Source organism: Dromaius novaehollandiae, chromosome 1 (genome assembly GCF_036370855.1).
Source record: "Dromaius novaehollandiae isolate bDroNov1 chromosome 1, bDroNov1.hap1, whole genome shotgun sequence".
NCBI lineage: Eukaryota > Metazoa > Chordata > Aves > Casuariiformes > Dromaiidae > Dromaius > Dromaius novaehollandiae.
Genome location: NC_088098.1, coordinates 102,905,848 through 102,977,936, shown reverse-complemented (window position 1 = coordinate 102,977,936; position 72,089 = coordinate 102,905,848). Strand labels below are relative to the sequence as shown.

Sequence of the window (72,089 nt, the reverse complement as noted above, 5' to 3'; positions counted from 1 at the left end):
AAGTCTATGGACTTCAATGCTTGCCTCCAGGTTCCAGTTTAAAAATAATCAAAACATCACTGAATAAGATAATCATATTTTGCATGTATTGCCACAGTCTCTGAATACTTCTCTTTGCAAGGTTTCCTCTCTATTTACATACTTGAGAGGGTTTGATGGTTATGGTTTTACTTCCTCTTGCACAAGGAATGATAAACAGTGTTTGAGAGATGCAGTGGTGCACTTGAGACAGACTGATCATGTTCATCTCTAATAGGATGCAAAGAGCATAAAGCTTGCAGCTCTGTTAATTTTAGCCATATGGTATAAAGATTAGAGCGAGTGCTGTCCAAATAAGGTCACACGAAGCAGGGGCCGCATGCTAACCCCAGCAGAACTGCACTGACCATAGCATCTTTCCTCCAAAAATAACGTTAATAAAATTATGTCCAGGTTTATTATGTGACTGCTTTTGCATCAAAAACTTCCTCTAACTTGACCATCATCAGAACTGTCTGATGGTAGTATATAAGCACTTTCCCCAACACCCTCCTATTGGAAAAAACAAATTGGTCTTTGTTCTGTTTATCTGCTGCTGCTCCCATTTCTAAGGAGGGTGACATGACATGAAGAGGTAGAACAGGCCTGAAATACAAACATTACACCTGGGATTACAGAAGAGGCTTTCACGTGCAAAACAACAGATGCGGTCTTAGCCAAGACTACATCTGTAGTAGTGAAGTTCTGGATTTGTGTCACAGTTAAGTATGCGTGCAATCACCACAATAACATCACTGGTCTCTTGTGCCATGTAATCACCACTGTACCAAATGCTTTAAGGTTTGAACATTCCTTTCTCTTCTTGGTTCTGCCGCAAATATTTTTTTCAAGTCCAGCACTATGTTTTTCAACATCAAATCTGACCAAAAGACATCATTTGGTAGATATGTACATAAAGATATGGACTTGATATCTGGTTGCAGCTCACCTGCATCATATACTACATCTTCTTTTTCCTTCTCCAGACAACCTAATCATTATCACCTTTTGGATCTACAATGCCTGTCTCTGGGTCGTGCTCTTCCTCTGACCTGTCTTAGACACATATACAAAACAAACAAACAAACACACTAAAGCTTGGTTTACCAAATCAAACTATAACTAAAAACTGTTATTTATCTCCCTGCCTGGAACGTTCTCTGGCGATGACAGTGTCACGTATGTTAATCCAATGCTTAGAATTTCATTCTGTTAATCCTGCATGAAACCTGCTATCTCTGTTCAGCTAAAGCACACCAACCAGAAAAACTGTTTCAAGACTAAAGTTGGATACAAGTGCTACTCTATCCACCACTCTCTCCACTTAACACTTCCATCCATTCCCAAGTGCTCCACTTAAAATTTATATATGTATAAAAACATATAAAATATAACATTTTTGAACTCGGTAGGCCTCCTCTACCTTCTAGCAGATCATCTTCTGCTTATGTCTATTCAGCATGTGTCACATGGACCCAGAAATGAGCAGATTGTCTTAGGAAACAAGGAAGAAGCTGTAAACAACTCCATTTCAGAAGTCTGCCTCACATCTAATTACTCCTAACCTGAGATTTGTTGTCGGTTTCTCTCTTGCCTTATTCCAGAGGTGATGTTTGGAGGCAGTAACAAGCATCATAGTAAGCCAGAACTGCAGAGTTTTCAAAACAGAGCAACCAGGGACTCGGGCTAGCCTGACACACTGACATGTACAGATCTTAAGTCAGCTCTGGGATGACGAGTAGAACTGATCCCCCGAATGATGGCAAGTTCCAAGCAAATAGCCAGACCTGCCTCACAAGGCTATGCTGTGAAGTCCTAGAGCTGTATCTGCTGACCAAGATACATCAGGGTCTGAAGCACACACAAGATCACAGAGCATCAGAGAGCTGCATAGCACAGTCCTAGAAATGAACATATCAGACAGAAGTAAAATCCGCTTTAGCATACTCTTCCCAAAACCTCTTTTTCATTATAACCTCTCTTACTTACATCCTTCACCCTCCAACAGAATCACATGGAATCACAGAATGGTTGAGGTTGGAAGGTACCTCTGGAGATCATCTAGTCCAACTCCCTGCTCAAGCAGGGTTAGCTAGAGCAGGCTGCCCAGGAACATGTCCAGACAGCTTTTGAATATCTCCAAAGATGGAAACTCCACCACCTCTCCGGGCAACCTGTTCCAGTGCTCAGCCTTCTCTTTTCTAGGGTAAACGATCCCAGCTCTCTCAGGCTTCTCTCATATGAGAGATGCTCCAGTCCCTTCATCATCTTAGTAGCCCTTTGCTGGACTCACTCCAGTAGCTCCGTATCTCTCTCCTACTGTTGAGCCCAACACTCAGGGTGTGGCCTCATGAGGGCTGCGTAGAGGGGAAGGATCACATCCCTAGACCTGCTGGCAACACTCCTCCTAATGCACCCCAGGATACCATTGGCCTTCTTGGCCACAAGGGCACATTGCTGGCTCATTGTCAACTCGCTGTCCACCAGGACTCCCAGGTCCCTCTCCACAGGGCTATTTTCCAGCAGGTCAGTGCCCAGCCTCTACTGGTGCATGCACCAGTTATTCCTCCCAGGTGCAGGACCCTGCACGTGCCTTTGTTGAACTTCATGAGGTTCCTCTCTGCCCATTTCTCCAGCCTGTTGGGGTCCCTCTGAATGGCGGCACAGTCCTCTGATGTATCAGCCACTCCTCCTGGTTTTGTATCATCAATAAACTCACTGAGGGTGCACTCTGTCCCTTCATCCAGGTCAGCGATGAATAAGTTGAACAGTGCCGAACCCAGTATTGACCCCTGGGGGACACTGCTAGCTACAGGCCTACAGCTAGACTTTGCGCCACTGGTCACAACCCTCTGAGCTCTGCCATTCAGCCAGTTCTCAGTCCACCTCACTGTCTGCTCATCTAGCCCATACTTCATCAGTTTGTATATGAAGATGTTATGGGAGACAGTATCAAAAGCCTTACTGAAATCAAGATAGACAACATCCACTGCTCTCCCCTCATCTGCCCAGCCAATCATTTCATCATAGGTGGCCATCAGGTTGGTTAAATGATTTCCCCTTGGTGAATTCATGCTGACTACTCCCAGTCACCTTATCTTTCATATGCTTGGAGATGGCACCCAGGGTGAACTGCTCCATCACCTTTCCAAGGATCAAGGTAAGGCCGACTGGCCTGTAATTCGCTCCTTCTTGCCCTTTCTGAAGACTGGAGTGATATTGGCTTTCTTTCAGTCCTCAGGCACCTCTCCTGATCTCCATGACCTTTCAAAGATGATTGAAAATAGCCTAACAATGACATCCACCAGCTCCCTCAGCACTCCTAGGTGTATCCCCTCAGATGCATGGATTTGTAGACATTCAGTTTGCTTAAATGATTTCTAACCTGATCCTCTTCCATCAAAGGAAAGTCTCCCTTTCTCCAGACTCCACTGCTCTCCAAGGTCTGGGATTCCTGAGGGCTGGTCTCAGCAATAAAGACTGAAGCAAAAAAGGCATTCAGTATCTCTGCCTTCTCTATATCCTCCCTCGTCACAACCTCTGTCCCATTCAGCAGCAGACCCACATTTTCCTTAGACTTCCTTTTGTTGCTAATGTATTTAAAAAAAAAAAAAAGCCTTTCTTGCTGTCTTTGACACCCCTTGCCAGACTGAACTCCAAATAGGCCTCAGCCTTTCTAGTCCCATCTCTGCATACACGGATGACATCCCTATATTCCTCCCAAGTGGCCTGTCTCCACTTTCAGCTTCTGTACACTTCCTGCTTATGTTTGAGTTTTGCAAGACCTCCTTGTTCATCCATGCAGGTCTCTTGCTCCCTTTGCTTAACTTCTTGCTCACTGGGATGCACGGTTCTTGACACTGGAAAAGGGAGCCTTGAGCATCAACCAGCTCTCTGAGACCCCCCTGCCCTCTAGGGCCCTGTCCCATGGAATTCTTCCAAGATGATCCCTGAAGAGGCCAAAGTTTGCTGTCCTGAAGTCCAAGGTTGTGACCCTACCTTTTGCCCTGCTTCCTCCTCACAGGATCCTGAACTAAATCTCATGGTCACTGCAGCCAAGGCTGCCCCCAACCTTCCTGTCTCCAACAAGCCCTTCCTTATTTGTTAGCACAAGGTCCAGCAGCGCACCTCTCCTCATTGGCTCCTCTATCACCCAAGTCAAAAAGTTATCATCAATACTCTCCACAAACTTCCTGGACTGCTTGTGCCTTGCTGCATTGTTCCTCCAGCAGGCATCAGGGTGGTTAAAGCCCCCCATGACAACCAAGGCTTGTGATCTGGCTGCTTCCAGCTGTCTGTGAAACACCTCATCTACTACTACTTCCTGATCAGGTGGCCTGTAGCAAACACCCACAGCAGTATCAACTATGTTAATCTGCCCCTTAATCCTTACCCATAAGCTCTTGGCCAGCTCATCATCCACCTCTAGGCAGTGCTTATTACATTCCAGTTGCTCTCACGTAAAGGGTGACTCCCCCACTCACCTTCCAGGCCTGTCCTTCCTAAAGAGCCTGTAGCCATCCATTGCAGCATTCCAGTCACGTGCACTATCCCACCATGTCTCCATAATCACAATGAGATCATAGGCCTGTGACTGCACACAGATCCCTAATTCGTCCTGTTTATACCCTATGCTGTGGGTGGTTGTGTACAGGCACTTCAGAGAGGTATCTGAGCATGCCCATTTCCCAGAACGGGGTGCAAGAGGTACCCCCATAGTCTCATCTGGTAGATGCTTCCTTGTCTGCAGGCAATTGCTTGAGGTATCCCCACTTGAGCCCTGTTTTGCTGACTGCATGGTCTCTGTAACTCTCCCCTTCCCTCATCTTTCCTAGTTTAAAGCCCTCCATACCAGCTTGGCCAGCCTGCTGGCAAACACCTGTTCCCTCATTTAGTGAGATGGATCCCATCTCTCCCAAGCAGTTAACCATCTTCAAACAGGATCCCATGGTCATAGAAACCAAAACCCCAGCTGTGCAGCCAGTTGTTAACTTCAAGCATCTGTCTACTCCTCCTCCAATCCTTCTCCCCCACTACCAGGATCAAGGAAAAAACAACCTGGGCCCCCAGACCCCTGACCACCATCCACAGAGCTCTGTAATCTCATTTGATACTTTCCAAGTTGCCCTTGGCAGTATCACTGATGCCCACATGGATGAGCAGCAGGGGGTAATAGTCAGAAAGGTGGACAAGCTTCAGCAGTCTTTCCATGACATCTTGGATCTAAGTCCTCAGCAGGCAGCAAACCTCTCTAGACAAGAGGTCACATCAGCAGATGGGTGCCTCTGTCCCCTGCAGCAGGGGCACTACAATCACTCACCACTTCTACTGGGGGTTCTTGTGTGGCACAGGGTCCGTCGGCCCAGTTGCTTCACTTGAGCTGTGCCCAGGCTCCTCCTCAGCTTGGAGGGCAGTCAACCTGTTCATCAGCTGCAAGTCTTCAGGAGGAACAAGAGCCTTACTCCCCTCATATGAGAAGTGACCAGTTTCCAGCCTTCATCTTCTATGGAGCTACAACTTACTGTTTCACATGGCACAGAGCCCGCCTGCATCTCCACTGCTGTTGGGGGTTGAGACTCTTGAAGCTGTAGGGTCTCCGAGAATATCCTATCTCTCGCTCATCATCTTGGATGCTACACAGCCTTACTTCCTCCCATAACTCCTTTACCTGGTGACACAACTCATCAACAGCAGCACACCTTCTGTAGAAAAGCTGACTGTCAGCCTCAGCCTCATGGAGAGGCCCTAGACACTCCCGGCAGCCCGAGACCTGCAGAGCTGCATCTGACACCAGAAGGTCTGTCTGGGTGGAAGCCTGCAACATGGCAGATGCAGCGACTCCAATGGCTACTAGGGACTGTGCTGTGCAGTGTGTCATAACCAAATCTGAGGAAGCGTATGCTACTATGACTGGAGACAAGGAACCCCTCTTCTCGCTCTGCTGTGCAAACTGCTGCATCTGTTGGCTGCCTGTTAGCTGCACTGTAATAAAGACAGTTACTAAAGACCTCCTGTTTGCTGTTCTTGCAACCACAGAAAAATAAACACAACATAGGAAGAAATAGTGCAATGTGATTTGCTTTGAAGAGGAGTAATAGTATCAGAAAGACATCCACTGGCAGCTCTTCACGTAACATAAAATGGAAAAATTAAACTTTAAATTCATATGGCATTATTTATTATTTTTTCATGGCACATACTACCCACTGCACCAAGATAAAACACTGAAACTTTCAAACGCAAGGAAGCACATGAGTTTGGAACAGAAAGAGTATCTTATTCAGTTAAAAGTGCTAGGGGAATTTAATAAAATAAAACTATGTAGCTTGGCCCCAAAAATTTAGTAGTCAACTTTTTCAACAGTGGGGCACTTCACTGCCCTTTATTGCTCCTAATCAGGATAGAGAAATTTGCAAAAGGATGATATCCAAACTCCATTGCATAGGCACACAGCTACAAATTCTTCACAGAGCAATTAACATCAGACTGCACTTAGAGTATATGCATGCTGGTCTCGGCTGAAGTAAGGCTCCTTTCATCACAAAATGCTAGGTGGCATCTTTGGTACTGCTGAGTAACATAGAATTCAATTCCACATCTCTTCCAAAAGCCTGCAACACCCTGGTACCAGCTAAGGCCCAGATTCAGTCCTGATGTATAGGAAACATCACATGCATTTTATTAAAGTTTTCCTGATACAAAGACAATGGTTAAAGTATGAAGAGAATTAATGCTCATCTGGCTTTATTTAAAGTACGTGTGGAATAGATAGAACATCAGCGTGCACATGACTGTGTGTGTTATCCTCAGCCCGATTCCAACCACAACCCTAAGCTCTAGCCTTACATAAGGGCAGTCATTGTGACACCTTCTCTCCAATTTATGCTTCAAACAGACTGTTTTAAAAGCATCAGGATGAGCATACCAGACCTGACCAAAACAGATCACAATGCATGCACCCACGTGCCCTTAGAAGCATCTTCAGAAAAAGACCATCTCTCCAGTAGCACTTGTACATCTCTCAGGAGTTCCAGCATGGATGTTGGAGTCCAATCTCCTAAACCGGACACCTGCTGAATGCAGCAACCAAGTTACTTGACCTTACCACAGGCCAGACAGCTTCCTGAATAAGCCAGGAATATTCTCTGACAGAGAAACCTCCTCATACCCCAGAGTTCCCACTGCTGCTCACAGTCAACCATCTATTTGCAGGTCCTCCTGGTTCCCTGCCATCCTGGCCATACAGCAGCTGGGGTCTGCTACATCCCCTGGTCCTACTGGGCCTCTCTGGCTGTAACCTACCACTCTAGCTTCTCCTTTTTGAGAATTCCTTGTTCCTACCACAACTTCCCTTCCTCCTCATCCCTCTTACTTACCACTGAGCCCTACCTCTTAGAAAGCATTTATGACACAATTTTTTTCACAATCCCATAATGCTGGAGGACTTCTTACCTGTTTGGAGTCTGTTCTTTTTATATTGCCAGAGAAGCAGATCCAGGACAACAATAAACACAACAATGTGATTTCTCACTGAAGAGGCACAGAAGTAACAGCAGTTTTTTGTGGCACCTCCTCATCTAAAACAAAAACACCTAAGCAAAGGAAAAATAGTTGAAGTACTTCTGGTCCTGATATGCAAATTTTATGCCTCAACATCCTGGTAATCTTCGCCATCACATGGGGCATAAGGAAATTATCCATTTATACAGAAGATTTTCAAAGAAAGCAGTGGAGTTTATGAATGACTTCCCCAGCCTATGTGAACTTAAAGGGAAATTATGAGATATTTTAGTACTTGTCAACACTCAGTGTTTCAAGAAAGCCTTTAAGAGAAAATGATCTTCAAAGAATAAGAAACTGCCTCACTAGTAATTAACTTCATTTATAGTAAATATCAACATCATTAATATTTCAGTCATTAATTTCAGGATGTTGTATTGTACGGAAAATAAATTAATTGTTTGTAGTGTGCCGTGTTTGCTGTTGAGTGATGTTATCACCTCAAACACACAGCTGACTTTCCTCACTGGCAAGGATCATACTGAACGGGTAGTCTTAGGGAACACTGGAGGTACAGTGACATATGTAAAGGAACAAAGCTACAATTCCAGTAACATCTTGAACAGAAATACCTAGTTTTCTTAAGAGGGGGAAAATAGTAATAAAAATACACACCAGTGTCTTGTCAAACAGATGTAGGTTAGAGCACTTCCCTATGAGCATGGTTGCTATTAGTAAACATTTTTCAGAATAGTACAGATGAGGTTATGTGCATATAAAACACAAGCCTATGTAGTTTTCAATTCAGTAACCATATTAGTATTTTCCTGTACATGTCTGTGTAAGAGTGTGTACATATTCACATACTCTTCCATCAAGGCAGACTGAAAGAATCATTTTTTTCCTCCTGTAGCACACTAAGAAGTAACTACCTCCAGCAAGTCACCATCATCTTTGTCCTCAAGAGCTGAGTTCGCACAGCAGGACACTGAAGAAAATTCAGATTATCAAACCTCTACAGCGTGTAGTCATCGCCATCCAGAACATACCAAAGGTCTAAAGGACTGCTGAAAAAACGGGAATGGGCCACTTTCTGCTGGGTTACCTGAATCAGCTCCTTTAAACTGCTTCCTGCCAGGAAAATAAACCATGACCAACAAATCTAGGCCCTGCTACAATACTTTGTAGCATGGTTCATTTCCTGAGGAGAAAAGATACACTTGTGCTGATTTTGGCTGCTTTTACAAGTCCATTTCAGGTCAACTGTAGAAACCAGTTTCTTTTTACTCCCACTTTCAGCTGACGAGCATTCGTGATCCTGTAGTACTTCTGGGATCAGTGAAGCTTAGTTCCATTTTCCAAAGTGGTCACTTCTTGTGATCCCACACCAGGGAAGTGAAGCTGGATGATGAGGGAATATTAGCTTACAATATTGGACAGATAAAGAGCATGAAGTTAGAGCCAGAGATGTTTGAAAGGATGATTAAAGAGAAAACCCTAAGATTAAGACAGCACTAACCTAATTAACACACTGGCTCCCATATTTAACATCATTTAGCTTATCATGTGGACTTCACTTGCACACTTCATGTACAAAAGCTTTCCGAGGGCCCTCATGCAGACATATCCTTACATAGCTAAGGAGGGAGCTAAGCCATAGCACAAGGATATATCCCCCTTTGTCTCCTGTTAAAACACGGTTGTACTGTCATCATCATCAACTCCAAAGTGAGATGAAGAGGTATCTATCTTTATGTGTCATGACAACACAACCTCACTTGAGTAGACACAAACACAGGTAACAGTTATGTCTTTCCTTTCAAAGGCCTTTACAGTTTGTAAATTACACCTACTATAATACAGACAAATACACTTGTAAATCCAGGCAGTAGTGAACATTTAATACGAGATGTGTGATGTGCAGGAAAACATGTATTTTAAAGAAAGATATGGCACATGTGGAAAGTTGGAAAATTTCCACCAATAAAACTAGTGTCTATTCCTTCATTCCTAGGTGCTGTAACTGTTTTTGTACTTACAAAACTCTTAACTGAATGCTAGTGAGGCCTGACTTTTCCCTTCTAATTAAGAGTGGCCACATTAGTAGCAAAACCCTGCAGTCTACATCCAGGAACTACAGTCCTAAATTCCCTTTTCATAATTCAGTAGATGTCAGGCTCTTTCATCTCTTGAAGTCCTCTAAAATCCATGAACTGGGATCTTCTGATTCCCAGCACACAGCTGAGAAGTGACTACTATCATCTGAAGGCAGGAAGTAACTACACAGTATATACTGAAAAGCAGAAGAAAGAAAAGGACATTTGCAGAGGGCCACTTCCACTGCAGCTGCTCTATTTACCATTACAGCAGCCTTGACTATCCCTACACAAGGCGAGGTTATTTTAATCTGGCAAGGAGTTTATTCTGCAAAATCAACCCACCACCAAGACAACTCATCAAACCAGAAAACAAATAGGCTGTCTCCTTCCTCTATGTAGCTAACACATCATCAACACCTAGACAGTATAACTGTCACAGGCATATGTCATATTGCTTTTCAAATAAGGAATCCAAAGCTCTACTATCTAAAAGGGGCCTTAAATACAAGTACTCATCAAGATGGTGGCACATCTTGGCTTACTTAAAAATCTTTAAAGCAGAGCCTAGACACAGAAGAGGTGATGATAGAGCAGCAATACAGCTTTGTGTCCAATACTCGTATGTCTTATTTATAGACTGTATTTCTGTCAGTATGTCAGCAGATGTGCTGCACCTGAAAACTGGTCGTGTCCTGACATGGAGTGGCTTTATCAAATAAGAAAATATCACAGAAAATTTTTTCCTCATTCACCTGCAGATGTCTATTTTGTCTTTTCATACTCACAGGAATAGGGTTTTTTCCATTCTTAGATAGCATGCTAGAACTGACATTTTTAGAGATTTAAGGAACTTAAATACTGTATAAATAAAATACAGCCAATAGCCATACAAATTTTCTCTGCACATTTTAAGATTACTTAGGTGTGTGCTGAACTGCTCATGGTCTCTAAAGTAGAGAAATCTGTGACTAGTGTGCCAATTGCCTGATTTTCTCAATCAAGTGTTTTGCACTGGGCCAAGCTTTCTCTCAACAGAAGAGTGACTGAATTGTTAGAAGTGATTGAGGCCACCTGCTGCTCTCGAGATTGTGACCATGCTTCCCTCAATCTGTTTGAGATGTCCAGTACATACAGGCATACAGTCTCAGTGTGGGTCAGATTTTCCCATTGCAGGTAGACATGAAAGGCAAATTTAAGGTTGAATAAGGGGACAAAATTGTTACATAATCCAGAATATGACAGAATCTTACATTTCTGCTCTCTTAGTTTTAATTAAAAGGCAACAAGCAAACTACAAAGCCCAATATAACTTCTCATATGCTAATGTAGCCATTCTGTCAGGTCAAAATTGATGTAAAACACCAGCAGCCACCAATACTGGGTTTATTAAACATCACCTATTAGCTTTTCGGAGGGGGGGGGTGGGCAGCACAGCAGGGCATAAGGCTCAGCATACTCACAATGCTCATCTTTTTGCTTAACAATAATAAGGTAGAAATTTCAACCTTAACTGCAATCTCTATCCACTTTTCACTGAAAAGTTACCATACTCTCTTCCACATGTTCTGTCTACATTGCTTGTGACCCAGAGCTTCAGATCTAGGTCTTGAAAAGCCAAGAAAAGGAGTGAAGGACACACCAGCTCTCACATCTGCAAGCATTTTCTCCTCAGCACAGCCCAGCTCTCTGCTTTATGGCCACAACAGCCCTGGGGTCTAAATGGGAAGAGTAGCTTGTACGCAGAGACAGGCATCTGATCATGCACAGCATACAAATATTATGAAAGATTTCCAGAAAAAAAATTTTTTGAAAAACAAGGACAGAAAGTCACTTTTGCATCATGGAATATCCAACATTTCACATGTAGTAACTCCCACAAACTTTACATTATCTAAAATATTTAAGTATGTCAGCTGGGACTCACGGAAAGTCTAAGTGGACCACTTCTATTGAAATTTGGCTTAATTAGCAGCTAAATTTAACATTAGCTGAACAACAAATCTACTTACAGATCCACCAGCCCTTCTCCTCACTTTTGTATTGTGTAGGTAAGAATCACTGTATTGCTTTGACTCTCCATTTTTCCAAAGAAAGGTCAAATATTTTTATATTACCTGCCAGGTAAAGCCACTGTTATTATCTCTAAACTCCCAATTTTATTTTGTAGAAAAATTTGTTGAACTTGTCTAAACATACATTAAGTTCAGATTTTTACATATTAAGATTTTAAAACAAACAATTAAGAAAAAACACATTACCATGATTTTCATGGAATCAGTTGGTACTTTAAGATATATAACAAGCACAATGCACACGCTCTTATTAAGAACAGAAAAAATGCAACAGCAATAAAGTAACAATGGTGATATTATGAATTACAATACAGATACTAAACATCCCAATACTAGATCACCCTTAAAGAAAACAAGCAATGTTAAAACTACTCCAGAAGCCCTGCTGTGATCAGTCTTATAAAGCAAGAAACTTAAATACCACTTTAACACCTATCTGGCTTATAAAATTGAAAATTACACCTTAGTAGAAGTAACTTCCGGAACTGTTGCATGCATTTACTGTTCCTCCTCTTTTTTCCATGGCATAAGACAAACTTGATGTTCCATTAGAAGAGGTTTAGATTTTCCCATACACTCATAGCTGCAGTGTTCAGAAAGTTGTTTCACCTTCTTGCTAACACAGTATCTTCCTTTTGATTGACATTAGCAAGGTTTGGATCCTCCAGGTGAAAAGAGAAAAGATCTACTGGACATTTCATTTTTAAGTGTCATGTCACTCCATGCTGAAAATAACACATACAGCATAGCCTCAGCAGTATGACCAGACAGTATGATTATAGCCGTCAGAAAGAACCAGATAATACATAGCACAAATCCTTATATGACAAGATTCTTCCGTGGCAAGAGACCAGAGTTAGGAATCAAGACTCCTGCTTTGTGCAAACACAGGCACAGGTGCACCCACTCCAATTTATTTTCTTTGGTAAAACAGCTTGGAAAATATATCTTTCTCCTCACTGTTCTGAAGCTCCCCCTATTTAAAAAAAAAAAAATAGGTTCTTCAATGAAAGGAATACAATGCAACTGTTCTGAAGAACTCATAGGAGAATTCTGTATTTGCTTTTCCTTTAAAGAACAGTAGGAAAAAAATCTAAAGTCACCACTAATTCTGCAAGCAGCTCAGTTTATCACCTCAAACACTTTATTTAGCCTTTTAGATGGAAAAGGATATATTTTTCCCCCAATTCTTTTCACTTTCATCAAATTCTACATATGTCATTCACAACTGTCAAGCACAGGACACCTTGTTCATGTGAGACCTTATTTTCCTATTCATCACCTTCACTAGAAGAAGCTGAGTACCTCCAGAAGTGTGATCCATTATAATCATAATACAATGCATCTCAGTGGATCAAATTCCACACCAACTAAAATATGCCATTTTCTTTCAGCAGGAGGAGGATTGGATGTTTAATTTGAGTTACCAAGCATATATATGTAAAATGTAAACAACCAGAAATTCCACATTTTACCATGAAGGATAGTAAGTTTGTACAACACAGACTGGAAGGTAAATGCAGATGGCATTTTTGGAAATAAAGCATTCCGATAGTAACTGGAAGCTGATACCTGGACTTCAAGTGTCTATAAATCACTCAAAACACAACTGACTTGTACGCCTTGAACATTGAAGGTGCAGATATGGTTAGAGACTTTTTCAATGATTTCTCCATAGCATCTGAGCCATTAAACCCTAAGTGCCACTGGATATCCTGAGACAGGTATCTTGCACCTTTGACCACTGTGCTATACAGCAGCCAAATCCATCAGAAGCAGTATTAAATACACCTATTTGCCACATCACTGCCATTGGCACAGGAAGTTGCAAGTCTTTACACAGCAAGAATAAATCCAAGGAAATGAAGTCTGTCATATCCCTAAAGTATCGGCCCACTCCACAGCAGTGTTAGCATCAACATTTAGAGCTGATGAAGGGCTGGTTCTACAGCAAAGCATCTTTGGCTTCCAACTATCTCACCTCCCTAAAACAGCTTATTGCAATTTTCTGCTATGATAAAGAACAGTAATAACATTCACAGTGTACATCCTCCACATGCTAAAGCATCAAGGCACCCTCTCAGACCTCACACTTTTCTGGTTACTATAAAGGAGACTAAGAAATGCAAGCAAAGAATGGTAACATTCAGAAATGTTATAATTTAGTTATGTAAAGCAGTGAGAAATATGAGGGGGAGGGAATAAGAAGAGGTTCTGTGACTCACTGGCAATACGGAAAAACAAAAGAAAGGGAACAAGCAACACAGAAGGCTGAGGTATAACAAGAGGGGGTTTTCTGACTTCACTCTTCCCGTTTTCAGATACTTACCAGGATTTATTTCAGGTTAGTTAACAACCAGGGGCAGGGGATGGAAATCACAAGAAAAAAATGGGGGGAAAAATAAGGAAAGAGCAGGTTAAAGAAGTTAAGTTTTGATGAATTAAACATTCAAGTTTGCAGAACCTGATAAAAATTGATTACTTTGGAAGCTAGCCAAAGCAATCTCTAAATCACTTCAGAACTCAGGTGGGAGAAGAGATTTTGTAGAGGACTGAAGAAAGGCAACCATGGCACGTATGGGAAACAGCAGAACACAGGGACTTACTTGGCATCCATTCCCACCTGGATATTTGGAAAAATACTTCTGCAAATTGGTATAAAATCAAATTATAGACACTTCTTGGATAATAGTGTCATAAGAAGCATGGAACAGAACTGATTAAATCATGTTCCCCCCCCCCCCCCCCAGAGTAACTGGCTTAAGGAAAAAGAGATAATAGTATCTGTGATACATCCTGACTATTAATGCTGGTAAATATGACATTGAGGGGCAAACTGTGAAAGTTTTATCTAATTGAAAAAAGTGCAAGCTGTATCAATTTAAAGCTGCCCTTTTAGAATAATTATCAATTGTTAGCTCTCAAATCAGGGAGGTATTTCAAACTCCATTCTCAAAGAACCTGAGAATGGTCGTTATTCAAGACCTTACATTAAAATTTTGGATTAAAGGGGTGTAAAATCAGGGGAAGAACTGTAATTTTAAGAGAATGCAGTGAGGATTCAAGAATTACCTAAAAATCAAAGTGAAATTCACTCCAGAGAAGCGGCAAGGAGACACCAAAAACACACATACAAATAGAAAATAGGCATCTAGTAGAACAGCATAAAGATCTGGAGACCAGTGCTTGTATGAGCTAGCCAGCTGATTCATTCCCAAAATACTTCCTAGGATCTACTGATAGCAATATCTTATGTCATATAAGAAGGTGATGATCAGCATCTGTTTGGTGCTCTTAAAATGGAGTACTGCATTGAGTTTTCAGTACCACACTTCAGATACAACGTGGACAAACTGGAGACTATACCACAGCACAGCTAAAATGATGAACTATTTCATCTTCATGATCAGTGAGTAAAGGTTAGAAAATTGTGTTATTTTTTCCTAGAAAAAGAACAGGGGCAGAGGCTGTGCGTCTAACAGCAGAGGATGGTGTAGTCTTAATTTTCCCTTGCATGTAATTTTGCTAGGAAGAAACAGTGATAGTTTTCTCCATTTTTCCACTGGGAAAGAAATAATGAGCTTACCTCCAATCAACAAAACTGTTTAAACAGAATGAAAAAAAAGTTATCAAAACAGTTAAGGAGAGTAAAGCCCTAGAGATTTCATTATTAAATGTTTTTAAAACCCAAACTGTTTATAAGAGACACACTGAGGCACAGTAGTGATACCTCAAGGGAAGAGGATGACTCAGTTGGCTGCGCTACAGGAAATCCTGGTAAACTGTATGCCATTACAAGAGACAAGAAGCCAGACACAAGAGATTCAATCCAGCCAATGAAGCAAGTCTGGAGTAGCTGCCTGTGCATCACATAAGATGCAGGACTCCTGCCAGCCCTGCTTGCAATTACTGTGCCCAGGGGCTTGTGTCTTTTAGCTTCCAGAATTACATGACCTGGAATTAAGAGCAGTGCTCCAGAAATAATTGCCAACAGTTTCTCCTTCAGTTTGTTTATTAAACTGCATACATTAAAAAGGCTGCTGATTAGACTGCCCAACAGCATGGGAGAGTGATTCCAGAGAGCAAAAATATTGCTGCTGTCTTCCTGGACATATTTCTCCCACAGGAAGGAAATGCTGTGCCAACTTGTAAACAAATTAGCATTTTAATAACTGGCAGTGTATCACTATACATAATGACAGTGACAAGTTTTATAGAAGTTATTATACATCACCAAATAACATGGTGATTTTTACATAAAAATACGGGAAAGATGTCTACTTATCAGGGCTATTAATTTAATGCAAATTAATACATATTTAAACTGCAGCTCATTAACTACAACCCTGAAGCTGCTTGCCAGAACGGTCCTGAGCAAAACTGCCAATGAGTCTTTAGTGATGCTTCCTTCTTCTAATATGTTTTACTTGAATAAACTATCAAATTGATCATGCTTAAATAAACACATGCACTGAACTTGTGTCACGCTTCAAGTTCAATTACAGCTTTCTTGATACAAGTCCCAGAGGAAAGGCCAAACCACCCAAAGCCACAGAGATGTTGCTTGAATTAATCACATATTCAAAGGCACAGTCAAAAGACAGCACTGGACTGAGGGCAGGGCTGGCCTCACTCATTCAAGACTGCATGAGGTAAGAGACATTAAGAAAAAGAAGTTTTAAAAACTTTGCAAGACATGGAAGTGACACTGGTGGTTTCAGCACTTCCAATGATTAGTTTTCCATACCTAGTTTGCAAAGGGACCCAAAACCAGGTGTGCCAAAATATGCTAAGCAAGTCGCACAAATTAGTGATGATTAATGTAATTACAAAGCAATACAATTCCTGAAGTGTGAGGGGGTTGGGTTTTTTTAATTCATCAACCAGTTTAAACATTGAAATACTCTGCATTTCTAATGCTGATCAGTATTAGAAAAATAATTTAAAACATGAGCCACTGCCAAGTAAGAAATATCAACTACTGATAATGTGAATCCTGCAAAATCTAAAATAAAGTGGAGAACTGCATGTCCACTCTTGAGGTTTATTCTCTGGCAATTACAAGGCAGATCCTACTGACAGTAGAGCCCTGACTGTTGCTCTCCCTCTGTCTTTGGCTACTGCAAAGAAATCCTGACAGCTCTTATGAGGGACTGTTACACCCAACTTGCAGGGGAGCACAGCATTCGTCACTTGGAGCTGCAGTGTCTCCCACCTCCACACCTAAGTGCTGGGACTCATGACTTCCCTATAAAAGAAAATGATTAGTTGTTGGGCTAGAGAGCAGGACAGAAAGGTCAAAATTCAGCATCACTGCTGGAGTGGGTGGTCAAACGCCCCTGCAGAACGACTGCACTCTCCTGTGCAAACCGATAACTAGACAGGGTAAAACATCAAGACAAATGTGAGGACGGCTCCCCTCTATCATTGTTTGACTGCTTTTCCTATTTTGTGGGATCAGACAACTGCATACCAAGACTTCAACAGCCATCTTGTACACTGGTAACATACTGGCCAACTCAACAGGCAAATCTGTCAAATCTTGTGGGCCCCACATCAAAAGAAAAGGCAAGGCCCTCACTATCTGCCATGCAAAAAACAGAGCTCAGGTGTTGAGAACAGGCCTCAAACTCAGACAAGGGGGTCTGAGGCAATAGCACTGCTGATCCCACAGTCCCCTCTTGACAAAGGTAAAAGCAGGGCAACAGCCAGTTGGGCAAGCACAGCCCTACAGAACAGTACTGGTGGGAGCAAGCACTCACAGCACCACCTCTATTTATATCGGCCGCCCCTTCTTGCCTCTCACTCACGCAAAGCAGGAGCGGGTGCCTGCAGTTACAGCAAGGCCAAGTGCAGCACGTAGCCTCTTGGGCTTGGCTTGCTCACAGACTCTGCAGCCACAGGATGTCCCTCAGTTCCCACCACTGACCTGGGCTGATGGGAACAGCCCCTGCACACAGTTGGCTCTGCTCACAGCACCCTAGTTCAGGCCTCTCCATGGCCCCCAGGGAATGACATGGGTGGAACTGCAAGGGACATGGGAGGATACCTGCAGACAGACCAACCAGCTCCTTGCAGAAAGGGGCACTACAGAGAGCCAAGTGCCTTGGGGCACCAGGGCCTCACTGCCTTCCTAGGGCATCTTCTCTCCAGCCCTGCATGGCCTCAGCTGCAGTTTGAGTGTCTTCTGCAATGTCACAGATGCTGTCTCAGGAGCTTCATCCATATCCCACTGATGTCACTGCTCAGCTCTGACCTGCTGAAATTATTTCTGCCCGCAGCAGGAGCCATTCAGCTCCTCACATACCCACATTAAATATGTCAGCAATTTGACTCTCAAGCCTGCAATACGTATCATAGCATCGAGAGAACAGGCTCTCTTGTGGCTGGAACACAACTGCAGCAACCGCTATACATTCACTCAAGTCCCCAGGTCCATGGCTGGCTCTGAGCAAAGGCAGAAACTTCAGAAGACATACAAGAAGGATCTGAGCTTCACAAAACTTCTGATGTGGTTGAAGATGAGCACTGTAGAAGGAATAAGGGAGGTGAGCATGTGATGAAAAAGGAAAAGTTACTGCAATAAATACAGCACTGGCACTAAGTGTCTGCCCTGTGCAATGCAGGCAGTCCGAGAGTAACCTCTGAGCTCAGATTTTGTGCAGCCTAACCTTTGCAATCAGCATCTGGTATCATGTCTTGAATTTACCTACTACCTCTGCTTGAGTACTCCAAACACCCTGTGCTTCTCTGCTTTTATTAGGAAAGCCACCCAAACGGCATGTCTGACAGAAAGAAGAATGAAAGACCAGGCACATTTGCACTGTCACCCCTGAGGTACTATCAGCCCCTACAACTCTAATCCACCTAATGTAATTTTCCTGGGAACCTCCCTGAACATTGATCTAATAAGCATGTTTTCAGAAACTCCCTTATAGAAAAAGGGGTAGATGAAGCACACTTTCAGAAATGTATCCAGCTTCAGTAACAAAACCACACCAGCTACATCAAAAGCAGGCAAAACCTACTCATTCAACCAGCCTCAAGGACTTCTCATACCTTGTCCCAAATTCTCAATGAGATGGTCATCTGACTCAGAGTTTCTCATCTCCTTCCCTCCAAATTCTTTCTTTCTTGTTCTCTATAGAGCCTGACAGGTCTGAACTCATTTCCCACAAGACTTTTTTTTTTTTAATGAAACCTTAATGGGAAAGGAAAGAAACAATTAGACTAAATTCACTTCTCAAGCCATCTCAGAGGTGCTCCTCCCTCAGCTTCCCTGCCCCATCACACCCTTCCCTGCTACAGGCCTCACTCTGCCAAACCACTCCCACACCTTTCAGGCAGCCCCTCCTGCCTTCCTTTCCCAGCTCCCATTGCCTCTCTAGAGCAACACCCTTTCACAAACCTCTCAGCACCAAGGACCTACACAAAATAACATTCCTCTCCCCTCCTGCCATCCATAGTGATGCCCCTTTCTCTGCCTCACTTTCATTCACAGGGCAGGCACCCTTTGCCTGGCTGATAGGAGAGCAAAGGGCCAACCTACCACCACCAGTGAGCCACAGAGATCAACACTGTCATGGCTAAGACCAGTTCACAGATGCATGCCCATGCAGCTCCAACAGTGACTTGGAGCCTGGGTTTGAGGACACCACATCATGTTTGGCCCAGGGTTACCAGCTCATGAATGAGTACAGGTCCCTCCCCACCTCTTGCACCCACCCATCTGCACTCCCATCCCAGCATCTGCTCACAAATTCTTCCTCCCCCCCACTCCAGCTCCATCCAAATCCAGATGAGTTCAGTAAGGCACAAGGCGCACCAGGCAGACATGAGCCACAGCAAGAGCATCCCTTTCTACTAGCCTAGATCCCACCTCCAAACTACAAAGCCATCTCTTAGCAGACAATGGGAACATGGCAGCCACTAGGACCTCCCAAGGCCTTGCCACAAGTCTACCCTGCAGATACACAGGAGCCAGCTCAGACACTACCTGCACAGGACCTCAGCAGCAGGCACCTTCAGCAGGGCTGAAAATCCTCTCAGTAGTGTGAGGCTACTCAAACTGCTGCTACTCGGCAGGACCGCTAGCAGTCCTGCAGAGCCATGTGCTGTCACTAAGTGCAGCAGAAAGCTACAGCTTTATATGCAGTACCATGTAGACATACCTATGTCTACACAACCTGCTGCCACAGCAGCCAATGCACCCCAGGATCCCCAGAAAAAAAAGGAAACTACCTTGATTACAGCCTCATCCTTACTTTTACATGGTGGCTGCCTTCCCACAACCTGCTACACATTAGACTCCTTACCCATGTCAAGTCTGCACTTCCCACAATGACTGATCAGGGAACACAAATCAATAGCAAATATAGCCATGAAGATAACATCCACAGGAGGGAAGAAAAAAAAAAAAAAAAAAAAAAAAAAAAAAGCACTTCTCTGAATGTCCCTTGCTCTAAAATGAGAACATAATGTAAAGCCAACATTCCTGTCCATTCCACCCGTTCTGTGATGCTACACACAGCTCAGCTGATATACATGAATGCTACAAGAAATGGTAATAATTACTGTCTGCTGAGCAAAGCTTTTCTGATCTTTCCTGCTTTTTAAAGTACAGTCTGTCTAAAAACTACTGCTAAATTAGAAGGCTAATTTATTTCCTCTGAAAGGGCTTGCCCACATACAAATGTTTTTTATGCTTTTACAACATTCATATCCCCTCCCCAAACCTTCACAGGTCACTACTGTACTACTCTATCGATGTCACCAAATTATTCTGCACAAGCTCTGCCACACACAACATACCAGGGCTGTCAGTAGTGTTTTCTTTGAAAATAGCAATCAACAGCAATCCCGGTCAATTTTTGCTCCATTCTTACCTTCACTAGTTAATTTTCATCTGTTTCAGCAGGTATATGATAATCTCTCTGGGCTCAGTGTGCTGCTTGACTGAGGCTTTGTACTCTGCTTAACTGATCACACAGGTTAACATATAAAGGAAGTAAAGAGCTTTGTAAACTAGGTACAATAAATAACTGGTTCTGCTAACACTTTAGGTTGAATGACAACCCTGCATGGCAGCAATATTCTTCAGTAAGGTCTTCCCTCCCACATTGTGCATTTCCAGAGCACCAGCAATGATCACAGTCCTGAATTCTCTCCAGCCTCAGGGTGTCACTGAACTTAATCTCAGTCCCTGTGGTTTGTCCCTTACAGTTCTCTGAACAGGAAACATAACTCCAAACAAGCAAGACTCTAAACAACCCCTTCTATGTTACTTGAGAGAAGTCTTCCCATTTCTTTTCTGCTAGCTCAAAATACATATACCTATTAATGAATTCTGTGATTTCCTGAACATTTATATTTCCAAAAGGGAGAAAACATCTTGGTGTAACATAGGGAATATTTTAGTTTCCATGAAAAATGATAACAGGAGGAAATTTAATGTTCCTTTTCCAGATGGATCATCTTTCCCATTCTAGACACAGAAATTCTATGTCAAACCCTTGGGAATGAGGGTTTTTTTTAAGCTGCTTTTATCAAGAGACCTCTACTGTAATAAAGATAAATATTTTTTCCTTTCCAGTGATACTGCATTTCATTCTGCATCAGCAAGCATTTAGGACTGACCTTACAAGAGAACACCACAGCTATACATTGTCACTATTTACAGTCCAAGAAATCCATGGGTCAGGTCCCCTACAGAAGAACAGCCCTCCTTTTCCCTCCATCCACATCATGACTACAGCCTGAGATGCAGCTGCAATGCAGTCATTACCATGACTGCTGCTTACTCAAACTTACCAGAACAGTGTTAAAACATCCATCTCCAGGATGCTCTTACAGTGGCACAAAGCTTAGTGTGAGCTGTAAAACCCATGAGCAGAGTGGGCACCGCTTAGCTCACACTGAGCTCTGTGTGATGATACCACAGGAGCTAACACTATTCCTGAGCATAAATTGCAAAATGCCAACCTGAAACCATACCCCTCACACCACCACCCTCTCCCCCCACAAAAGACAAGAACAGAAAATGAAGAGCCTTGTGTGTTGATAATAATGTGAACTTGGGGACAGTGGAGAGCAGATTTTTTAGTCAGGGCCATCAGAGAACTACTCTGGACTTAAGTTTTACATGGGAGCCAGCTCTCATTGGGACCCCTACTACAGGTTGGGGCACAGGTGCTGTTCCAGTATAGCTCTGCAGCACCCTTAATGAAGCCTGAGCACAATGCCATCCTAGGCTCACATTTCCCCTGGAGAGCTACACTGCAGAGGACAAGAGACCTTGTAAATATACAGGTGGAAAACGGAACTGACCCAGTATCACAAGACCTCTGCATTTTGAAGTCTGGCTATGCAGGCAGATGCTTCTCTTCATACCTTTAGAGATCTCACATCCCTGGCCAGGACAGCTTTCTGTTTATCTTGAGAGAGAGTTCATGTTAGAGTTAAAATAGAATGAAGCCTGGGAAAAACACTTCAGAAAAGCCTCAGATCATTTTTCCTTGTACTTCAACCCTCTACAAAACAATTCTGAAAGTCCCATCTAATCCATTTTTTCAACCAAAGGCATGATCAAGTGAACACACAGGCTTCTACTGAAACTGTATTGTCATGATCGTATTTAGTGCACTTAAATTTACCCCTAGGCTCCAGATGAACCCGTTGCCTGAAAAACCGCACTACATCCAGCAAGAACACATCTGTCATGTACTTTGTGTCATTCCCCCACTGTGTGGGCCACAGGCTGAGGCTGCCACTGAGGAAGGCAGAAGCTCTGCTACTGTAGGGGCCAGTGCCAGCTACCACCCACCCTCTTGTCTGGACCACTTGTCTGTCAGATTTCTTCCAGGTGACATAAAAAGGGACACTGGGATACGAGCTGACCAGGTGGAAAGTTAGTCATCAACAACGCTAAGAATGTACACTGTTGAACAAAAATATGTACAGGTGAGTATCTGCTTAGAGAACATATGCAAGATCATGTACACTCACTTGCCATCTTTTTAAAAAACTTCTTTAGCAGGAGAGCTTAGCTCACCTACCAGCTGTGCTTGTTTGTAGGAGAAAGCAATGAATTACATATGGAAAGAACTTTCTTTTCAGCACAGGAAATACTATTTCCCTTGGCAAATACCCACTGAGAGAATGGGGTTTACAGTTGAAATTAGTTTGTAAGTAGGGGCTCTGACAGCTGATTTACAGAAAAGCCCTATTGGGACTACTTATTCTAAGTGGTTATTTAACTTGCCTATTGTGTTATTGTGAAAATGGAGCCAACTGTGTTTGGTATTGTTCAGAAAAGGGCGGACAGGAAAGACCACAATTTAACAGCAGATGACCTGAGGTAGTACCATGTGTTTCTGGATCCAGGCACAGCAATGCATGCTTCTCTAGACAAGTATCTTCTTTATTTGTAGTTACCATCTCCCTGCACAGACACATCCCTCCCCAACTGCTCTCAAACAAGTCCCGACATTATAACGTATTTTGTTCACTTCGGTAATGTCCAAGTCATTTCTCAAACAGTGAACACTAAAATACATTAAATAACTTTTCAAAGTGCATGACTTCAACTGCTCCAGCTACTATCAAATTCTACATGCTCTAAGTCATCCAGATGTGATTCCTAGTCAATTGCTTAACTACATGAAATGGAAAATATTAGTGAAGTCTTCACACAGCCCAGCACCTCCTCCTATTGTTTCCTGCAGCTTTTCCCCTATGAACACCTCTTCCAGCGCTGCCACCCCATCTTCTACTCAGCCTTGCACTGATCCAGCTTCCTGCTGCATCTTAATTGTGCTCTTGACTGCACCTCCAACTCTAGCTGTTCTCATTACTGAAACCAAACTCATCATTCCTAGAAAAAATTGGACCGGAGGAGACCTCAATGATATTATCAAACTCAGCATTCTGCTCAAAGCAGGGTCATCACTCAGATCAGACCAGACTGCTCAATGCTTTGTCCAGCCATGACCTGAAAAGGCTCCAAGGACAGATTCCACATGACTGTCCTGATGGAGAGAGTTTTTCTCCTCATGTCACTCTCATTTTAGTTTATAGCCATATCTCACCTATCAATCATATACCTTAATAAAGGCCCTGCTTCCATCTTCTCAGAAACCTCCTCAAAGGTGTTGGAAGGCTGTTTGTTATTAGGTCCTTAAGGTACCAAAGCCTCTTCTCAAGGCCAAACAAGCCTAGTTCCCTCAGCTTCTCCTCACAGGAAGCTTCTTCTCCAGCTCCTAAGCATGCCAGCAGCTCCCCACTAGACTTCCCAGTTTATCAATGTGCTTCTTGCATTGAGCAACCCAAGACTGGATGCAGTATTACAAAGGTGGTTTAACAAGTCCTGAAAGAAAAGGGGAACAACCACCTCCCTTGGTCTGATTACGTTTCTGTTAACACAGCCCAGGATGCTTCATCACTGCCATAGTATGCTACTGGCATGATTAGCCTACTGTCCACCACAACACCAGGACCTTTTCAAAAGAGCTGCTCCCCAGTCAGTCACTAGCCTGTATTATTTTAAGGGGTCAGTCCTTCCCAGCAGCAAGTTTTGCATTAATCTCTGAAATTCATGATTTTCCTGTGAGCACTGCCCTCTGGCATACTGACTGTATCTACCAACTCAGTATCATACACAAACTTCACAAGGGTACATTCCACCTCTTCTGCCATGTCCTTGATTAAAAACAAGATAATATTAAAAACAAGAGATCCCAGGATAGATGCCTGAGAAAATCCACTTGTAACCAGCTTCTAGGTAAACTATCAACTACTAACTTATACTGAGCCCAACAATAAAGACAGGGTTTTTTTTTACCCATCTAGTGGTTAGGTCACCTGTCTGGACCATAGTGTCCCAACTTGGACACAACGATGCTACTGGAAAAGCTGTGCTGACATTCAAGCAGAGAACATCCACTGTTCCTCCCTCCTCCACAAATCTATTTATCTTAGAAAACAATCAGGTTGGTCAAGCATGGTTTAACCTTAGCAAACTCATTCGACTATTCCCAATCACCTTGTTTTTCAATTATGTGCCCAGAAATGGTTCCAAAACTATGTGCTCTATGATTTTCCCAGCAAGTGAAATGAGGCTGATATGGCAGGACAATCAGAGGACCTACAGACCTAACACTACTATTGGGGTATGCAGACACAAGGTCATGAGAACGATATAAAAATAACAGCATAAGAAAAAACAAAGAAGGTGTAACATGTACCTTTCTTCAGAAAACAGGGACTTCCCCCACCTCTGATCCAAGGAGAAAGTCTGCTCTACCAAAGTAAACAGAGGTTGAACAGATAAATAAGCCCCATCAATTACAGCCAAAAAAAGACTGATGGAGAAGAGGAAAAAAACAAGAAACCCTCCCCCCACACACACAATGAAGCTTCCGGAAAAAAAAAAAAAAAAAAAAAAAAAAAATGAGACCCAGTAAGTGGCTAGCTGCCTACACCTGTGTTCACCTTAGCTGCACCTGGGTCCGTGGCAGCCACAGCACCCGCGCAGGCAGCCCCACCGCCACTTCGCCCTTTGTCTTCCCTCTGTGCTTGTGCTGGAGCCCTGCCTATTGGAAGGAGCTTGGCAGCAGGATTTTTCCCATTCCCATGAAGCCGAGGAAGAGATTCTTAATTTGCTAGTGTCTCGCATTTTCCTATTGCAGAAGAGTGGAGCCTCGATAGCAGTAAGCACGGCAACATGCTTTCCTGTATTGCAGTGAACACGGTACTTCCAGGCCTCTCTTAGCCTAAACTGGGAAAAGGAAAAGCAAAGTTACAGACTTGAAATACTCCAGTCTCACTGTGCAGATACCTTGCAGTAATTTCTTTGTAACCTTCATTATTACATGATACAAAAAGAAAACAACCATGCACGGATGGAACACGAAGAGGAAGGAGAACTGCCTTTAACAACAGTCCCACCACTTACAAACATGGCAGCAGGTGGAGAAGTATCTCTGTATTCCTCCATACCCACACAGAGCATTTGTGCTGCCAGCAGCAGGCAAGGTGAGGCTACACCAGGAGGCATTTGCAGCATTCAAGAGTAAATTAATACAATACCCAAAACCACACTGCTGTCCCTCATTGTATAACCTCAAATGCAACTTCAGCCAAGTTTTAGGACTGATATTTGTGTGTGAGATGAAGAAGGGCAGGAATACTTTGGGGAGAAGAAGGAACCCGAGACCTTTAGAAAGGTTTTACTTTTTTTGCTGAATTGTTTCTAGTACATTTTCTTTGCTACGGAATGTATTACCCCACAGAACACAACACTTATCTTTACATGTGTCCCTAAAATACTAAAAAGTAGGAACTGGGAGCACACAGACAGTCAATTTTAGCTTTATAAATAAAAAATGTCAACTTCTCTGACTGATTCAATTGACTGTATCCGACCTAGTCCCCTGGGCTCCTTCTGTAATTGAGAGAAACAGATCTCATTAACTGCACCTTCAGAATGTCCATTTCCACATTAACATAAGGTAAATTACACTTAAACATGCTCCTCTCTCTCCTGTGACAAGAAATCTTTGGGTGATTTGCCAAGTTGCAGGCATATGCATTTTGTCAGATGACTCCCACAACCTGTCCCCAAAATGGGTCCCTTAACTCCACATTCCAGGAGACCACTAGCATGCTCCAGGCAGCAGGGACCCCCAGCCCTGTGCGAAAACAGATGCCGGTGAGCAGAGGTTGCGTTGGATGAATGTGCTCAGGGAGCCCTTAAGTGTCAGTGATTGCCAGGCAGGTTGATATCAAGGTTTTGGGGGGAGGGAGTACTGCCTCTTTCGCAGAGATCAAGCGGACTGCACACAGGTAACACTGATAGTGCTCAAATGCCTAGTCAAATATCCACAGAGAGATTGTCTTCTGCAACACAGCAAGCACACCAAAAATAACCAAAACTAGGACACAGCCTATGCATTTATAGTTTTGCTGTCCTGATGACACTTTTGCTCAGATTCAGTCTCCCACCAAAGAGCTGCATGGAGCTGGAGAATGACAACGTAGCTCAGAAACAGAATAAATACAGTTTTTCTGCTTTAGCTCTCCACAAGCTCATGTTCCTAAGAAGACTTCTATTATCCCAGTTTTAGCTACCAACCACGATCACTGAGCCAAACAACATTTGCATAAATGCCACTTTCATTATTCTACTGAAACACTTCTCCAATCAGTCCCTCATCCCTCAACAGCAAGAGGCACACATTAGTTTTCACAATGTTGCCCACTTTCCCACCGGGCTGCTCCTGGCCCAAAACTCACCATCCTTTCCTCATACTCCTTCTGAATCACTTTTACTTTCCTGAAGCCAGGCTGGTCTGAGGATGCCATTAAGTGGGACTTGGCATCTGCTGTTGTTGTTCCCAGAAGGGCATGACTGAGACTAATTCCTCCTGGCTACCCAGGTGCTGCCTGTCCTCCACACCACCCCAGCCAGACCCTTCCTCCCTTTTGCCAGGGCCAAAACCCACCAACAAATTCATTCACTTCTCCAGGAGATACTGCTTAGGTTCCCAAGGAGAAAAATGCATTTCTGCTGATCTTTGGCTGCTGCTACAAGTTCATCGCAGGGCAATTGTAGAAACAAGTTTCTTCATGTTTCTGCTTTCAGCTGAGGGCCATTCCTGATCCTATGGCATCTTTGGGAACTGCAAAGCTTAGTTCCATTTTTGGAAGCAGTCATTTCTTGGGATCCCACTGCAGGAAAATGAGGCTGGCACATACAATTCATTGATAGTTACGACTCAGCACAACATGAAATCTTAGCCAGTGGCTTTCTGGGATTCTGCAGGCTACTACAATGAAGAAAGGAGGAGGATTAAGATGGTGCAACTTAATGAAAGCCCTAGCTTAATTGTTTAACATGATATAACTTATGTATATGGATTTCCCAGTTAACCTCAGCCACATATGCTTTTTAAGGGTTCTCACACAGCAAGTCCTTGTATAGCTTGTATTGATCGTATCTGTCAGGGGGCAGTTGGGGCCATAGCACAATCACATCTATTTTGTCTCCTGTCCCAATTGAAGCTCTACTAACTCATCCTGATCTACTCAAAAGTGATGTGAAGAGGTCTTTACATTAGCAGGAAATGTCACTGTTAGTTATGTGATAAAAAGCCCATCTCCACACACACCAAGGAGCACAGAGGACCAATAGCAGGTGGAGGAACTCAATTAGTACCTGTCCTGGCTCCTCCCAGGGCTATCATCAGCCCTTTGCCCACATGTGAAACCCACCACGATGAGTCTGAGGGTGGTTACTGCTTACAGGGATATGAAACTTTTCAGGGTATGCAGAGAAGAGCATTTTGCAATTGTAGAAGACTTATTTTGGGATGTTATGGGGAGGAACCAATAATGGAGAAAAGAAAGAATCGAGGTGGTTTGGTGTCCAGTATTCTCTGACCAGATTCTTGTGGATATTCCACACGTGGAGAGTGTAATGTTTAGTATAAAAGTTTACTTTGAAGGTATGTGATGTTACACAGGGTTTTTGATTTAGCAGAGTGATACAGCAATATACTGAAATCACGATACAAATGTATATGCACTTAGCGAAATACAGCAATTGCAATATACAGCTCAATTACAATACCAATGTGATCCCCATTACCAATCTCTGTAATATGCTCACTGTCACGACGCTGGGTGTCCCCAATCACTGGGAAGGAATATGTGTGTTGAAGCCAGCCCAAGAGAGCCTGTTCCTCTCTTTGAAATTATTTTGTTAGTTGTTCAGGTTTTATACTCTATGTTAGGCTGAGCCACATATACACTTCTCCATGTTGGTCTGGCTATCTCAGGGAGAAACATTTACACCAGTTGATCCACTCGACAGATACAGCTGCTTATCTAAAACAAAGGTGACCCTCTGGTCCCCTTTGTGTTGAGATAAAGTCAGCTCTCTGTGCAACAGCTCTGATTAACGAGCCACATCCTACATTATTTCTGAGCTTCATGGGCACCTCACCCTTGCCTATCTCCTCTGAGCCTTATTCCATTGCAGGGGTTTATTGGTTGGTCACATTTGGGGAGGAAGAAACATGGGAAAAGATAGGGATAAAGGGAATAAACAGGCCAGTCATGTGTAAGCAGGTGGCTGCTCAGTACACTTGTCTGGCCATGTTGCTTGTCTGGCCATGCCCCCTGCACATGATGACTGCAGTCTGTCCTGTCTTCCTGAGTGTCTAAGGCCAGTTACTGGGGGATCCACCATGTCTTTGTGTGTGTGTGTGTATATGGATCTGTGCCAGCAACTGGAGTGAGGCTATAGGCCTCGGGGGTTCACATGGTACTAGCAGCTAGGGAAACCAGGGAGCCAGTGTGGCAGTCTGATTCACAGACTCCGATGTGCTGGATCAGAATCAACTTTATTCAAGCAAGCAAGCCCTATATATAAGCTCTAGCCTGGATAGGCACTTTCCCACAGTGATTTATGGTACTTTCTATTCTCCTTGCAAGCGCCTTGTTATACCTTCCCGAAGGTCATGTTCCCATCATCACTCCCTTACTCTGTGCGGTTACTCCCTATGTTCCCATACTGCTATCTATTCAGCCCATGGCCTTCAGCTCCTTAACTCTATCTTGTGCGATCCCTCGCTGTCTGCCCCTACAGCCAGGGCCAGTTACTGGATGGACTGAGTGTCTAAGCTTAACTACTGGAGAGATCCACATTGCATGTATGTATGTATGTATGTACTTCCTACTAACAAACCTTCATCCTGATCAGCCAGAGAGGGAGCAGGATGAGGCCATTAGTGTTGTTTGTATTTGCATGAGTGTTGTGTTTTCTGTCTGTGTTGATCTGCGTGGTCAGCTGTATGTGTATTGTACACATTTTGTGTGTGCACGCCAATTGGGAGTACATGCTCAGCCTCGCTATCATTTGGACCTAGGGGCATGGAGCTGCAGCAGCCTCCCCTCTGTGGGGCTGCTGGATTTGGCAACCACTAACAGTTACAGGTAGATAGGAAATACAAAGTGCCTTGAAAACTATACTATTATCTCAAAGGAAAAAAGCAGTTACAATAATACTCTTTCACCCATCACAAATTGCAAATCACACCTCCTGACTTACAGTGTAAAGAAATCCTTCACGAGACCAGAATATAGCAAATTTTGCTGATACTGATAAACACACAGAATGTGTATTTTAAAAAAAGAAACAGTGCATGTGGAAAGTTGAAGAATTTCTACAAATAAAATCTACAGTCACTTACTCCTTCATTCCCAGATGCTGAAAACTTGCATCATTTGTATTTATACCTCTTAACTGAATGGTAGATACCTGTGTGCTTTCTTTTCCAATTAAAAGTGATCAAGTTAGTGTAGCAGACATGCTAAGTTCCAACTGTTGAACACTCTGTAAACTGAAACTATTATGAAGAAGTAATCAGAGAATTTGCAATATTTACTCAGTTTTCTCATTGTAAACAGGAAGAAACTCTAAGCTCGCTATCCATTTTGGAAACCCCTCTCCCATGACATATCTGATTTACAGCTTATAGTAGCAATTCTCAAATCCATCTAAGCTTTCTCTCTCACAGTTTTCAGACACTTTGTTTTAATCAGATCTTAATTTTTCATCAAACAGCTTAACTACAGCAAGACTAGATATCTCCAGAAATGTCATTCATTGTAAATAGAGCATGATGTTTCTCAGTGAATCTAATTCTACACTCACTGAATTCTGGCAAATCAATAGCAGAAACAGCTTTTTAATTCATTTCCTATAAGCAATGCCCATTAGGAATTTAAAGGTCTTACACCATGAAGACTAATAACTTCACACTATAGACTGGTGGATAAATCTGAATTTTGCCCTCAGGCAAAATATTTTGCTGTGATAAGCCTGAATGTGAGGTAGCAGGTGATCCCCTTCAAAAACTGTACATCTCCTTTCTGGACATAGTAAGAAGAGCAAGACCTGTAAAGACAGGAAGCTATTACTCTGATGGATTCAGAGAGCTTTTAAGTTTAACAAGAATGCTGTGTTCGGTTTTGAGCATCATGCGTTAAGAAAGATATGGACAGACTGGGTAGAATCTCTATAGCAAAGCAAGAATGACCCTGTGAGAACAAGATGAAAAAGAGATTCATTTTGGTTTTTTCCCCCTAAAGAAGGAAAGTCAGAAAGTGGGCTCATAATCACAGCCATCTGTTTGCCCTAAAGAGACACCAGTAATTTGTCTCTAGTTTACAGCAGGGTTAGAATACAAAATAGTAGATTTAATCTACAGGAAGAACATTTATTTAGGTATGCTTAAACAGTGAAACAGATTATATAAACAATCCCAATTAATGGAGATATTCAGGAATACCTTTTCAGTAATAAGAAAAAATACTTTTATTCAACATTCTGTAAAAAAAGTTAGTTCATCAAACCTAAAAGAAGCAATCTGTAAGATTTAAAAGCAATCTATGAAAACAATTACACACCATTTAAGATCACTAAGTTTAATACAGGCATTGCAGAAAATGTATCTAATTACCAAGGCTGTTCTTTAAAGGCAATTACATTTATGGCTAAACCCATTTGCTAGCAATGCTCTCATTTCTTTCCTTTACTTTTCCTTTTTTCTTCTAAAACAACAGTTCCCCAAGTAAAACTTGCTGCATGTTCTTCAGTGCAATTCCCTTCTCGTAATATACTTTTGACTGACTTCCACCTAAGTGGCACATTCTTCTAAGCAAACAGCAGAGGAAAATTTATGCTTATATCTACCAATTCACTCAGGTGCATCTTCCACACAACAGGAGACAAGGACGGGAGGTCAGGGCCCAGACCTGGCCTCCAGAAATCCCTGAGGCCCTTCTCTTTCCTACGATGACACCTCCTAGTGGAAGCAAACAAGAGAGGCCTGGGATGAACTATTCTTAGGGTTAATTCTCCTGTCTGCTTTACACGGGGCTCCTAATGGGTCATCCTGGAAGACCTTCAGCAAAACAAAGGGAATAGATGGGCCCCAGCTGTGGAAAACAAACTGATCCACAGAGAGATTTCCCATTAGGCTTCCAGCCAAATCTACAAAGCAAATCAAGAATCAGATTTATCCAAATGAGAAACTAACAGCAGAACTTCAAGGTTGGCTCAAGACCAGCCAAAAGAGAAAGAGAGAGTCCAAATTTCAGTCCAATGCTGCAAACATATTTCCTGGCAAATCTAATGGGAAGAACTGGAAATTGAGTTTCCAGACTCATCCTGTGGGAATCCTCTTGCATTCTACTTGATAGAAGCATACTGAATGAAGTTGTCTTCACTCCTTTCCCATGCCTCTCTAGCTCCTGGAGAGACAAAAACTATATCATGCATAGCAACATAGTCATCTTCCTTCAAATCCTCAGATCCTGGAGGACTGCAGAGATCAAATTCTGGAGAAAGGCAGCCATCATACACTGAGGGAAGGGGGTAATCAAATTCTGGAAGAACACAGTCCTCAGATCCTGGAGGGATGTTCTCAAAGTGTGGAGCAACACACACCTCACTAACTGAAGCAGGAGGCTTTCCAGCTTTCATACCATTGAGGTGTGGCAATTCGAGCCTTTTTCCAGCTGAAAGGAAAAGAGTCTGCTGAGTAGTAATTTCCTTAACACTACTGACTGGACAAAGATTATGGTACAGAAAAGATTATGGTACAGACACATGACACAGGCAGGGCCAGAAGCTGGCAAAGGCTGGCACCAAGTGGTCAAGGAGGCTGTTGAAAAGGACCTCTCTCCACCTCCCACTCTCCAGGAGGAGGGAAGTCTGGAGGGAGAGGGGCCACATCAGCCTCACACCAAAAAAGCTGGTGAGCTACAGGCAGCTGACCAACTGCCAGCAGAGACACTGGGGCCACTCTGAGCTATCACTCATGCTGCATGCTCCCCTACAGCTTCACTTGCCCACAGGACCACTTGGCCACCAGGCCTTCAACAGATATATAGAAATAGCAGAGATGACAGACCCCTGAGCAAGCACAGCCCTACAGAACAACACTAAAGAAAGCAAGCACTTACAGCACTGCCTCTATTTATATCAGCCGCCCCTTCCTGCCTCTCGCTTGCACAAAGCAGGAGCAGGTGCCTGCGGTTACAGCAAAGCCAAGCACAGCATGCAGCCTCCTGAGCTTGTCCTGTCCACAGACTCTGCAGCCACAGGATGTCCCTCAGTTCCCACCACTGACCTGGGCTGATGGGAACAGCCCCTGCACACAGTTGGTTCTGTTCACAGCGCCCTAATTCAGGCCTCTCCACGGCCCCCAGGAAACAATGCTGGTGGAACTGCAAGGGACGCAGGGGGGTATCTGCAGACACAGACTGACCAGCCCCTTGCAGAAAGGAGCAGCAGGGGCATAGACGGCTGAATGCCTTGGGGCACCAGGGCCTCACTGTCTTCCCAAGGCATATCTCCTCTCCTAGCCCTGCATGGCTGCAGTTTGTGTTTCTGTTTTTTGCAATGTCACAGGTGTCATCTCAGGAGTTTCTTCCACCTGGCAATGATTCACTGGAACCTGGCACATCCCACTCATGCTCCGAGGGGGCAGCACAGGAATGAGGCTTTTCCTCATCCACTCCCTTTCTACTGTACTCAGCTGGTGGGAGCAGGGCTCTGGCCAGCAGCTCACTCCTGCCTGCTCTGACACCTGCCTGCAGTCTTGGCAGACGTGTCTTTCAGATGAGCCCAGCTCCAGCTCTGCACGCCAAGAAGCAGAGGAGGGCCTGGACTCTGGCTCCACTGGCAGTGCAGTCCTTGGCTATGGCATGGGGGAGCACTGACCAAACATGCTTCCCTAAGAAAAGGCCAGGCACTGAGCACAGCAGCCCTGCATGGGCAGTAGCACTTCCCCCCCCGGCAACCCCACAGCTTGAAGGTTGATTACAATCCATAGTACAATTCAGTGGGAAATTCTGTTAAGGATCATCTTCCTCCCTACTTGATATTTTACTCTAGTTTAGCTTTCTCTTTGATTATTTGCTTTTGCTTCTGATTACTTTGAAATGTGGACACAAGAAAATATGTAGCCTGCTCAGTGTAGGAGCTTTCAGCTATTACTGGGTTAGCCTCTTTGTTGCTGCTCAGCAAACCTTCACTTCTTTGCTCAGTGCAGCTTGTACCATCTGGTCCCTGCACACTAGAGTTTTCATCATTTTCTGCAAGGAGAAAAAAAAACATTTAATAAGAAAAATAAATGCAGAGCATGGATACCAACAAAGAAGGAGTTCAGACTGATGCCCCCAGACTGGTTTCTGACCGCCTTCCTTTAGACAGTCTTCTTAGGCTACTTCTGGAGCACGAATAGACATTTTCATAGTAGAAAAATAAGTAAAGAACAGTAGCTCAAGGTTCAGAGTCCAGACGGGCAGAGGAAATGGCTTTGGGAAACACTCCAATATAGACAGTTACAGCATTTTCATCTAAACATCATTACAATTTGTTCTCCAAATTGCAGGTCACTGAAGTTCAACATGTTACCCTCAGGCACTGGCAGATGAATGCAGCACTGCCAGGAGAATAACTGGTCTGGAGACTTACATTAAGGCAGGGACTGGCTATAGATTCCTCCACAGGTAATTCTGGGGATCTAGACTGAGTCATATTCTCCACAAGGAATTGTCTTGTTTAAAGCAGAAAGCAAGCAGAAATGTTTATGTGTCCCAGCTGAAGACAAGTTTCTGAAATTATTTCAGATTGTATTTACTGAAAACTCAGGAAAATGTAAACTGAAACCTAAGTCTCAGCCATGTTTCTCAAAGCAGAACATCTGAGTTTCACTTCACTTTACCCTCTACCTCCATCACTTCCTTTCACCAGGTAGCATGGCAGTAAAGGAGCTGAAGAAGATAAGTCACTTCACTGAACCACCCCAGGTCATGTGTGATACCTCTAGTGTTGCACTGTTCAGCTCTCAACTGCAGGAATCACTTCTCTCCACATGAGAAGCCATTCAATTCCTCACAAACCCACCTTAGACATGACAGCAGGATCTGACTCCCTTTTCTCCCTGCAGATTGTATTCTGGTGTTGGGGAAATAGGGTCTCCTGCAGCTGGATGAGCTATGCGTGCCAAACAGCACGCAAAAGCCCAGCTCTCAGCTAGGCTGGAAATTTTTCCTACCAAGTGGTAGAAACTGTGCAAGGATCATGAAGGGGAAGAGAGCATGGGAGAGAGGGAAGAAGGAAGGAAGGACATAAGGAAGGACAGACAGAGGAAGGAAGGATCACTGCAATTAATACAGAGGTGACACTGCTCTGTGCAGTCTGAACGGCCCCCTGCCCAGCACACGTGCCACCTAAGAAATGTGCAGAGCAACTGGAAGAACAGGAGATGGCACCAGCAGTACCCAGGCACTGAGTAGCTAACAGGGACCATAAGTCTCTGCACAAAGTTAAAGAGGACGCAGACCACTAGGTTAGAGTAGGAAAGATCTGAGGCTGCAGAAAGGACTCATTATCTAAGTAGTCTTAGTCCAGTGCACATGTGATTACCCTAGTATTAATGCTGTCAGCAGCTCTGAGTGCTGACTTTGGATCTTTAAAATTTCAGATACTTTTATGCTAGAAAAAAGTCCCCTCAATTACAAAATTCAGTTTAAATAAGACAATAAGGCCTCACTAAACTGAATTCAGACAAATCTTATCACATTCTTAGCCCCTGTCCATATAAGAAGCAACTGAGGGAAGGATACTTACGTAAACAAAGACTGTTTTCATCCGTTTCTTCAGGTTTCTCAGGATTATCTCTCTCATCTGTTAGGCTTGAACTCATGTGCCGAAAGCTTGGTACTCTGGGTACTCTTATCCAAACTTAACCCAAATAAAGTAAAAAACAGATAATACACATGAAACATTTGCAGGAAGAGGTAGAGGAACTCATACTCAGCATATAGCTCAATTCCCTTACTAGAGAAATGTAATGCTGAGGAGCACATGACTGAGGATAATGGCTTGGACTTAAGTGTCTCTCGCCACTCTGCACCATGAAGAATATTTTACCCACTGATCTTCCCATGTTTTTCAGTTTCTTCACATACCCCCAAGAATGCCTTTTTTATCTCTGACCATTCCTACCCTGATTCTCTTCCTCTGCTTGGCCTTTAAGCCTTTCAACTCACTATCTACTTCTTCCTAGAATATGAGACAAACTACCTTTTGTCTCTACTACCTGTCCATGTGCTGGTCCAACTCTGCCTCTGAGCCACAGAGCACCTCCAGGGAATAACAGCTTCCTGTCAGAGAAGGCGAATGTCTCCAGCTTCCATCTGGGCCACACAGACCTTTTCCCTCCTCCCTTTCATTGCTCCAGGGACCTGACATTCTCACTCCGATCCTGCCCCAGTTTGGGTTTGAAAGGACAAACTTCAGTTTGGATCTCCAATTTGGACTAAAATCTCACATGGGCCTCAGAGCCAATGGGTAGCTCTGAGTAGTGATACAGCTTCATCCACCCAGCACAACACTGCCATGGCTAAGCCCAGTTCACAGATGTTTGCCCACACAGCTCCAACAGTGACTTGGGTGCTGGGCTTGGGGAGGCCATATCATGTTCAGCTCAGGGTTACTAGCTCAGGAGTGAACACAGGTCCTTCCTCACTACATGTACTTGCCCACTCTGCTTTCCCAAAAGTGTCCAAACTTGGGATGAGTTCAGCAGGGCACCAGCCCCAAGCAGCTCCACCAGGCAGACATGAGCCATATTCTGCTGGCCTACATCCCACCTCCAAACTACAAAGCCATCTCTCAGCAGGCAACGCAAACAATGGGGGCATGGCAGCTGCTGGGACCTCCCAAGGCCTTGCCACAAGTCCACTCTGCAGATACATGGGAGCCAGCTCAGACATTTCTTGCACGGGACCTCGGCAGCAGGCACCTTAGGCAAAAAAATCCTCCCAGCAGTGTGGGGAAGCCTCAGACAGTCAGACCGAAAGAGCCATGTGCCGTCACCAACACTGAGAGCAGTGTAAAGCTACACTCTGCTACTCTTAATGTAACTCACAGTAGAAATTGCACAGTTAGGTATTCCCTGAAATGCAGAGAATGGGATCTACACATGAATGGCGTAAATTTAAACAGGGTTCCTGTAAGTGTGTAAGAGGATTTCTTACCTGACCTGTGTTTGTTGTTCTTAAAATGCCATATCAGCACAACCAAGATAATAATAATTACAACTGCTTGTGATGTTATGAGAACATAGAACAGTAATTGACCATAATTTCTTCTGGATGTCTCGTTTTGCTCTGTAATGAAAATTAATTTGTAAAAAAACACTTACTTTACCTTCATCCTGTTGTATTATTTTAGCTTTATTGATCTTTGCTATTTTTCTTATGTCCTGTAAGTACAGTATTGTCAGAAAGCTGACTTCTAAAACTAAAGTTTAACTTATTTATTTTCTTTAAGGGATTTGCAACTAAATGGGCTCTTTTTACATGGCATAGATGGGAGTCTGTAACCCACGACACTGAGACAGACCTCAGCTAACAGCCTGGTTCTCTGTTGTGTTCTTTTTGCCTCTCATCACCACCTGAGCAATCTATTATGCATAGCTATAAGAACAGCTAGTAAGCTATATTCACACGCTAGCCATTTTAGTATCACAACATGTCTCAGTTACGCTAGTGAGTCTCCCTGCATCACTCTGGCTGTGTTTCTGCATCACAGAAAAATCTGAAGAGTACATCAGTAGTGGCTCAGAGCCTGAATAACACAAAATCAAAGCAGCCCCACTTACAGCACACAGTGCACCCTAGGCTTTGTAAAGCAAAAGGAGCAAAGATGCCAATGCACAGAGGTACACATGTCTGGGGCAAGGGAAAAAGGGTCAAGGTATCATCTCCACACAACAAAACCCTTGTGAGCACTACTGATTACAGCTGCCGCCCAGCCTTGGATACCAAGGAAGGGTGTACAGCACTGAGAAGCTGTGCTAGCCTCTGCCGTCTCATTTAGGAGCTAAAACACCACTACCCAAAGCTGTGTCAGCTCGTGGACACAGATTATGCTGGCATTAAATGAGGGAGAAGAGGCGAGCAGGAAACATGAATGACTTTTTACAACAGTTTTCATGATAACTATTTTTCATTCAAATGAACTACATACCCCTTGGTCAGTAAAAAAACTAATTTTAGCCCACACAGAAAAAGTCATGCTGATCTAACTACACTGGGTAAACTATTTCACTGCAGAATTAGAACAAAACTGGAATTGTAGGCAGCATTTAATTAGAAGTTTCCCAATTTCCCCACCATGGTGACCCTTGCAGATAGGGAATTGCATTCTTTTCTCAATCTGGGAGATAGTTATAAACTCAAATTTACCTGAAAGTTCTTCTTATATATCTAAATCAGCAATCATATGAACAAAGATATAGCATTTACTGGCTAAAAAAAAGTCCTTTTTCTTTCACAGCTCATAGCATTTCCAAAACATACTGGAGTAACATAAACTAGAATTGAAATGACTCTTTCTGCCAGCTTAGGTCTTTGGCTAGAGCAGTCATACCGACAACAGAAATCCCAGCTGTACTCAACATAGCTACCCCAGCTGGTCTTTGTCTCATCTATCTGTTAATTACTTAATTGCTGATCCATTTGGGGCAGTCTCTTACATAATCCATCTGGATTTGTGTACTGAATCTGGACCAAAATGCTTTACTTAACTGAAAGCCAGCATTCCTAAGTGATACTCACCAACCTTCACACGAATGGTGCTTTCATATACCGTTCTCCCATCTCTGTCATTCACTTCTATAGAATAAATGCCCTGGTCACTTTTCTGAATCCTGTCTAGTCTGAGACTGTAATTAGACACAATCTCAGACCTGTTAACATAGTCCTCATGGTACCAAAAATTAAAGCCACTTGTCCTAGCGACTTCTGTGTTTTCCTTTTTCCAGACTACCTGGAAGTGTCTCAACTTCATCTCTGTTAGATTCAAGAACATGGATCCACCAATAAATTCTGTGGTTTCTTTAAATGTTTCCATTTCTGAGGAGAGAAAACATATCTGCTCATTATTGGTGTATTTTACATTTCACACAGAGTGACCAGAGGAAGGAATATTCCTTGTGCTTCTTCTTAATTGGAAATGGTTTTCTTTTGTTATAGCTATTTAAATGTCAACCTGAAATCAATACAGAAAAATATTTGTTTTAAGACGGCTTTAATGTGTTGACTTGTAATGAGATAATAGCTTTTTCCATTTTAATATTACTTCCATTCCATGTGCTTAAACCACTACAGTAAGGTGGGCCCCAAGGTAGGTAACTGTAGGTTAATGGGACTCTACCCAGCCTGAAAACATTTGCTGGTGCTGTCTGCAGCAGACCTGTGTAAACTGAGGGCGGCCCCTTCACACTTTGTACCTCTGTTATAGTCTCTGCTTTTACTGCAGCTCACATGGACATACCTGAGTTAGTGGTAAAATGCCCATCTGCAAGACGTTGTTGCAGCAGCACAGTACTTAGGGTGAACTGCAAAACCTGCCAGGGAAGCTGGCAGTGCTTAGCTCACACCAAGCTCTGGGTCTGCATGGATAAAGTGTCACTAATGCACGGGAGCTAACCCTGCTCCTGAGGATAAACTGCCACATGCCAGCTTGAAATTGTATCCTACCCACACCCTCAGACCATCCGACCCTCTCCCCTCTGACAAGAGATGAGGGTAGAAAATGAAGAATGGCATTGCACATGCTGAAAAGTGCAAAGGGAACCTGAGGAGGGACACATGCAGGTTTGGAGCAAGAGCACTCCTTCACAAAACTGGACGTTGATCTGCTTGCATTTCTCTGTTCAGGGTTTGACTTTACATTTCGCCCAAGAACCAGGTCTCCTTGCAGGCCACTGCACTTCAGAGAAGGCTTGAAATCCAGCAGGGCTTCCCAAAAATGAACTTCTAAAAGACTGATTTAGCAACAGCAAGACCCACTCTCAGGCACAGGAACCCCAAGCAGCTATTCCAGACACTAACCTGCACATATTAGAGACCCTCTCCCACCCGCACGAGCTATTACATGACATAACAGTGACAAGAGTGGGTTGGAGCCACAGTTCTTGTTATAAAGCACCCAGGTTTTCTCTGCAAGTTGAGCTTGGTTCAAACATTAGGCAAACCACAGGAGTCTGAGCACTAGCTGGACCCTCTCCTGACTCTGAGTTTTACTGAGATTTCCTATACTTCTATTTTTCTCCATTCTGGCCAGGAGACCATGAGCACAAGCTGGTCCAGGGTAAAATGGACCAGTCTTAGCTCCCCATCTTGTTGGGATCCATAAGCTAACAAACCTTCTGAACACAGGCCCTGGACAAGGAAACCTGCCAGAGTAGCTAAACCTGCCAGAGTAGCTTACACCATCTAAACGTTGGTTTTAGAATTTGCTATACAAATGGGTGCATCTCCTTGCCCTGCACCCCCCAGCCAAACTACGCTTCTGGAGTCATGTCCTGTAACACAGCTACACTCAGAGAGAGGAAGGGCAGAAATGTGGGAACATTTTTCTGGATATTTTATTCCTGTACAAAATACACCATTTGGAAAAGGACCCCTCTAATCCTTTTGTCACCCAAAGACAAAATGAGCATGCAAACAGTACACAGACACCTACTGAAGATACACTATCACACATACGTACAGCATGTTCAGACTTACTGTTCAGTTCCAGGTTAATAATTTCATGATGCATGTGCACACCATCCTGATCAAATATTTCCGCCACATACTTGCCCTTGTCTCCCCATTGCATGGGGCACAAAGTCAGGCTGCCATTCAGGAATGCATGGGCTCTGTTACGGTAGCTTGCAGAGACATCTACTCTCTGCCCTCTCATCTTGGCCACTCGCTGCTCACCTTTCTTCCAGGTGACATGGATGTACCTGTCTGGCTGCAGGCAGTTCAGGTCAAAAGTAAAGCAGTCACCGACAAGTCTTCTGACAAGGTGCTCTGCTGAGAGAGGGCATGTGCATATGAATGTATATGTTTATATACGTTTGGTTTTTAAAATCTCTTACTACTTTGGAATAATCTCCACAGAGGCTTATAAATATCTAGTGGGAACCCACTTGCTGCCAGAGCTTGCTTTTAAGAGAAAGGCAGATAATGAATTAAGTCCCTGGACAGTTCCCTGAGAACCATGCAAAGGTCCATTTCCTTGTCACGCTGAGGAAGCAGTTTACTTGGATTTGATTTAGGAAGGGAAAATGCTACTAAGAGGTCACAAGATATATCAAGAGTGTATTATTAATCAGCATTAACTATGGGCATTAATTCCTAGGGATATATCTAGACTATTGTCTCTGGCATTGTCCAAAACCCAAATAGTAAGATTATCATTTTCCCTACAAAATTGGATCTTGACATTTACAACAGCTGCTATGTCAGAAGTAAGCAGAAACAAGGAATGCTTTACCTTTTGTCATGCTAAGTTGAATCTGGCACATCTGCAAGTTATAAAATTACTGTAGTCTCAAGATCTGAATGAAAATAATTCGTGTGTAAATGACTGCTTGGTTTTAACAGCTAATTGCTTCTGGGCAAAGATTTTTTTGCCCTGGCAAGCAAAGATTTTTCTTATCTATATTTAATTCTTTCACCTAAATACTCTCAAATCAATCAACATATTACTGAGACCAGAAGAAAGAAAAGTATATATCTGAAGTTTTTAGAGACAGCCTTTTCTTCAGAAAGCACATAATATTCTTTTTTGCATTCCTCAGTAAATTGTCCAATGGACAACAACATAGCTCAGTTGCCTAGCTATGACAAAATAAGATAGGACGTGTCTCAAACAGCCTAGAACACCTCACATTTGTCTGTTTTGTCTACCCATCCAAAGGACAAGTAAGGGAATAATTTCTTCTCTGGGTCCTACCTCCAGGAAACAGAGGAAGGACATTAACTAAAACACACCAAAAAATAGTCAGCACAAACAGCTGTGTCATCAGAATCTATTTTCTATTCCATGTTTTTGTGCTGCTCTGGCTTAAAACAGAGATGGCAAGTTCATGTCTCAAGCACAGAAAACAAAAATGCCTCTGACACCCAGGGCTGTCAGGAATGCAAGGCAGCCAGAGTGCGGCACTGGGTACTGGCAAAATCAAGGGAGCAACATAAGGAGGAAACTCTCTCATTCTCATTCCTCTCTACTGCTGACTGGGAAATGCAGGGACTAGAGTGAAAGGGGACCGGGAAGACATGCAGTTATTGGGAAGAGAGAGCAAGGATTTTTTGTTTGGTTGGTTGGTTTTTGTGGGCCCTCTGGCGGCCCTGCAACCAGAAGTAGAGGGTGATGTTGAGAGTAAGCGAAGTGGGAAGGCAGAATAGAGCATAACCCTACTAATCTTCCATGCCACAGTACTCGTGAGGACCTGTAACATCTCAAAGATCAGGGAGCTCAGAATAGGGGAGAGAGTCATAATCAGCCCCTTGCAGATCCCTGGATCACTACATTATCCCACTGTAGGTCAGACTGAGTCCTTGCAGCTTTCAGTAGACCCTGCTGGACTGGGTTGACCTAGCTATTTTAGCACAGATTTCAAAATAAAGATCTAATTTTTGTAGCTAGTAATTTCAAACACTGCATAAAAAGACAGCAAAACCAAGATTTAAAACAAAGTACTCTAAAATTAGCACCCAATAACCAAACGAGGAAGCTCCATAAGAGCTCAGCACTTTTAGGAGCTTAAATGGTTGGGTTTAGAAGTCTAATTGTAGCATCTTGTTTTTAAAGTTGTGGCACAAGTATAGATGCCAGTTGTGAATACAACAAATGTTTAATCAAAAATACAACATGCAAGTGTTTCTCATTGTGGTGATCACACAAACTCAAAAACACAGCAAAGACAGAAGCTGCCAACCATGAATACATAATCTATGCATAATAACACAAACAAGGGCCTGATCCAGGCAGCCCAACACACTAAGACATGAACTTTCAAGTGAGAATTTACACCTACCATGTACACGTAGCTGAAATACTTTTTGGTAAAGGAGATGCTCAGAGCTGTTGCGCACAATCGCCGTGTACCACCCCACATCCTCTTTCACTACACTGCGAATCCCTAATGCCCCATTAGGATAGACATGAATCCTTTGGCTGGACACTGCGTTGCCACGTGTCCAGTGCTTTAAGGATGTATTTCCCTTGTACCAGGTGATCCGAGAAAGCTGGTCCAACTGGGGATAGTGAAGATCAAAAATAACGGAGTCACACACTCTCTTGTCTATTGTTGTCACATCACTGTGAGCTGAAAATACAAAACACACAAAATAAGGTCATTACCAAACAGTCCGGCATAATTACGGCCATCAGATTGAGACACTGGAGGTGACATGAGATTTGTCAATGTAGCACTGGGTCTTGGGTTTCAGAGTGAAAGCTTCATCACTAAACTCTGGCTTGTCCAAGTGCCATAGTTTACGTCCAAATGGATTTGTACTGTTCTTTCTTCCTAGCAACTTTGTAAGGCTTCATTAAGCTGATCTTTAAACTCCTGTAAGACTTTTTTGATGAAATAATGCCACTAGTGGCATAATCAGATTCAGGTGGAAGAGTATCACTGACAGCTAATGATTCAAGCCATTTTTATTCTTTGTAAATAATAATAAGAAACAACTCACAACTCGCATTCAATTACTAATATCTAATAATAAGCCAACACTATCAAATTCTATTTTTTTATTAGTATTATCTTGCTACAGTGTCTCACAGTACTCCTTCAAACAATAAATCTTTAAGAGGAAGCTGTAGGCATAATTAGTTTGTTATTATTCTATTTTTAATTGCTTGGCTTTTGTTCCTATTCCATATACACTGACGTAATCTCATTAGCCGAAGTCTTTCCTTTTTCAGTGAAATCTGCTGCTTAAATGCAGCAAGCTAAAACACTCTGGGAACATAATTTCATTTCACCATAAAATACACGTGAATATTACCCTGATCTTACAACTAATAAACCCAGCAGTATAAATCTCCAAGAATACATCCACACCAAACCAGATTTTCAATTTAGAATAAAAGCATGTTGCTGTTAGAATATTATTAAGAATTAAATAAAGTTTCTTACCTTCAAGAATAACAAGTGCACACAAAGCAGCCTGCAAGGTGAAAAGAGATGGCATTTCAGAAATTATCTTTGCTTTGCTATTATATATACACTTCTTTATGGACTTTTTCCACCAGGAAACCTTTATATCTCACCAGCCTAAATCACTAGTGAATGATGTGACTTGAAGAAAGTAGGTGAGCAGAAATATTTAAAGGATGTCTTCTTTTTTTATCACTTCCTCACTGAAGCTGGGCAGAGAATTCTCAGACAGACAGAATAGATATCTTTAGAAAATACTGCGGGTTTCAACCACTGTGTCAGAGCCTTATCAGCTATGAACTTGTGGGTAAGCTTCCCTTTTTTCCACATCACAACTGCTGCTGTGAAGGCTAATACTATCAGACGACTTTGCACAATAAAAAGACATTTGGAGATAAAGTGGCTGAATTGTTATTGCGTGCAGAACATCAGAACAAAGAGAGCTGCAGGTCAGCAAATGAAGCAGAGCTGGAGATGTGCTTGTGTGTCTGCACAACTGCTTCTGTAGCCCTCTGCAAAAATACTGTAATGTTACACAAGTTCTTATTCGAGTTGACTTGATAAGGAAGGCATATAGTTTTATAATTAAAAGTTTGGGGACATCTACAACACAGAACTATATTGAAGCTATCTACACTGGTGAGACCTTCCCCAAGGAAACAAAAATTACATAAAATTGTGCAATATCATACAGCCACCCCAAATAGTAACTGTTAAAGAATAGCGAACTGAAACTGTCTAGAGGTAGCCACTTAGCACAACTTATATAAAATTTGCTTAGCATGAGTAGGTAAATTTGCTGAAGCCTTAGGCCGCACTTAGATAAAATAATGAACTTTTACTTAGTCCAGTAAGAAAAGGGCCTCAGAGCTGGTTCAAGCTAGGAAGATAAGGAAGTTACAAGCAGTCTGCATTCCTGCGTCTCACACTCCAAAAGGGAGGGTGTCTGCAGGAATGCGTCTCACACTCTGAAAGGGAGGGTGTCAAGGCTTTGAAATAAGACCAGTGCAGGGCATTAGGACCTTGAGGGACAAAGCCTTAGCTCACTGCTGGGGCAGTGTTAATTGTTATGATTTAGAATCACCTCCTCCTCAGGACCTTAAGACACAACAGTAAGATTCAACAAAAACAGAGGTACAACCGTCATTAGAGACCACAAAAAACAAAAATAAGGAGAAAAACATCTCACCTCAGAATGACGATGAGACCCAATGAGGAGCAGGAGACCCTAGACCAAAAAATTACTATTGGTCTAACTACCACGTGAGGGGTGGGAAATGTAAGTTGAAAAAACTATAATTGCCCAGGATTTGTTTATGTTAGGGTCCCTCTTAGGAGGCACCCAGCTCGAGCTGTAATTACGGCACGTGCGTGATTAAAATTTAATTTGTTTTGATTTGGCTCTGAACTTTTCTGCGGGAACCTAGGGTCGAGCCCTGTTATGGTGGCCGACAAGCCTAATTTCCATAACAGTGCCACACATCCCATTCAGCTTCCAGCTGTGCCTGAATGCATACATGACATTGTAATCAAATGATGCCACGGGAGATATGCAAAGCACTTTTTGATAGGCCAAAGAAATGTGTGTGAAGAAGCCAAACTTCTGCTAGTCTCTAGAGAAGTTTATGGTTCCAACACATCTCTGTCAGCTGAGTGCTGAGCTCAGAAAGCAAATTTATTCCTGGAGTTCATAAAATCTGATTTTCCAACCTGATAGACAGCCTGTATATTAGGGTAAAGCTTGCCTTCACAATACATGCATAGCACCAAGATTGTAACTTGTGCAGTACATTCTTGATTTAACCTATCTTTGCTGCTGCCCCCAGTTGCCCTGAAATCGTTGCCTCTACACATTACTTGGACACGAAATAAGAAAAGCTGCACATAGGACAGGGCTGCATCTGAGACCCAGGACGAAAAACAAATTGAACAAGATTTCTGGAGAGGAAAGCAGGTTGTCTCTCTCTCTCTTCCTGCTTGTCAAGCAATACCTCATGCACAAACTTAGCACGTACAGGGCTGCATAAAGGCATGCATCTGAGAGCCTTAAAATGAATGTCAACTGCCTCGCACTGACTATCCAAAATAACTGCTTGCAGTGGGTTTGCACAAATATAGAAAACGAGAGAATCTATAAGGCGATGGTTTGAAAGACCTTAGCCTGACTGAAACATGTGCTGCCACGCAAGTAATCAATGAGTCAAACACATCAGGTGTGTACACTTAGTCAGAGAGTCTCTGTAATATGTTTTGTTGGGTAGGGTCTGTGAAGGAGAAAGTAGCACTGAGGGCTGGAAAAGATATTACTAGCATTCACTTCAATGACTTATCATTGCTGCTTTCATTGGATGTGCATTTGACCATGAAATCTAGCTTTGTGGGTCATCTTTGTACTTCCTTGTTCCAGCAAACATGGAGACTGTTGAAGCCATAGCACTCTGAAGACTAACCACCTAGGAATACACATTGAAAAGAAAAAGAAAAAAACTGTAGACTAGCTTCTTTCAAGACAAAAGCACTCAAACCAATAGCGAAAGTCAACCAGAAAAAAAAGCCAGCAGATACAAAGAGTCTAAACCGTGCACACTACTGCACTAACTCACAGAGTCATATGAAAAGAACAATTCAGCAAAGCCAGATGAATAGCCAGGAGTCCGTTGACGGCATCTGGAGCCAACATCGTTCAGCTTCAAAAGATCTCCGCAGAGCGCCAACACCAGACGAGCAGCTGTCCCAATGATGGGCAGCATCTTTTGCCATAACAAAAATGCAGAGTGCACTGCCTCAGATGTGTTCACCCCAGTATCAATGGTAGACCACATCTGGACCGGTTAAATAAGCTACAAAAGCAGTGCCGGCCCTAGAGGCTTTCATTTGGCCTATTGGAGATTTACCAGGGATGGTACAGGTCCTCTTCCTTTCTCCCTGCCACACTAAAGTGGTGATGTTCTCTGTCGCATGGAAAACAGGGAGCACTTTTATTAGGCAGTCACTAATTCACTAAGCCTTTACACAGCCCAGAAGAGCAGCCAGACTGGCACTTGCTGAATAGCGGCAGTCAGCTTTTTAGTCATAATTTTATCCTGGATTCAAAGTGGAAAAATGTTGACTTGCACTATTGGTCATATTGATCTTGTTAGCATCAGTGTGCCCAGCATAATCCTCATGCTATGATTAAGGGGAGGAGGGTATATACGTAGTGCTCATGTGCATCTCTACTTGAGCTTTTTTGTTTTAAATTTTGTCCTACTTGTTTGGCCCTCAAGCAATCACTAAAACGAAAAAAAAGGCCCAGAAGAAAACAAACCAAGTGCCTCTAACCTACCTTTGATAGGTATACATACAGAATCTTTCTGTCATACTAACTTCAAGTATTCTCATAATCACTTGAACTGTTTACAAAGTCTCATCTGTTAATCATGTTTTCTCAGCATCCACAGACCACTGAAGCCCAGCTAATTTGCATATGCTATTATCTTTGGGCAGACAAGACATGCGTAGGCAATTTCAGGTACGCAGCTTCACTTACAACTTGTCAACCAATCAGTTCTGATCCAAATAAAGCCACAACGGGACCCGAGGCTGCTATCTTTTACTTTGCAGAACACAATTACCTTACAAACTATATATTTAAACCAATAACCACGTTAATATAGTTCAATTCCTGATCTACCATCACCTAAAATGAAGTAAATCAGTATCAGAGTGCCTGAGGGAGGAAATCGGAAAAGACTGCCCCCTTCAGTACACAACTATGTCATTCCCCAAATACTAGAAAGTAAAATCTAGCTTTCATTGCACACACTGGAACACTTACGTAAATTGAAAAGATTATCGAAGCAGAGTTAGTTAAAGCTATACAAACAACAAGTTGCAAGTTCTTCTCTGGTGAAATATATGCTTTTAAATATGGACAACGATAACTACTTTACTGGTCGTTCACCTTCCCAACTCTTCCACAATTGAACAAGATACTCTACTTAACCTATCCTGGTTGTTTTCCTGATGCTGTTAACTGCCTGATATCCCTTCATACACAGGACTACATCAGAAGTATCCCACTACCTCCCAGAAAATTGCTGAAAACAAAAAATGCACAGCTGGCACTTCCTCTTGCTTTACTCCTGCTGCTCAGTATGCTCTTTTTTGCATGTGTTTTGTAGAAATCTAATCAATGCCCTGACACACACCTACACTCCTGATGGAACCGAGCTCCCAATTCACTGTTTCCGACACACACATAAAGGACTGAGAGTACTGACCCCCACAAGCCATCAGACAAGTACCATTTTGAAATATAGCTGGGTATTAAAAATACACCAACAGACAATGATAAGCTTCAGTCATGCAAGACTCAAAACACTACTGCAGCGCGTACTCTCAAGCCAAACACTATAGATTATTTCCTCCATGCCACCTTAACTCAGACTTTTGTCCTCCTGAAGACTGTTGCGTCGCTAACGTAATGGAGATTATATTATACTTCTAGTAGTGTGAAATACCTAAGCAGTGTAAAGCATTAATGCAAACTGTAATGCTTTATAAGGTGCTTTCACATTTTTAGAAACACTTTCCCTTGAGCAGTTTGAGCTCTTCTTCCAGACCATTACATTTTTAGTTTAACTGAAATTGTGAAACCAGTACGCAGTGTTGGTTACAGACCCAGAAAACTCAGAGAGTGAAAATAACATCTTTATTACAATACCGCCTTGGGTCACGTGTGAGGAAGACATTTACCAGAAAAAGCCCTGCAGAACACTGATGCGAGCAGCAACGTAAATCATGCTCCTGAGATAAGCGAATCGGAGTATCGTAGCTGCAGTCGCATGAACGCAGAGCTGCCGATACCACCTCTAGACGAAGCAGCCACACCACGACTAGCGGGAGTAGGGGGACACCACGGCGGAAAGATCCCGCTATCGGCCGTCCTCAGCGGCGGGACGCTCTGCACATGCGCCAGGGGGCCTGCTCGCACGCTGATTGGCGCAGCCGCCTCCCGCGCGGCGCGGGACCCTGGGTACCGTAGTGCGGCGTGGGGCGGGAACGCCGTGTCCCGTGGCGCGCGGCCGGTCGCCATGGCCACCAGGCAGCGCGCGCGCGGTCGGCGGTTGGGCAGCAACGCGCCCCGCCCCGCCCGAGCCAGCGGGGTCTGATAAGAACAACGAGGGTGAGCCAGCCCCTTCCTTTCCCAAGGGGAGCTGGGTGCCTTTGGGGATGCTCGCTAGTGCTGCCTGCAAGCTAAGGCTGAGGGTTAGTCATAGGGAAAAAAGGCTTTCTTAGTAGTCCTGTCAGTGAAAAATATTCTTTCGCTCTTCTTTGGCTAACGGTTTTTAAGAAGAAATTCTTTGTAATGGTTCTAAAAAATCCTAAGGTATTACTAGATATTTGGGGGGCACAGGGGTCATAAATTAGTCCTTATTCTTCAATTACAGACACATCGAGGGAAAACTGTATAAGGAGTGCAGAACTTAAAACAGCCATGAAACAGGAGCTAGACAGACTTAAAGGATCAAACAAATCGTTGGACAACATTATCACTGGGAAGCATTTCCCAAAGAAGTGTCGCTGCCACCATCTCTTAAAGGGAAGTCTCCCTTCCCCATGGGAAATGGGCTGGAGAGGGAAATAAAGGGATTTAGACTGACAAGCAAGCTACTTACATTTTATCTGTCTTCTAAAGACATGACAAAATCAGCATCTGCTGAGAGACTCCTCGATGTAGTTTCCTAGTCTCTTCAGTCTTTGATGTTTCTCTGGTTCTTGGCCCTTGCTCGGTTTTGTAAGCGTTGCCAAAGCAATTAATCAAGATAATGGGTAATTACGCAAGCAGGGAGTGAGATAAAGGCAGTCACTCCTTTAACAGACCGGTCTTATTGTGTATGTGCACAGCTACATAAAATACAGCCTCTGTTAACAAGCTTTCACCAATCCATTGGCCAGCTGTCTCGGGAGTCTCAGGAGCTCAGGTATGCTCTGTCAGACTTCAGAGGCTCGTGCAGGTGTGTTCACTTGTTCTTTGTTTCAGTCTTCTTTTATAATTTTTCAAGTTATTTGATGCTGGTAATACCTCTGCCTACTGAGTGGTTGATTTTCCCCCCCCCCAGCTATTTCAGTCCTTTTGTTTATCTCTACAAGGATTTTTTCCTTATCTCTTTCTGTTCCACTTAGGGAGCCTTAAGGTCACACAAGGACAGCCCCCCTTCATTTGGGAGACGGAGTCAGTCACAGGTTAATTACACTATCTATCATTCATGCCAACTACAGACTGCTGGCCTGCAAGACCTTATCTAGGCACAGCCCTGATGATTACTTTGTTTTATATGGGAGTTGAACACCAAGTAGAATAAATCTCCACAGCTATAAGTAACTTGTCATAGTAAGTGGTGAATCAGCTACACAAGCATAGCTTTGAGTTTGTATTATCATATGCAATTTCCCAAACACACTGCAGTTAACAATTTCTTCAGAAAGGGATTGTGTATCATCTATTGTCAACAAAGTAAGATCTCAAAAATAACAGGAATGCATGGACTTGCACTCCTCTTTTTGGAAAATGTGTAATTTATCCAACAGTTTGGGTATGCTTGAATCAAACCTAGCCAGAATTTTATGGCAACAAAAGGTTGCTATTCCTGGGCAGCTCTGGTCATTTTTATATAGTAACTTTGATGGCAGTTTCAGTCCATGTCTGTTGTAGGTGTCCCTGAGTCTCCTGGCAGAAAGCTCTTTTTTTGTTGTTTTTTGCATCCATTCTTAAGAGTGCGAGCAGATTTGATTCAATGCAAGATGCTCAAAGCAGCAGCTCCTACCAAGACACAGTATGAATACCTGGAATGCTTCTGTAGCACTCTGATGTGGAACACATTGTAGTCTAAAGAACATACATCCTTGAAACACAATGAAGTTGCCCTGAACTACTGAAAAATGTAGCGTCACAGGGAGATGCTGCTAAACTATTTGAAAGTTTGCTTGCTTGTTTGTTTGTTTGTTTTTCCATGAGCAAATGGCTAGGACTGGGCAATTGTCATTTAGTGTTGATGTAACAACTGCTTCTTTACCATTCTTTCAATCAATCTGGTGAGCATGCTTCCTTTCATTTTTTTTTCCTGAAACATAATTCCCATATCAGAAATTCTTTGAAAAAAATGCCTTGATACTTCAAATCCAAACAAAGGGATGTCATTATCCACTTGCAAAGCACCGCACTAAACTTTTTGTAGTGTTAACAAGCAATCTATCTAGCCTATGGAAAACTGCACACGTCACTGTTTTAAAGCTGAAATACTTACAGTAGTGTTGCCTGTCAAATGGGCTTGAAGAAAAATAAGACGTCAAACTACTCCCATTCTTCTGTATTTCTTTTTTGGCAGCTGTGCAGAATGTCAGTGCTCTACATACGAATGATTAATATATCACTCTGCACCAAAAGCTCTTTCAGTGCAGATGGAAATGGTTGATCAATACATAAGTTTGAAGAAACAATTTTCAGTGGACGGCCACAATCTTTCAGATGTCTTGTACACCTTCATTCCTTCTGTTCAGACAGCAGTTTGGCAGAGTGAAAATTAATTACTATAAAGACTGTTGGATAGATACATCATTCCTTCAGGCACTACAATACCAAGAGAATGGTAAAACTGAAGGTTAGCTAGAGCTTACTGCAAGATGGAAAACGGTTATTCCTGTATGTAGCACATCCCTTTTTCTTTTGTAATTCTCATCAGGATTTTTTTATTGTTTTTTCTCCAAGAAACTCTATTAGACATGGAGTTTGAGTCATTTCCACTATTTAAGCATAGTTTTGTTTTTTGTGTTTTTAAGAAGAAAACCTTGTAAGAGTCAACGCAAAAAAACTTTTAAAACTGATATATCTTCAAACAGTGACGCTGCTCTGAAGTAGTAAAAATGGAGCCAAGGCTTCATGTGGTGCTGTTTCTGAACTAATACAGATGTCCTGAAATGCAAGAACTTTTTCCAACAGCATACGCATAGATTCAGGTAGCTGTATTTTAGTAGTCATCTAGTAACTGCTGGCTTACCATTTTTATCAAAGTGCCTTTGAGGCACTTTGCTTCTTTCCCTTTTTCTTGAAATATGATTATATTAATGATTTTGTGTGCTTTATTGCTTTGTGCGCTTTTAGCACAGCCAAACCCTTTTTGGAAGATTTCTCACAAAATATCAGCTTCTAGTTGCCGAGTCGTCTGCAGGATGGTACACGTATGGTAACCCATAATTGCCTACATCTTGTTCAGAGAATCACAGAAATGCTGGTTGGAAGTCAAAACTGGAGTTCAACCTCCTGCTCAAAGCAGAACTGTCACCAACACCAGGTCAGGTCAGCCATGGCTCTGTCTAACCAGGTTTTGAAAATCTCAAAGGATGGAGACCCTCTCTAGGTAGCCTGTTCCTCTGCTACACTACTGGCCTAATAAAAATTTTTTTCCTAATAGCCAACTGGAATTTCTCAAGCCACAACTTCCATCTGTTGCCTTTATCATCTGCCAAGGAGGAGAAAAGTTTGCCTCCATCATCTTTGTAACTCCCTTTCAAGCAGTTGTTCATGCATCCTCTTTGGCAGACTGAACAGCCTCCAGCTCCCTCAAATTCTCTTCATTGTTCATGTGCCCTAGGCCCCTAACCACCTCTCCAGTTTCTCCACACTGGAGGACCCGAAGGTGGACACAGTATTACAGGTGTGGCCTCACCAGCTTTGAACAGAGAAGGATGATAACCACCCTTGATCTGCCAGGCACACTTTTCCTAAGGTAGCCTAGTATGCAGGTTGCCTGATTTGCAATGAGAGCGTATTGGCTTGTATTCTGCTTGGTGTGCAGCTCCATCTCAGCGGGGCTGCTGCTCAGCCAGTCAGTTCCCAGTCTGTACTGGTGCACAGAATTATTCTGGCACAGGTGAGGAACTTTGCCATTCTTGTTAAACTATGCTAAGTCTCTGTTGGCGTTATCCTCAGGTTTCTCAGGGTCTCTTGGAACTGAACTTCTACTGTTTGAAAACGTCAAATGTCCCACCCCAATTTAGTATCACCCACAAATTTGCCAAGGATGCATTTGGTCTCACCATCCAAGTTGTTGACGAAGATACTGATCAATATTGGCCTCAGTATCTACCCCTGGCTGATTCCACTTGTTACTGGCCATGAGCTAGACAGCAAGCTAGTGATTATGACCTTTGAGCCTGGAGGACTGCTCAGTTTTCAGCCTATCCAAAAGGCTGCTTGTCCAGCCTATACTTTCACAGCTTCCAAATGAGAATGCTGTGGGAGACAGTAGGTCATCATAAGCCTTTCTAAAGGTATATTACATCCCCTGTTCTCCCTTCACCCATCTGGCCAGTCATTTCTGGATAGAAGGCAACCAGGGTGGTTAGAGAGGATTTGTATGTGGTAAATCCTTACTGAGGGTTTCCATCACCCTTTTCTCCTTTGTATATTTGGAAATAGATTAATCAGTTTTCCTTTCTTCACTGATGCTGCACAGTGGGTTGATGTCTGTTAGCCTTTCTGAGCCACAAGTCAGAGTCCACACATGTCAAAACCTTGTAACGCTCTCTTGTTCAGCATTTAAGCCATGAAAGGTACTTTAGTTTCAAGTACAAGATTACTCCCTCTTTCATTCTTTTCTATACATTTGTACTTTGATTATGTACCCTCTACATTGCTGCATCCTTGTCATGTTTCTAGCATAGCACATTTGCTTAGAAATGTGCCTGACTTTCAGAATAATAGTCACACTGTTTTAAGAATTGATGGGGCTATGTCTTCCTTTTCATTCTGTTTCAGTATTTTCAGCTTATTTTGGTGATGACCATTTCTCCATCTGTCCATAATCAGTGAATCTATAAACTGTCATTCTAAAGAATCATATCAGACAGTTGTCACTTCTGCAACAGGAAAAGCCTTCAATGCAAATTTATGCTTCAGACTCAACAAACAAAGCATGACAAAACTGAACCTTGTCCATTTCTTTTATTGTAACACCGCACAATTTGGGGCAGACAGTCACCAAGGTTTCTGACTAATTCAAATCACTTCTGTACCTTGGTACCAGTAGCCTTAAGTGCAAAGGGAATGTCGGGGGTGGTGGTGAGGGAATGGCTGGTATTTTTTCACTTTGTTAGTGGGAAAGATTTCCAGATTACTTGAAAGCCACCCCTTTCTGTGCCTGGCCAGTCCTAATCTCCTTGCCAGCCTGTTTTGTGTACCACTACTAAGCACATACTGTGTATTTGGGTGTTTTAATTCTTAAAAGGGCTGGGCAATTTTCTATAGCATCACAGTGAATGGTCACTTTGAGGAAAAAAGAGGGGGCGGGGGGCAGTGTATTTATCAGTGAGGATAAAGGAGCCAAAGTGAAAAGCAGATTTTTTTTTTTTTTTTACAACCTTTCCAACTGCAGCGTCCAGCTATCTCTGGACAGGTAACTGCTGCCTCCTAGCCTGTGGCCACAGGGTGGCTCTTTCTGTGTTCCAGCTCACTCCCCATTCCATGGTAAACACGTGGGGAAGCCCAGAGGTCACTCACCAGAGGATGCAGGAGCTACAATGCCAGGCCTTGGCTGGCACCTGCAGCTCCTGGGCCTGGTGGACTCCTTCCTTCAGGGTGGATGCCTAGAGCTGGATGCTCAGCAGCCCCAAGCCAGGGCAGTGCACCCTCACGACTTGACCAGCGCTCTCCCAAACATCCAGAGCAACTCAACCTAGTGTGCAGGCATGTACCAACCGCACTGAAAAGCAACTGGCATGGCCCTCAGGGACACCATCTTACATTTTTTAGCTCATAACTGGGTCAGTGGTATGAGAGGACCCTACAAGTGGGCCAGAACATACTTCCCCTCATTTCTGACCTCTCTGTGCTCCCATCATAGTCCCCAGATGGCCAGTCCCTGTCAAATTTGAGGTGGAGCCCTCAGGAATCTGACTTCCTACAGCATGAGGCTGAGGGACTGAATCCACCCATGCTGTGCTGGAAAGCAGCCTGCTGACACAGCTCTGGAAGATTATGCCACAGTGAGCGTGTCAAAGTGGTGCTGCTTCATTTACACCAGTATGTGGAAATGTTCCTGGGACTGCTCTGAGTGCTGACTCTTGCCAGGAATTTCCTGGGGAGAGGGCTTGTTGATACAGCCCAGATGTACACTGCTGAGACCTAAGTTAACCCTTTCCTATGTCACCTAAAGTATAGGGAGCACTTCTGTAACATGAATGAGGGAAGAACTCATTTGTTCACCTGAGCTCTCAGATTTGCTGCCTGGTTTCACGCAAACATAATGTAGCATAGTCTTCTACCGTTTTTCCTCCAGGAATGAGTTGTATGCAGAAACTAAGAAGAACAAGTACCCAGCCATAAAAAAGCTGCAGGCATTCTTTTCCCTGAGGAAACTTTCCAAATGAAGTAACAGTTCCAGAATAAAGTGACTTCCTCTCTCCTCCCCACCCTCACATGGCATCATGTCTTCACAAAGAGCTGCTGTGAAATGACTTGTGTCTAGCTTCCTACTACAGACAATACTATGTACGCTGCCTTCAGCTGCTTCAGTTCTGTCGTAAAGTTAAACTTCCCAGTTTGATGTCAAAGTACCTGACTGATCTAAGGGAAAGCATTTCTGGAAATTGCCCCTTGCTGCCTCTGCCTACGGACCATAAAACACCACTGCTGTTTTAAAACTCGGGAGAATGTGAAGGCTTCTCTCTGGCCTCTTGCCACCAGTTTGCTCAGTGCGACCCCAGAGGGGCCTTTTTAACTTTTGCTCCCTTTGCCCTGCTATAACATCAGGATAATACATAACAGGGTTATTACAACGCTTTGCAGAAATACATAATCACGGGCACTCTCCCCTGCCGCTTTTCCCTCCGACAGCGCTGTGGCAGGTACCCAATTCAAGACCTCAGAGCAACTGCAAACGAGAACGAGCCATCCCTCCTCCCCTGAAACCTTGTCGAAGAGCCGCCCTGCGGCGTGCCTCCTGGGACAGGTGCTCACCGGAGCAGTAAAACGAGAGGCCCATAGCCGTGCAGGTGGCCGCCGGTGTGCGGGGGGCGGCGGGGCTCCGGGGACGCAGCCCGGCGCGGCGCCTCCCGCCCCGCCCCGCCCCGCCCAGGAAGCGCCCTTTGCCCGCGGAGCAGGAAGCTGCCGCCGCCGCGCAGCAGGGCAGGCGCCGGGCGGGAGCGGGCGCGCTGCAGGTAGGCGCGGCGCGGCGTGGCAGGGACAGGACTCCCGCACCTGTCGGCTGGGCGGAGGGCGGCGGTGAGGGCCGCGCCGGGGGCTGCCCGCGCGGGGCTGCGCCGGCTCTCAGGGGCGGCCAGTCCGCGGCAGAGCTTTTGTCTGTCGGCGCCGTGAAAGAAGGACCCACCCGAAGGAGAACTGTAACTGCAGCTCGGAGACGGGAAGCGCTGCCCTTCCCCTAGAGAGACCGGACTCCCTTTAGTTCCCGTCCATGTCTGTTTGCATCCCTTCCCTGTAACGCCCTTCTGCCCTGTTTGCCCCTTTTCACCTACCAAAAGCATTGCTTTCCCCAGTGTCCAGCCAGTGCCTTTAATCTCTGCTGCAGGCAGGCAGCTTTGCCCCGAACCCGCTCCGTGGAAGACCCTCGCTCCCACCAGCCCCGCGGCGGCCGCCCCTCCCGCGCAGCCCCGCCGCCTGCTGCCCCCTCCCCTTCCCGCCCCCTGCGTTTCCCAGCGGGCTCCCGGCCCTCAGTAGGCAGAGAGCAGAAACGGGGGTGTCGATGTGTCTCTGCCCACCCTTTAAGAAGGGAGTAACTGCATTATAGTTCATGAACAGATCTGATGGTGCAGAGAGGTGGGCTGCCATCACGCCCAAGACAAGTCTAATATTGCTGGGCATGTCTGTGCAGCTGCATAATTAACTTTATTTTCTGTGGTAAAAATGTATTAAGATTTTGCTTTTACTACAAGCATTATCTGTCCCAGGGAACAGTTTGAGAGGAAGCTTTGAACAGCTGTGGCCTTCTTTTGAATCACAGGTTTGTGCTGTAGTGCCCAAGGTGACCGTGCAGAGACCGCTTTGCCACTCACTGCCCTGCAGGAGCAGACTGGAGGATCCCAAGGAGCATGAAAATCTGAAAATATGGAGCTCTACACTAGACTAATTTGCATAACCTCTACACCTTGGTACAAGAGGAACACAGAACTGAGTGGTCTGAAGAGAAAATAAGTAGCTGTTTGTAAGCAGCCAAGGTAAAGAAAATAAATTGTAGGACCCAGCTACAAAATCTGTATATGCTATCACAGTACTAAAATCAAGGCCCCAGAAACAGTACGGTGTATTTGCAAAGCCCCTGCTGGAGGTCCAAATTAGATACCCTTCATACCTTGCTTTAATAAAACTGTGGATGTTACATATGGTACCCTGCTCACCCACACACAGTTGCACATATTCTCCCTCTGTCCTTGGTTTCCACATTGAAGAAGAACCCAATACACTCAAGGTGACGGACATAATCCCTACAGGAACATCCCCTCTGTTGATGAGGTTTGTTTTCTCTTTTCTCAGTGACATTACTGTGATCATGGGGAAGAAAGAAACTCTTAATCCAGACTAGCCTGTTAGTAATACAAATGCTGTCTGCTTTATGCTGGACTGCCATAGCCTGTCTGCCACAGCAGCAGTATGTCGGTGGTAACCAAACCAGAAATTTTTGCAGGGTGAGGAAGGAACTATTCTACTGTGTCTGCTTGCTCAGATGTTTGCCCTGGTGGTTGTTACTGGACATTTAGTTAGATGCCAATATCAGGTAGTACCACTTCTGAATACAAGCACATGTTGAGGGATTTGCTTCTCCTAAGTTCTTGTTTGCTGACAGCTTTCACAGAGAAATCCTGCTGCTGGTGGATAGCTGCCTTGGTGAAAGGTCCGTGTGTGCTCAGGGTTCTGACTTTTCCTTCTTTAAAGCAGAGGTGGGCCATGCTGGTACATAATGCAGCATGGAAGTAGCTTGGCTGGCTTGTACTGTTGAACTGTTGAGCAGTTACCAGCAGCAAAATATGCCAGTAGTTGCAAAGTCCTTAGACCTGTAGGGCTGCAGAAAGCAATCTCCCTTTGCATATCAGCCTGAAATGATGCATCTACAGGGGTGGTCCACTTCAGCATTCAAAAATATTTAGAGTAGGCACTGAGGTCATAAATTTTTAAGGCTTCTTCTTTCTTTTCCAATATTTTTTTTTCTTTGCGGTTCTATAGTTCAAGTTTCCAGCCTCACTCGCTCACTCTCTGCGCCAACACCTTTGCCACCTAGGATCAAAGACTCCAAGACTGGTAGCTTTTTAATCACTACCATCAGAGGTGCAAAACTGCTGTGTTCATCTGAGTGCCTCCTTTATTCTGACACTGTTAGGTAATGCCTTATTATCCATTACCTTTTGTTAAATAGCTGTTGATGATGGATGAAGTGGTCCAGGACCAGGTACCCATCAGTTTACACTGTCTGTGTGCATCAGGGCCCATCTGTCCAGTCACTTGATTGCAACTGGAGCTGGAGTAGTTGACCAAAGTATAATTTTCCCTTGGCTCAGCCATAAATAAACAAAAATTGGTAGCTTGAAGCAGAGGTCATAGAGTATGTTTTTGAAGTGATGCTAACTGGCATTTGGGTAACTAAAGATAAAGGCAAAAAAAAAATATCCACAGTGCAATATGCTTTAAAAATATTCCCCTATGTGGTCTCAGCTGTAGCTGTTATTCACTTCAGACTCCAGTCCTAGATTCGTCTACTTGGTTTCCTTTCCTTGCCCTCTATAATTCTTCCTTTAAAAAAAAAGTGTGATTTTTTTTCTTATCATTGTATTTTCTCTGTTCTGCATTTTCTCTGCAGCAACTGTCAGTGCTTACCCTCCTCGTTCTACCTACTAGTGCTTGCTGTTTGACTGCTTTGGGCCTTAATATAGGAAAAATTGAAGGAAAAAATCCTTGTCTATGGTGCTAATGGAATTGTTAAGATCCCTCTGCCCAACAACTGCATTTGTGGCAGTTGTTGGAACTCAGCAGGGATGCCAAGCAGAGACTTAGTAGAGTCCTATCTGAGTAGACAGCGCTTCATATTGCCTATTTTATAGGCTTTTGCTGGTATTTGCCTCAGCCTGAGAGGGAAAGAGGAAAGAAGAGATGAGGTAGTAAGTAAGAAAATCAGGTTCTGGTGATCAAAGAGTCATTTTCCATTTAAAATAATTTCAGAAGACTAATTAGCCTTGTGGCTGCCCTATTACAGAAATGTCTCAAATTCACCTGTACACACAGATACGATTGATTTTTGATGCTTGCTTATGAGTATATCTATGATTCCTGTCAATCAGTGCTGAGTCCTGCACATGTGGTGTATGTCCTAATATATATCATTTATCTGAAGACAGACAATCTAGACTCTCCTTTAAGAAAAGAAAAAATATCTGATGTCAGATACTTCGTTAGTCCATGGGATGTTCATGAATGTTTTGTCACTAGTTAATTCCATTCTTTTATGCAACTGCTCTGCTTGTTTCCCATATTCAGCAGGGGCAGTAGATTTTAGGACATGCTATATGACAAGCTCTTGCCAAACATTCAACTAACCAAAATTTTTTGTTTGCTTTTGTGAGAAGGGTTCCTGATTGCTTAACCTGGCATAACTGTCCAGATGGACCAAGGAGAAGAACAAGATCAAGAGGCCTTGGAGGAGATGCACACAGGTGAGGAATAAGTAAGATAAGTTTATAAACATGAAGCAAGCGAAATGCTATTTGAGCTGTCCCAGTGTTATTTAAGCCACTTTCCATCAGCCTTATGTTACGACCTGCTCTTTGCCCTTCAGGGCAAGCAGGCAGCCTTTGTCAGTCCACTGTTAATGTTCCGTCTTCTCACATATACCTGAAAGAAGACAAAATGCAAAGATTTCCTGGGGGCAAGGAAATGCCTGTAGCCTTGTCCTCAGCACTGCTAATTGTGGCACATCTGCTCAGGTTTGCATGGTTAGACTGCACTCTCATAGCTATACAGACGTTCCTGCAGCTGAATTTTTGTCTGCCACCACCCTTCACTTTACTTTTTCTCATACACAGTGTAGACCAGGCTCCCTGAGAGAGCAGCTTGCCCATTCTCTGCCATGCCACTTCCCAACAATAATCACAATTAGACTTCTACATTTTTTCCAGGTGGCGAGGCAGGTCCCCTTCCAGGAGATCATGCGAGTGCAGATCAGCAGGACTTGTTGGCAGCAGGGTCCAGAGGAGGAGAGGAGGGCTCAGGGGGTAGCCATGCAAGTCAGCACAGTTCCTCAGAGGCACAGTTCGGTGGCTGTGAGAAGGAGCAAGAGGTGGCTAAGCCACCTTGCTCTGACGGCAGCCTGGTGAAAAGACAGGAAAAAGGACAAGCAACAGCCACACGGCGAGCCCCTCGTGCAGAGCGGCCCACCATCTGCTCCGAGTGTGGCAAGGGCTTCAGTCGGAGCATCCACCTCATCCAGCACCAGCGCATGCACACTGGGGAGCGCCCGTTCCTGTGCGGGGAGTGCGGCAAGGGCTTCAGCCAGAGCTCCCATCTCATCCAGCACCGGCGGGTCCACACAGGCCAAAAACCCTACACCTGTGCCGAGTGTGGAAAAAGCTTCAGCCAGAGCTCCAACCTCCTCAAGCACCAGCGCATCCACACCGGGCTCAAACCTTATGTGTGCGGCGAGTGTGGGAAAATCTTCAGTGACAGTTCCACCTGCATCAAACATCAACGCATGCACACAGGTGAGCGGCCCTACAAGTGTCCAGCCTGTGGGAAAAGCTTCAGCCAACGCTCCCACCTCCTCCAGCACCAGCGAGCACATGAGGGGGTTCGGCCCTATGCTTGTGGGCAGTGTGGCAAGCGTTTTGGGCAGAGCTCTGACCTCATCAACCACGCTCGCACCCACACTGGTGAGAAGCCTTACAAATGCAGTCAGTGCGGCCGGGGCTTCAGCGGCAACTCCAACCTCATCAAGCACACCCGCATCCACACTGGTGAGCAGCCATACCACTGCAGCCAGTGTGGGGAAAGCTTTCGTTTCCAACCCCAGCTGGTGCGCCACCAGAAGCACCATACAGAGTAGCTGGGGGAGAGGATAAAGGCTGTGTTGACTCTAGGCAGATACCTGGTGCTGGGAAGGCACACAGCTGCTCCCTGGGGCATGAACACCACATGAGGTGTGAATGTTGAGGGTGGAACTCCTCAGAGCCTTTCCCCTTCCCCTCAAGTTAAATCTGCTTGTGAGCATTGCCCAGACACTCAAGCAGGGAGGGAGGCTGCTGCAGAAGGAACTAGTGCATGTTCACTGCTGTGTGGTGGTAATTCTGAGCTGCTGTTTTGGGGTTGGAGACAAGAAAGGTGCTTATGGTACGTTCCAATACAGAAGGGAGAATACAGAAATGTTCCAAGGATCAGTGCCTTTTTCTGTTATTTTTATTGGGGAGTGATTTTTATCCCTATAAAAAACATAGCTAAAATCTATTAACTGTGTCCTGTACAAGCTGCCTTGGTTTTGCCATTGTGATAAGGCCACAGCTTGGGATAACGGCTCCCATTTAGTATCTACATCTCCCACTTGCCGGTATTGGTTTTAGGTGGTGTTAGCATCTATTTATTTTAAAACCCCACAGCAATATGTTGGGTGTCTCTATGTACGTGTTGTAGACCCACCTGACATTCTGTTGACGCCATGTCTATGGAACTGTATTTTGCTTGGTTATATGTTAGTTAAATTGATGGTTCCACAAATCCTGCTGCTGTTTAAAAACTTAGTCCTCAGCAGCAATTATGACAATTAACATCCTAATAGATATTTCTCTCAAATTCTTGTTAAGGTGCTTTTGTGGGTGGCACTTTATGAATGTTTTTATAAGGCTTTTAAAAGTATTTAGGATGACTTTTTTAATTGTGATCTTCTAATTGTCAGTTGATGAACAGAAAGAGGATGTTTGAAAAACAAGCTGTCAAACTTTGATTTTATATTAAATGTTAAACATTTTTTCTTGCATAAAACTTTTTAACTCAGACATTAGAATTTTGAGTTGTTAATGATTACAAAGAGGTGATTATGACATTGATTTCTGGATTTTCTGTGATTTTTTGTGAGTGGTTTTGAAGTCTTGTTTAATAATGACTTTCTAAGGAATATGGGGGAGGCAGAATTATGAGAAAGTAGAAGGAACTGACCTCTGAAGAGATCTTCCTTTCTTTGAAGAGGAGAATACTACTACTACAGGGAGTCTGTCCTTAAAAGGAATTATAGCTCAGACAACCACTTGGTACAGGGGAGGAGAGAATTGGCAGTAAAAATAAAGATTTTAATATCTCTAGTGCAGAAGAACTCCATGTAATAAATGCAGTAGTGTATGCTGAAATGCCTGTTCCACCTACAAAGCCAAACAGGGGAAGAAATCACACTGTGCTTTAGGCAAGAAAATGAAGTGATCAAATCTATTGTGCTGTAGAATTTTTATTTTCATAATCACATACAGGCCTAATGCTAACAATGAGCTTTCACACAGAGATGAGCTCCCCAGTGGGGGACATGACTAAGGGCAAAGAGAAGGCCCAGCCTGAAGGGCACAGGATCCTGAGGGAACAAACAAGCTGTGAAGAGAAGCAATGTGAATGAAAGTGTTGGCTGAGTAATGCAGATACTTCTATTCCTCCTTTAACCGTCCATTGCTAACACAGAGGGCATGGCTTCGTACTCCGTTGGCAGTAGATCCAGTTTAAGTCATTTGGTTTCACTCTACTCACATCTTCTCCCCCAGAGCCTGAATCAGTGTAACTGTGCTGATTAATTTTTCACATGGTTGTGCCCTAAATCAGATCCATAAAATGATCTGCATTTTTTAAATGACAGATTTTGGAGGGTTCATCTTAAACTACATTAGTCCAGTCTAGACCACAGCCTCACAAGCAGAGAGGCTTGGTAAACTTTTAACAGGGAAGAATAAACAGTGAAGGATAGACAGGCTAACAAGGAAATAAATAATATGGCTAAGTATTGCTGTTAGTTCCCCCAAAAGATGATGTTTAAAATGTTTGTTGCCATTTTTTAAAGCATTCTTAATTATATCTGAGCAGAATGCTGGGTTTTATTCTTTCTACCCGTAAGCAAACATCCCCTTTTCCATTACAAGAAGTTGTTTCTCTTTTGAAGAAGCTTGGTCTACAGATGCATGAGGTTCCTAAGGAGAACTAGATCTTGAAAAGCCTGACACATTGCCTTTATCATTTCTACAACTCCTTCCCCACCTCCCACCCCCATCAGGAAGATACATACCCCCATTGCCACAGTACAGTGGAAAATACAGTGCAGTTCTGTAGTGCCCTCACCACAGTTACCAAAAATGTACTGATTCTGAAAGGTAGTCACCTTTCTCCCCTATCAGCTAACTGAAAGCACATCTCCGGCCTCTCAGTTGAAGCATCAGCCTATCATACATTCAAGGAAGCAGCAAAGCATTGCAGTGGACAGCATGGTTATATCTATACAATAAATTGAAGGTGCCAGGTGCTATCTCCTCACAGAGGAGCCAAGTGGCAGCAGCCCAGGTGAACTCCCCAGCATTCTCTTGTTCCAATCCTGTTTCTGTTTTTTCTTTTCACACTATGCACACAGCCAGCTTATTAATTGGCATTACCTGAAGCCAGGATGTCTTCATACAGACCTGCTGCTTGTAGGAAGCCCCACACACACGTACACACACCCCTGTCTCAACACTGCTCACACAGCTCTTGCTGCATCATACCTGGACACTTCATACTCTTTCTGGTTGGTATTTTTTGGCTCTGTGTGTCTGCAATGCACATGGGCAGCCTGCGACTGCGACTGAATCAGACCTTGCTAATCTAACCTTTTGCCCCTGCTTCTCAGGGCCTTCTGTGCTGTTTTCTTCTGGTGTTTATGCACGTGGCACAAGCAACATTTGCAAAAAGAAAGGGGTTTTTTTTTTGCTATGCCACAGTTGCACAAGAACTTTGGACACCACCGTCTGGCTGGACGTGACGTCTGGCTCATGCTGTTTCTTACCATATTCCTCATAATTAGTGGGGATGAGTCCACTGGAAAGTAACATCACAAACTCCCTATTTCTAAGCCCACAGCATACAGTTCAGCTTAACATACAGCTCCTTTACCTTTGAAAGGGGGTGGAAGGATAAAGAGCAACAACTGAGGACACATTCTGTCCTACATCTTCCATACCCTCTCCTAATCATGCATAGAGGGAAAGCAGGAAGGATGGGCAGTGGGCTATTTTGGGACTAGCGTCTTCCCCGGAAAGGCAACCAAGAATGCCAGGAGGACCTGGCTGTATCTGTGCTGCTTGATCTCTTGGAGATCTGGCTTTCATGTTCCAAAAACGCTAGATAGGTCATCTAGTTCAACTTGACTCGGACCATGTGTTCTTGGTGGGCCTGTGCCCACGTCTCCTAGACACATAGCTCCTGCAGGATACCCTAGTGGACAGCATTGTTCAATTAGTGGTCCTGCAGAAGCAATTAGAGTTACTACATGTGGACTGTTGCAAACAGTTTTACTCCAGAATACAGCAGAGCAGATGACTGGGGACTGAGCACCCAGGTTCACTCTCTGGGGCTATTTTATACACTGGTGTAGGCAGTTGTCTGTGTTGCCACTCAATGCACTCAAACACAACAGGACACTTGCATTCATTTTGCTCATGTGGTTGAATTTTGTACCTACCCGAAAGCAGCTGTTTTCTTTTAATTCTCCTCCAGGCACTCATTACCAGCTGCTTCACAAGCACCAAGTGTCCTCCCTCATTAGCTTAAACAGTTTGTCCAATATTTTGACCTTGGTTTCTTTCCGTTTTTCCCATTAATCGGAACAAGGTTAATCATGAAATCAGTGTAATTGTGATGTTCAAACAGGAACTCGGTTAAGCTCAGCTGCAAGGGCTTAATTGGCTTGCCTGCAAGTAATGTTGAGCTTCTCACAGAAGTGCATGGATATCAGGTCTCCCGCGCAATGCTTGGGGTGCTACCTGTGCTTTTCCTTTCAAAGATCTTTGTAGTAGTACAAAACTGTGTTAAGGCTCTTCAAACGTTTTTTGAAATGTGTTTTCTGCAGGCTTCACATGACAGAGTGTGGAAGCTTTTAGACTTCCAGTTCAACTGAACTCCTCTAAGACTCTTTGCTGTTGGGAACTCAGTGCAACTCCAGACTTCTTGATGTGATGAGGGAAGTAGGGACACTTAAAAATTGCTTCAGCTTTGAAAAGGCATCTTTGCTTAATTACGAAGGTCTCCCATCAGGATGACAGGCAGGAGACCTCTTGATTACAATGTTCTGCTGCAGTAACTTTTATTTTACAACTATTTACAAGGCCCAGCCTAAGTTGCCTCTTACTGAAGCTGGGGGTGGGGAATAGAATTTTCTGCTTAGGCACCACACTGGTCTGAACAGAAGACAGCCTAGGATCTCTTCTCAGAAAGTGGAAATAAGAATGACTATACATACACACACACATGCACCCAAATATATATATAAACCAAGAAAGCATTTCACTCCTCCTGTGCTACTTATACTTTAGCTTCCAAGTCTGCTACCCACATATGCTCTGTCACGCTGGTCATTAGGTGAAGGGTCCATTTGTACATGAGACCGAGTGCTCTCCTCTTGGTCTTAAGGGCTCAGCTGTTCAGCAAAGATGCAGATACCAAGTTGCATCAGTAGCTTGTGGCTGCAAGGGAGTACACAATGCAGTCTCTGTAAAGAGGCTGCACTAGGATTCCTGCTGACTATGTTTTCACTAATTTGGCTTTCAGGAATTGTGGGCACTTGATTGTGCTGATGGTTTCAGCTCAAGGTATAGGGGCTCTGAGTGCTTAAAAAAAAAAAATGTTCATGGTACCAGCCCACACATCCTTTCTGCACGCGCTTAGCAATAGAGGCCAAGCATGTGCATAAACATTTGTAAGATCTGCATTTTAGGCATGTATTCCTCAAACTTTAACTGTGCAGGCCTATATTCCAAGGTCTGAGATTGCCACAAACTTGAAAGAGAAGACCAGGAAGACTTTAGATAGCTAAGTTAGTCTTACTTTTTAGTAACCTCATCCTTGTGGCAGAATCTTGCAGGTCTGAAGATGAGACACAGGTTTCTATTTCCCTTGTCAGGGAGCAGCAAAAGCAGGGCTGCTCCCTCAGGGAAGGCGAGCTGAGAGCCAAGGGCAGCCACAGAAGTTCTCTTTTGACTGACTTGCTTTAATGCCTACCTGCCCCTACATCCTCCCATCTGCGATGGATGTCATTTGTGCAGACCACAGGTAGTAGTGTCTTTTCTATGATTGATCATATATTTAATGATGACAAATAGATGCAGTAGTCCGTAGATAGGACATGGCAGTGTATCTGTAAGAGGTAAAGCTGTTAGCATTTTAGGCTAAAGCTCTACCTGAGCACCACCTTACTGAGGGCTAAAGTCCTTGCCAAAAATCACAATTTGAATGTGAGCAGGACTGAGGCCTGGAGAAACTCACACAACTTCTGGCTTTGCCAGGAAACAGACAACTTCAGAGAATAAAAAAATTAAACATTTAGCAGGCTCTTGAGTATAAAATGCATCCAGTTGGAGCTCAAATTCCCACTACCCTGGAGTACCTATTCAGAGACAAGTGTGCTGACTAATCTGTGGCTCACAGAGATGTGATAACTGGGACATGAAAATCACCAACACCTGCTCTAGAGAGGGGGCCAATGTAAACAAGCTTGAAATATAACCAAAAAGAATTTCTATCACACAGTGAAGACTGACTGAAAGCACCACACCTCCTGTAATAAGTGGTCCTCTGCCCCTTCAGGCATTTTTTTCAGACTCATCTCTCTAATTCACAAATGGTCCTGAACCACAAACTTGCAACCATACAGTCAATAACTCAGACCCAAAGTGAGCGCTTAATCCGAACACATAACAGCCTTATTTGTATGAGGGATAACCAGGATCTGCACTAGAGGAGGACCTCTGACTTCCACCTTGCTAGCATAGGCCTTTCTCCAGACAGCAGTGACCTCGTCAGGAGCAGGGGAAGCTCTTGGTATTTCTGTAGTTGTCAGTTGGCTATCAGTTGGCTTTGAGGTACAGACACCTTCCCTTCTTGTGGGCTTGAGGTTCCTTTTATTTTATTTTTTTCCAAGGAAGTAGGAGGAGAAATAAAGGGGTCCAAAGAAACACTGAACACTTACACAAATATAAAAAGGTATTAATGGGAATCTTGTAATTCTGAAAAGGCTTAGACATCTTAAAAGTTACATACTCCATTTAATCAGCCTTTCACCAAACCTCCTATCCAGCAAAAAGCCTATTACTGCAAATGAGAACAGGAGTGTGTTTCCTTCCCACAAGATGGAGACTGGAAGGAGTGTCAGATGAACTAGAATCGCTGAAACTTGTGGAGGATTATCTGGAGGAAAACGGACATGTGAGCAATCCAGCCCTAATGCTAATGGCAAGAGTGTGAAAGTAGGTTTTGCGGCCTACTGGTAAGGTTACTAGAGGGCATGCAATAAGAGGAGGTTGGAATGAGAAAAACAACTCCCAGATGCTGAGAAAGGAACTTACGGGTTTAGGGGAGTTTCTTTGCCTCCTTGTGGACAGTACATGCTATCCAATCACATACTGTCCAGATGCGCGTGCTAAATGAACATGTACCAATCACTGTATAGTTTGATTCACGTGATCACGGTTAAAGCATATAAGAGACACTATTCGGGCTCAATAAAGTGTCAGCATTTAATCATATTGATTGGTGTGCTGTCCGTTAATCTCCCACAGCTGGCGCCCGAACAGGGACCCTCTTGCTGTTGCTTGATTGAGCGATGAAGACAGCTGGAACAGGAGGGTGAGCAGGAAAGCCGACCGAAGGGGTTGCTGTCCCGGCAACTGATCAAAGAAGTGCACTCAGAAAGCCGCGACAGAGGATCACGAAGCCGCGACAGGGATCGCGAGGGTTAACCGCGTCAAAGGAGCACGAAGCCGCGACAGGGATCGCAAAGGTTATGGTGGAATCTCGCCTAGCACAGGTGAGCGGTCGGGGAGGAGATGGAAGTCTCACTGTCCAAGGAAGAAGAGGCGGTGGTAAAGCTCCTCCAACATATCCTTTCTAAGAGAGGGTTAACTTATGACGATGGGACATTAAAAACCTTGTTGAAATGGGCCCGAGATAGGGGCTTGATACCAGGAGTGGGAGTTGCTTTTGAACTGCCTACCTGGGAAAATATTGGAAGTGCCCTTTGGGAAGAAATTAGCAAGGGTTCAAAAGAAGCAATTCGATTGGCTGCATTGTGGCGACTCATAAAAGAGACTTCACACGAAATGAAAAGCGAGCGAGCGGCAGCAGCTTCTGCTTTCGCAGCGTTATCACCGGCAGCAGGATCTGCCTCTGGTGAATTATTTTCGCCTGTGACAATACCGAGTCCGGCGCCAGCGGACCATCAATCCGCTCTGTCTCAGCCACCTCAGCCACCCGTGCCTTTGACGTCACCCCAAAGTGAAGAATTAAAGTTAAGGAGGACTCGAAAGTCTCGGGACGGTGGATCAAAAGGGAGCGAGCCCGGTGAAAAAGGAGCGGCGTCGGTAGTCGGCTCGGACACCGAAGTCGATAAGGAGGAACGGGATAACCCGGAGAGATCGGCTAGATTATATCCGTCTCTGCCACCTTCAACTCCGGGAAGCCCCCCCGGATCGCCCCGAGCAGCTGAAAAACACGCACTCATGGAGACCCTCGCGGGACAGGGCGACAGACGACTGCAGGAGCTGTTGAGGAAGCTGGCAGAGCTTGAGGCAGACCCATCGAATAAACCGTCACCATCTTATAATATTAACCCCTTTTTGCCCCCAGGACCCTATCCATCATCAGTCTGCCCGCCGACGATGCCGGGGGGGGGGGGGGGGGCGGGGGCTGCCGGCGCCGTGGCCGACGGCTCCGCCCGCGCCCTTGTTAGCGGGTGGGGGAGGGGGTGAGGATCCGACTGTCCGGTGGAGAGGGATTGTTCGGGATGCGGTGGCAGACGGACAAGTCTTCCCTTCCGCATTCCCCGTAGCCACGGGACCGGGAGGGGGAGGGCAGTGGGTTGCCTTGGATTGGAAAATTCTTAAGGAGGCAAAAGCTGCGATCACGCAATACGGGTTGCGTTCACAATTCACCACCTCTATTTTACAGCACATTTTTACCACTAATTTATTAACACCTTATGATTCTCAAATGATTATACAAACTTTGCTGCCACCGTCATCACAGCTGCATTTTTACCGTAAGTGGCAACTTCTTTGTGAAGAAGCCGCTGCAGTTACTAGGCAGCCGCAAGACCCCCTATATGGGGTCCAGGCACAAATGTTAATGGGTAATGGGCCTTTTGTGTGAGCAGAATTCCAAGCACAGTTCCAAATGGAAGTGATGCAGTTATCCCAGTGACTAGTGTTCCAAGCTTTGCAAAGTGTGCATCTGCCAGGGCAGAGCACGCCTTCTTTCAGTAATGTTAAACAAGGAAATAGAGAATCCTTTGGCAAATTTATTGATCGTTTGCATGATGCAATTACGAGTCACCCTGACTTTGGCACCGGAATTGAAGGGGAAATTGTTTGACACATTAGCATACGAAAATGCTAACGAAAAGACTAAAAGAGCGATTGGGGTTTTGCCAAGGGGAGCAAGCACTGTGCAGATGCTTGAGGCAGGGGAGCGCGTGCTGGAAACTGACAAGGCAGCCTATATTGCTGCTGCTGTTGGGGCAGCGGTTCAGCCACTGCTAAAAAACCAAGCAAAAGGGAGTGGAAAATGTGACAAAAATTGTTTTAATTGTGGAAAACCTGGCCATGTTAGAGCCCAATGTAAAGCTCCAGTGGCCAATAAACAAGAACAGAGGCCATCTGAAAAGTGGTGTGAGAATTGCAAGAAATCCAATCATAATACAGTTGAATGTAGGCATAAGGGAAACCAGAGGGCCAGTGCGTCGGCCCTGTGCACGAAGACACAAGCTCAGGGTGCTTGGGCCGCCGCCACCATGGAGGAGCATAAGGAGAACTGCCCGCAGGCTGCCCTCAACGAGGCGCTGCTGCCGCCCGCCACCCCCACCTGCCTCCCAGGAAAGCAGCAGTGTAGAAACAAGGATCAGGAAACTAATGGGAAGAACTTAACTTGCAGTTCGAGTGACTTCAGTGATCCAGTTTACAAAGAAATTGCCATCACCAATGGTTGTATCAATAGAATGACCAGAGACGAGCTCAGAAGTAAGCTCGCAGAGTTCAAGCTTGAAACGAGAGGAGTGAAAGATGTACTGAAAAAGCGCCTGAAGAACTATTATAAGAAACAGAAGCTGATGCAGAAGGAGCCTACTAATGGAGACAGTTACTATGACTACATCTGTGTTGTTGACTTTGAAGCAACATGTGATGAGGCATTTATATGCTTGTTTCGCTGTTTTAGGGGTACCACTGTCTATCAAGACAGTTAACGGCCCCGCATATACCTCTCAATCGTTTCAACAACTTTGCCTGCGGTGGGGTATCAAACATATTGCAGGTATCCCACACCCTCCCACTGGACAAGCTATCGTGGAACGTGTGCATCAGACTCTAAAAAACCAACTCTTAAAACAAAAAACAGGGGAGAATGGTTTGGGGCCAGGCGAACGGCTAGCATTATACATGCTTAACTTTCTGCACTTAGCAGGAGGACAAGAAGAGCCTCCAATGATTATACATAGCAGTGTATTAAAATCAGGGGTAGAGAAAAAGGAGAAAATTCTTGTTTGATATAAAGATTTAAAAACGGGACAATGGAAGGGACCTGTCGAAGTACAAATGACTGGTAGAGGATATATGTGCTTACTTACAGGTGAAGGACTTTGTTGGATCCCAGCAAGATGGGTGAAACCATGGATAGAGTCAAACGAAGTGGGCCAGGACTCACTGTAATCACTCGACCTGTAATTACTGCATGCGTGTAACTAAAATTTAATTATTTAATTTGCTTTGATTTGGCTCTGAACTTTCCTGCAGGAACAGTCAGGCCCTGCTATGATGGCCGACAAGCCTAATTTCCATAACAGTTTGGCGACCCAGGTGGGACCCTAGGCGACCACTGTGGGGGCCTCTCATCTCCAAACGATCATCTGGCGCCATCAGGTGAGTTCACCTGGGATCTTTTGGCAATGAGAGGCACCGAAATGGTGAGTCTTAAATTCCTGCCTAAATTCTAAATTCTGGTCTGGTAACAGTGCACTGTAAGGGGTACGCGGGCTGGCCACTGTAAGGCGTACCAGGGGATGGGTGTGAGTCCCATCCCCAGGGTTTGAGTGGGTTTTAAGTCCCTAATGATGTTAATGCCAGTGGTGTTATTCATCGTATTAATATGTGTTTTGTGGCGTTGTCTGATAACACTGGTGTCTCGATCAAGCAAGAGTGTCTGGATTGCTCAAAGAAAAGAAGGGGGATTTGTGGAGGATTATCTGGAGGAAAACAGACATGTGAGCAATCCAGCCCTAATGTTAATGGCAAGAGTGTGAAAGTAGGCTTTGTGGCTTAGCGGTAAGATTACTAGAGAGCATGCGATAAGAGGAGGTTGGAATGAGAAAAACAACTCCCAGATGCTGAGAAAGGAACTTACGGGTTTAGGGGAGTTTCTTTGCCTCCTTGTGGACAGTACATGCTATCCAATCACATACTGTCCAGATGCGCGTGCTAAATGAACATGTACCAATCACTGTATAGTTTGATTCACGTGATCACGGTTAAAGCATATAAGAGACACTATTCGGGCTCAATAAAGTGTCAGCATTTAATCATATTGATTGGCGAGCTGTCCGTTAATCTCCCGCAGCAACTAAGTGTGAATTCCATGCAGTTTGGGCACGAAGAACTAGCGGCGGCGGCCGTTAGCGCGCAGCCCAGGGCACGCCGCCAGGGAACGCCCCTCCGCAGCCGGCGTGGCGCTGCGTTGCGGCCGGAGGGTTGTTGCCCGGGGCTGCCCGGCCCCACCCGCCTCGCGTGTGAGGAGTTCAAAAACAAGCGGGAAGTATGGGCCAGATCAACGGGCTCCTTTGAGTAAAGCAGGAGCTGAATCAACCCCGCCCCCAGCACGGCAGGGTCGGAGCGCTTTGTTATCGGGGGTTACTTGGGGATGCTGCCCCGCAGTGCTCTGCTCTGACCCGGGGAGCCCCAGCAGCACGAGGGCTGCACTGTGACCGCATGAGTCTCCATGCGGAGAGCTTGCTTACGTGGTGTTTTTAGCCCGGGACCACAGTCATTGACTTAGTAGGGTATGAAAATGAAGACTGGCGTTG

At 44.1% G+C, this 72,089-nt stretch overlaps 2 protein-coding genes across 9 annotated transcripts; one reads left to right on the top strand and one right to left on the bottom strand.

The window, feature by feature from the left end:
* Positions 1 to 31,042: 31,042 nt before the first annotated feature.
* Positions 31,043 to 56,428, bottom strand: LOC112979290 (uncharacterized). 8 transcript variants are annotated; one of them, XM_064522742.1, is made up of 9 exons: positions 56,293 to 56,428; positions 43,759 to 43,789; positions 42,649 to 42,939; positions 40,346 to 40,639; positions 38,390 to 38,686; positions 36,806 to 36,937; positions 35,394 to 35,507; positions 33,695 to 33,853; positions 31,043 to 32,272 (listed from the first exon to the last, which is right to left on the bottom strand). In XM_064522742.1, exons 1-9 carry the CDS (start codon positions 56,299 to 56,301, stop codon positions 31,944 to 31,946), a joined length of 1,656 nt encoding a protein of 551 aa, XP_064378812.1. In that variant the 5' UTR covers positions 56,302 to 56,428; the 3' UTR covers positions 31,043 to 31,943. The 8 variants fall into 8 exon arrangements, with proteins under 8 accessions (XP_064378812.1, XP_064378771.1, XP_025949127.2 ...); XM_064522701.1 differs by lacking the exon at positions 56,293 to 56,428 and having other exon boundaries at positions 43,759 to 43,925; XM_026093342.2 differs by lacking the exon at positions 56,293 to 56,428 and having other exon boundaries at positions 33,788 to 33,853; positions 43,759 to 43,925.
* On the top strand, positions 55,895 to 61,854 carry LOC112979291 (zinc finger protein 239-like). The gene is made up of 4 exons (XM_026093343.2): positions 55,895 to 55,977; positions 56,778 to 56,991; positions 59,389 to 59,475; positions 59,938 to 61,854. Exons 3-4 carry the CDS (start codon positions 59,424 to 59,426, stop codon positions 60,858 to 60,860), a joined length of 975 nt encoding a protein of 324 aa, XP_025949128.2. The 5' UTR covers positions 55,895 to 55,977; positions 56,778 to 56,991; positions 59,389 to 59,423; the 3' UTR covers positions 60,861 to 61,854.
* Positions 61,855 to 72,089: the final 10,235 nt, after the last annotated feature.

What these genes read in the sequence shown, in the direction of transcription:
- LOC112979290 (XM_064522701.1), bottom strand. Translation starts at nt 43,813, where the DNA reads ATGCCATCTCTTTTCACCTTGCAGGCTGCTTTGTGTGCACTTGTTATT. An exon ending in TATTAACCTGGAACTGAACA is followed by an intron (nt 38,687 to 40,345) that starts GTAAGTCTGAAC and finishes TTCTCTCCTCAG; the next exon opens with AAATGGAAACATTTAAAGAA. An exon ending in GAACAACAAACACAGGTCAG is followed by an intron (nt 35,508 to 36,805) that starts GTAAGAAATCCT and finishes ATTTGGGTTAAG; the next exon opens with TTTGGATAAGAGTACCCAGA.
- LOC112979291 (XM_026093343.2), top strand. Translation starts at nt 59,424, where the DNA reads ATGGACCAAGGAGAAGAACAAGATCAAGAGGCCTTGGAGGAGATGCAC. An exon ending in CTTGGAGGAGATGCACACAG is followed by an intron (nt 59,476 to 59,937) that starts GTGAGGAATAAG and finishes CATTTTTTCCAG; the next exon opens with GTGGCGAGGCAGGTCCCCTT.